Source organism: Strongylocentrotus purpuratus, unplaced genomic scaffold (assembly GCF_000002235.5).
Source record: "Strongylocentrotus purpuratus isolate Spur 01 unplaced genomic scaffold, Spur_5.0 spur5_scaffold_5, whole genome shotgun sequence".
NCBI lineage: Eukaryota > Metazoa > Echinodermata > Echinoidea > Camarodonta > Strongylocentrotidae > Strongylocentrotus > Strongylocentrotus purpuratus.
The window spans coordinates 33,839,324-33,911,412 of record NW_022145611.1 but is presented as its reverse complement, the minus strand read 5'-3'; the positions used below and the strand labels follow the sequence as shown (position 1 = coordinate 33,911,412).

At 36.4% G+C, this 72,089-nt stretch overlaps 3 protein-coding genes and 1 long non-coding RNA gene across 7 annotated transcripts; 3 read left to right on the top strand and 1 right to left on the bottom strand.

Annotated features, from left to right (window-relative positions):
• The first annotated feature begins 10,324 nt into the window (after nucleotides 1–10,324).
• On the top strand, nucleotides 10,325–23,315 carry LOC578075 (adipocyte plasma membrane-associated protein). 2 transcript variants are annotated; one of them, XM_003730415.3, is made up of 10 exons: nucleotides 10,325–10,454; nucleotides 14,203–14,328; nucleotides 15,010–15,123; nucleotides 15,737–15,852; nucleotides 16,863–16,958; nucleotides 18,047–18,160; nucleotides 18,794–18,968; nucleotides 19,702–19,836; nucleotides 20,415–20,607; nucleotides 20,816–23,315. In XM_003730415.3, the coding sequence occupies exons 2-10, from the start codon at nucleotides 14,219–14,221 to the stop codon at nucleotides 21,014–21,016; spliced, it is 1,254 nt and encodes a 417-aa protein (XP_003730463.2). In that variant the 5' UTR covers nucleotides 10,325–10,454; nucleotides 14,203–14,218; the 3' UTR covers nucleotides 21,017–23,315. The 2 variants fall into 2 exon arrangements, with proteins under 2 accessions (XP_003730463.2, XP_783355.3); XM_778262.5 differs by lacking the exon at nucleotides 10,325–10,454 and adding an exon at nucleotides 10,487–10,701.
• Nucleotides 23,316–25,325: 2,010 nt separating this feature from the next.
• LOC105440822 lies at nucleotides 25,326–27,877 on the bottom strand. Of its 2 annotated transcripts, none has more exons than XR_004066517.1 (4): nucleotides 27,824–27,877; nucleotides 26,563–26,664; nucleotides 26,006–26,018; nucleotides 25,326–25,432 (listed from the first exon to the last, which is right to left on the bottom strand). It is a non-coding gene; the product is annotated as an uncharacterized LOC105440822 (long non-coding RNA). The 2 variants fall into 2 exon arrangements; XR_004066518.1 differs by lacking the exon at nucleotides 27,824–27,877 and adding an exon at nucleotides 26,889–27,210.
• Nucleotides 27,878–28,015: 138 nt separating this feature from the next.
• LOC577999 (TAF6-like RNA polymerase II p300/CBP-associated factor-associated factor 65 kDa subunit 6L) lies at nucleotides 28,016–38,189 on the top strand. Its single transcript, XM_778192.4, has 11 exons — nucleotides 28,016–28,316; nucleotides 29,626–29,712; nucleotides 30,404–30,554; nucleotides 30,945–31,001; nucleotides 31,372–31,422; nucleotides 32,516–32,613; nucleotides 33,001–33,174; nucleotides 33,697–33,821; nucleotides 34,481–34,613; nucleotides 35,124–35,246; nucleotides 35,784–38,189. The coding sequence occupies exons 1-11, from the start codon at nucleotides 28,131–28,133 to the stop codon at nucleotides 36,348–36,350; spliced, it is 1,752 nt and encodes a 583-aa protein (XP_783285.3). The 5' UTR covers nucleotides 28,016–28,130; the 3' UTR covers nucleotides 36,351–38,189.
• Nucleotides 38,190–39,005: 816 nt separating this feature from the next.
• On the top strand, nucleotides 39,006–66,917 carry LOC762987 (aftiphilin). Of its 2 annotated transcripts, XM_003730416.3 has the most exons (8): nucleotides 39,006–39,153; nucleotides 41,417–43,208; nucleotides 45,877–46,028; nucleotides 51,317–51,449; nucleotides 58,634–58,813; nucleotides 59,714–59,774; nucleotides 61,605–61,676; nucleotides 65,633–66,917. In XM_003730416.3, exons 2-8 carry the CDS (start codon nucleotides 41,427–41,429, stop codon nucleotides 66,001–66,003), a joined length of 2,751 nt encoding a protein of 916 aa, XP_003730464.2. In that variant the 5' UTR covers nucleotides 39,006–39,153; nucleotides 41,417–41,426; the 3' UTR covers nucleotides 66,004–66,917. The 2 variants fall into 2 exon arrangements, with proteins under 2 accessions (XP_003730464.2, XP_001198820.3); XM_001198820.4 differs by lacking the exon at nucleotides 61,605–61,676 and having other exon boundaries at nucleotides 39,007–39,153.
• Nucleotides 66,918–72,089: the final 5,172 nt, after the last annotated feature.

The window sequence follows — 72,089 nt, the reverse complement described above, 5'->3', positions numbered from 1 at the left end:
GCTGACGACCGCCAGCTAGCTGGCTGACGACCGCCAGCTAGCTGGCTGACGACCGCCAGCTAGCTGGCTGACGACCGCCAGCTAGCTGCTGACGACCGCCAGCTAGCTGGCTGACGACCGCCAGCTAGCTGGCTGACGACCGCCAGCTAGCTGGCTGACGACCGCCAGCTAGCTGACGACCGCCAGCTAGCTGACGACCGCCAGCTAGCTGGCTGACGACCGCCAGCTAGCTGACGACCGCCAGCTAGCTGACGACCGCCAGCTAGCTGGCTGACGACCGCCAGCTAGCTGACCCCCCCCCAAAAAAAGAAAAAAAAGACCCCCCCCCCCCCAAAAAAAAGACCCCCCCCCTCCCAAAGGGGCTCCATTACAGTTTTTTCCTACACTCAGCTGCTCCCCCTCAATATAGGCCCTTTTTCAAGTTTTTTTTGAGGAATCCATTGACATATTGTGATTTGGAACCCTTTCCCATACATCAACAACACCAACAATAATTATTTTATCACACCAAACTTTGAGTGAGATGAAAATGGGTTCTAACATCAGTTTTTCTTTTTCAAAGATTTATAAAAAATAAAAAAAAAAGCACTAGCTGGGAGTCGAACCCGATACCTTCCAGTTGCAAGGCCTTTGCCTATCCACTAGACTAATGTGTCACACTGGTAATCTTCTTGTATTTTTTCATATTGATACTTATTTTTGTAGATGTAGCAAAAGACGTATTCTAACTAATTCAGAGAGTCGTTTGTTAAAGAAAGAGTATCAAATGTTATTTTCTCCTTTGTTGAGGAGGTGGGGGGGGTGTCCCCTTTAAAAAAAGGAGATGGACACGTCAATTTCATGGGGTAAAAAAAAAAAAATTAAAAATAACATGAGGTATAAAGAAGAAGCTGGGAGTCGAACCCGAGTACATACATACATTGCGTTGTGAAGCGATCGGTCTTATCCACAAGACCACTTTGCCTTACTGCTAATACCTGGTTCACTTCTTGGTCTTATAGCACTTTCTGCATGTTAACGACTTTAATATGTTGATTTACTGATTAAACGATTTCGGGATGCATAATTATTCATATTTTTGCAGTCCGATGTTGTCAAGATTGCCCGTAAATGTTTTCTTTCAGTTACTGATATTTCTGATATAATAGTGAGGTTTTATGTTATTTTCATTTATTTTGCAATCTGCTGACTTAAACTTCAAGTGATATGACAATAGGCCACTGCCCTGACATAGCATAATGAACAGAACACGGATCTATTCAATTTAGGATATGCTACGAATTCTGTAACAGGGCACCAATGAATAGGGAAGCTTGGCTATTCGATTCTGTGTTCAATAGCTTGCACCTGCAGCATCAATTAATGAATTGAAGAAAAAACCCGACCCTCCCTTCATTGACGGAATATTTTTGTCAATTGCGAGGATTACATAAGAGGTAATAATAGCATTCCTGACATTGCAACAATGACCGCATTATGTTGATGTATTGTCCATAAAGGTCTTTCTCCTTGTCTGCATGGAGGACACGCACTTTGAATATCCCCATAGAAAAACGATAGATTGGGGCTGTAGTCTCATTTAAAAAACAAGAAAGCGATTTCGGGACAGTTCAAAATAATGCTGGGAAATGGAAATTAAAATGATACCGTTTTAAAAACCAGTTAGATATGGTTTTTGGACAAGAAGCATGAGATAATTCATTGCTCGGCAATCTGGACTGTATTTGAAACAGAGCATCCAATATTGCTGATATTTAATAGTATACTGTCAATGAAAAAATATAACTTAAAAAAAAATAATAATAAGGGACCTCTTTACCCAAGGCTGTGTGTCTTTGTCGAGCACAAAATGATTCTGCTCGGGTATGCAGGCCAGTTGTTAGCCCATATTGGGCTTGAATAGACTTGAATTGAAAGACCCTTTGTTTCACCTCGCGAAGTTTGGGCGCTTTCATATAAGGAGTAAAACCTTGCCCATCATTGAATTCATGTTGTAAAGTTGTTTACAGACTGGAAAAGGATAGCGTGGGAGTGTACAGATTGAATAAATGGATGTAAGTAGTACTGAAAATGTAAAAAACTTGTTTAACCTGGCAATAAGGGACTCTTGAATGTAGTTTAAAAATTGGACATGACTTTGGGGCTAACGCTACCGGCCACCGGCTACGCTGACGACCGCCAGCTAGCTGACGACCGCCAGCTAGCTGACGACCGCCAGCTAGCTGACGACCGCCAGCTAGCTGACGACCGCCAGCTAGCTGACGACCGCCAGCTAGCTGACGACCGCCAGCTAGCTGACGACCGCCAGCTAGCTGACGACCGCCAGCTAGCTGACGACCGCCAGCTAGCTGACGACCGCCAGCTAGCTGACGACCGCCAGCTAGCTGACGACCGCCAGCTAGCTGACGACCGCCAGCTAGCTGACGACCGCCAGCTAGCTGACGACCGCCAGCTAGCTGACGACCGCCAGCTAGCTGACGACCGCCAGCTAGCTGACGACCGCGTCAAAAAAAAAGAAAAAAAAGACCCCCCCCCCCCCAAAAAAAAGGCCCCCAAAGGGGCTCCCTAACAGCTTTTTCCTACACTCAGCTGCTCCCTCTTCACCATAGGCCCTTTTTCAAGTTTTTTTGAGGAATCCATCGACATATTGTGCATTGGAACCCTTTCCCATACATCAACAATCAACAACACCAACAATAATTATGATATCACACCAAAATTGGAAAAATGATTAACTTTTAATATCTGGCTTTTGGGCTGTAAAACAAAATACACTAGCTGGGGATCGAACCCGATACCTTCCACTTACTAGGCGGTTGCTTATCCACGAGACCACTTTGCCTTACTGCTATTACCTGGTTCACTTTTAGTTGTTACACTGTGCTTTTAGTTGTTAACACTTTCAGCTAGCTGACGACAGGTGCAGCTATACCCCCTAAAGGCAGACGCGGATCCAGGGGCCGGGAAGGCCTTGCCCCCCACCCCCCCCCCCCCCCCCCCCCCCCCCCCCCCCAAAAAAAATAGAGGTAGAGAAGGAAAAGAAGGGAAAGGGAAAGAGGAGAGAAAGGGAAAGAAAGAAGAAGAAGAGGAAGAAGAAGGGAAAGAAAGGGGGAGAAGAAGCAGATCAAGGGCCGAAAGGGTCTTGGATCCCAGCTGTCACCCCCCCCCCCCCATTACAAAATAAGAGAGAATGATGAAAAGGGAAAGAAAAAGGAAAAGAAGCGATAAAGGGAGGGAAAAAAGGAAGAAAAAAAGAAAAGAAGCGGGATATCAGTTGCAATTTTGCCGCCAACAAGTTGTAGTTCAGAGGGGCCAAAAGGCCCTAGACCCCACGCCAATTAACGCTACGCTCTGCCTTATCGTAAATACCACTCCCCCAACCTACTTAGAGAAACGTTCAGCGAGGCCTGCATAAAAAGTGGGTGGTGCGGTTTTTTTTTCTACCCCCCCCCCCCCCCAAACGTTTTTGCTCATTTCGCCACTGCCAGTGTCACCATTATGTACCAATATTTAGCTAGCATAATTTCAAATTGGGCCCCCCTAAAAAATGCTAGATCTGCGCCTGGGCCCCCCCCCCCCCCAAAGGGGCTCCCTAACAGTTTTTTCCTACACTGCTCCCCCTCACTCTAGGCCCTTTTTTTTTTCCTTTTTTTTTTTAGGAATCCATTGACATATTGTGCTTTGGAACCCTTTCCAATACATCAACAACACCAACAATAATTATTTTATCACACCAAAATTGGAAAAAATGATTAACTTTTAATATCTGGCTTTTTGGCTTTAATATAAAATACACTAAAAGAAAAATTGTAACTGATCTCCCCTGCCTTTCTTCTTCCTCTCCCCCCCCCCCATTCCCTTCCCTTACTTCTCTCACCCTCTCTCATTTAAGTTTGGTGAGGGAGGCAGGGGCCTTTCGCCCCCTCCCCCGATCAACACGATGTTGATGGGATTAATCGCAACTGATCTCTGCTTCTTTTCACCCTTTTCTTTTTTCTACCTCTTTTGTGTTCCATTTTTTTAGCTCTCCTCTTTCCCTTTCCCTTCTTTCTCTCTCTTTTTTTCTTTGGCGAGAAGGGGGGGGGGGTTGGTGTGGGGGGGGGGGGGCAGAGGCAAAGGCCTTTCTCCGCGATCTTGGGGGGGGGGGTAGTGAGCACCTTTTTTTTTTTGGCCCTCGAAATTTTAACAATTTGCACCACCAACCCCCCCCCCCCCATCCCCCTACTAGATCCGCCACTGCCTGTAGTTTCATCCCTAGCTAGCTGGTTAAGCTGAATATGGGTTATCCAGTCGTTTCATTCATTAAGTATAATTATACTTGTATCAGGGATATGAGAGTACATCCCTGTTTGTTTTGACTATGTATACGTGTGGACTAGAGTACGGACATTCGGTGCGGCAGGCGGACTATTTGTGCGAGACCTCTTCAGCACAGATTGTCCGTCAGACATTTGAGGCGCGCACGGAATGTCCGACACGGACATTCTGCGCGGATAAAATCCGCACCGATCGTCCGCTCTCGATCGATCTCTAATAGTCGGACGATCGGTGCGGGTTACATTCTACGCGGTCACACCGGCACGTTGCTGCCCCATGCCCAAATCTTTGGCACTTGAAGCACCTGACTACTTTGGGAATGTATAATTTTACCAACTTTATTTGGTAGCACATCCTTATCGATGTTGGTAGAGTGGATGTGCTAAAGGTCAGGATGACGCTTGTTAGAAGAATCTGCTTTGATTCGTTTGTTTCAATTTGATCTTTATCTTCTCCATTCTTCACCCTTTTTGTCATTCTTTTAACCAATAGCAGCCAATACAGGGTCTCCAATGCGTCGAATCGAAAAGGAAAAATAATATTGACGGTGTACTATATATAACAGCTGGAGTACGATACAAGATTTGATGATGATGATGTTTTTATTCGACAAGCTTCCAACATACAACAATATACAGTAATAAAGATCAGAAATAAGTCAGCTTGAACAGGATAACCCACCAAAGCTCGAGAGCTTATTTCCAGTGGGGTCCCTTACAGACATGTATAAAATTGATAAGATAAAATTGATAAGATAATAATAATAACAGCATTAAACTGATGATAGAAATGATAATAAGTACAAGAAGAAAAGGAAGAAGGAGAAGAAGAAAAAGAAGCGGAGGAAGAAGAGGAAAATAATGATGAATTTGTAAAATTTCTATAACGTACGAAAACATAAGTATATAAAAAATGAAAAAGTATGAACCGGCAGAAGAATACAAAATTCAATCATATAACATGTCATTTACTTCTCTTATCTGACTGTTAAGTATTAGGTATTCCTTTAATTTCCTCTTAAAATGAGCATAGTTTTCTATTTCCTTTACACCATTGAGAAGGGAATTCCAATGTTTTATGGCATTGTAATAAAACGAATTTCCAATTCTACCTACTCTTTCTGGTAAGTTAAAGTTGAATCGGCTATTTCTTGTATTATGATCATGTAAGTCAGTAACAAGATCGAAGTTGGATCGAATATAATGATTCGACCTAGTATGATATATTTTATGCACGTGATGCAATACGAGTTGTTTTGATCTTCAAGAAAACCAGCTTTAAAAAGTTTGCTGTAGCCAACATGAGTTCTTGGACCAGAACAGTTGATAAATATCACCATTTTGTTCTGTATAATCTTCAACTTCTTTTAATCTAACTTGTTTATGTTACTATACCATGCAGGGTTAGCATAGTCAAATAAACATTGAATAAGAGCAAAACAGAGTTTACGTCTTGCTTTTAAATCCATACAACTTTGATACCTGTATATAAATTTCAGACGAGAATTTGTTTTTTTTTACAACTGATTCTACTAAAGATGAAAATGAAATTGCGCTAGCCAACTCAATGCCTAAATACTTCACAGAATCTTTTCTCTTGATTACTTGATCATTGTGTGTCACTTTGAATTCAAATGACTTTTTAGAACTACTTTTAGAACAAAACAAAATGCTTTCTGTTTTTCCCAAGTGTAAAGAAAACTTATTATCAGTCATCCAATCGACACACGCAGACAGCTGTTCACTGAGCTTTTCCTCAATATATTTAGGATCAGGATTTGAATAGAGTAGTACGCTGTCATCTGCGTACAATAATAGTTTAAAGTCTTTTATACAAAATACACATATCATTTATATAACTTGAAAATAAAATTGGGCCTAAAATGCTTCCCTGAGGAACACCGCATGTTATAGGCATTAGTTTGGAACGAATATCATGAATGGCCACTACTTGGTATCGATTAGATAAGTAGGATCTGAACCAATCTAAACTTGCCTTATAAGGGAGTTTACAGATAGCACATGGTACAAATGGCCCCAATTATCCACAGATCTTTTACACATGGAGAAGTTCCACTTTGAGCATATTAGAATAATAACGGCCAAAGTCCTAGATGTGCTTCATGAATACCTTTTGTTTGCCCCCTTAAAAAGAATACTTCCACCTGCGTATCAAAGAATGTACCGTTGGTGCATAAATGAATAATGTTACATAACTTTCATGAGCGCATATCCAGTATTCATCTCTGTGGGTTTTACCTTTTTGGTACAAATGACCTTTATCTGCCCATGCGCAGATTGTTTCTGTAAACTCCCTTATTAAAACCCATTAGTTGTAACTTCTTCAATAAGACGCAATGATTAACTGTATCAAAAGCTTTTTGCAGATCAAGGAGCACCATACCAACAAAGCGCCCTTGGGAAGTTTCTGTCCTCAAGTAATCAGTCAAATGAATTAGACATGTTTCAGTCGAATAATCATGTCGAAAACCAAATTGAAATTCATAAATTATATCGTTTTCTTTGAAGTATCTTTCAATTTGAACACAGACCGATTTTTCTAGAATGTTTGATGCTACGCTTAAAACACTAATAGGTCTATAGTTGCTAACATCAGTTTTATCTTTCTTTTTATAAAGTGGAGTCACTTTTGCTATTTTCATATCCTCTGGAAAAGTACTAGTCAAGATAGATAGGTTCATGAAGTAACTTAGAGGCTTAAATAAAACCTTCGCACCATCTTTTAGGAATTTAGCTGGAATCATGTCTAACCCAGTACTTTTTGATACATTCAACTTACGTAACTCTTTGAAAACAAATTGTTCACTGATTGGTAATAACTCGAAGCTGTTTTCACGTACACCTTTCTTTCGTAAAAATCACGAATATAATCATTGTCTGCGCTGAAAAAGTCTTTGGAAGGGGGGAGTTTGTCTACTAATTTTGGCAGCCACATTTGTGAAATGAGAATTGAATTCATTAGCGATGGCCATCTTATCATGACATAATTCCCCATCAATTTTAATGACAGATTCTTGTTCTTTTTAATATATATTTGAATTATATGCTGCTTGACAGCTTGTAAGTGTCGGTATGGTGCACCCGCAAGCCTACTGTATAAGATTTGAATTGTTTTTAAAGCTATTGCATGACATGATAAGCTGATCCAGGATTTTTACCAAAAAGAGGGGCAGAAGCCAATGTTTTGGCAAAGCGATGTGCCCCCCCCCCCATAAGTCCAATCGAAAAGGAAAACAAAATTAACGGTATCACAGCACCTTGAGTGAGAGACAAGATTTGAATTGTTTTAAAGATATTGCATGACATAGGGGCTATAACTATAAGAGGCGGATCCAGGATTTTTGTTTAAGGGGGCCGAAGCCGACATTTTGGCAAAGTGCTCTGCCCCCTGACGCCCTCAAATCTTAAGAAATTCAGAACTTTCAAGTCATAGCCGTCTTGAGCGATAGAAACTCTAATCTATTTCTTGAAATTTGCACTGCCCTATATTCGTCTTTTTTGTTCTTCATTTGGAAATCTCTCTCTCTCTCTCTCTCTCTCTCTCTCTCTCTCTCTCTCTCTCCAGGCTCTCTGCTAAGATCAACTTTAAGGCCCCTTGTATAGGTTAGAGCCCCCCAGACTCTCTCGACATTTTAGCAATTTAGAACCTTGAAGATCGGTGATTTTGAGCGATAAAAACTACAATATCTCTTGAAATGTGCACTTCCCCTAATGCTTTATTTCGCTCGAAAATATAATCTCTCTCAAAAACACAAACACTCTCTCTATAAAGGACACCCTATATAGAACAAAGATATGTCTTTTAAGGGATCCATGTGCCCTCATTATAGCCTCTAATGGTCTAGGGCGGGCTTTTTAATAACCATCGTATGATATTTCAACTAAATAATGACCGATATGATATTAAAGCCAGGCGCGTACGCAGGGGGGGGGGGGGGGGGTTAACCCCCCCCCCCTCTTGAGTTTTTTGCCCCGACCCCCAACATAAAAAACCTTCTATGTGGGCATGCCTTGAACCATAACGCATAGCCCTACAGAGGAAATTTTCCTGTTGGGGACTGGGGGAAAATGCAATGAATTATTGAAAATTATTGTATTTTCTTTGTTTTGGGGTTTTTGTGGGGGCGTCGACGTACCCTAGCGCCCGCTGCGTACAGTCATGATTCATTGGCTAAGCAGTGGCCTCGTTACTGTGAGCCCTCAGGATCAAAACCGTGTCGATGTGCTATATAAGTTCCCTTCTATGAGCCATTAATCCCCATTACTGTCAGTTATGACTGAAGGACGTAGGTCCCCTACTTGATTAGCATAGTAGCACACACATGCTTTAGCAGCTGGCTGAGTCGTTGCGAAATTTTCGGCCCGATTTATAAATGTTAAACCCCCCCCCCCCCCCTTGAAAAAATCCCGCGTACGCGCCTGTACGTACATAATATGCAGAAAATAGTACGGACATGCCAGCTTAGCTGTCGGGGCAGACTTACTCTCTCGTAGAAAGAGAGGAGAGAGAGGGGGAGGTAGGAGCCTGAGACAGGTGGGATGGGAGTAAAAGAGAGAGGAGGGTTGTTGAGTGGAGTCGTCTCGTCGACGGAGCAAAAAAGACACGTATAAATATGTTGCTGTGTCGGGTCAGCTGTGTCAGTATTCTTGCTCGATCCTCGTGTATATATCAATGGAGAAGTTTGAAGTCGGTGATATGTATAATGTCGGTCGGCCGACAAGTTTTTTTTCCTACGAACTGTGACTTTTTATCCGCTGTGACGACTTCGAGAGAGACCGCAACTATACAATACTTGTATTTTCTCGAAGTTTCACTTTCCTATAATATCAGCTAAAGAAATCAGAGGTTTAAAATTTACTGGAAGATTAAATTCAAATAAGGATTAATTAGAGTCAAGAACGTTACAACGAATAGTCTTTTTTTCTCTAATATTTTAATGAAACGCCAAAGCATCCGCCCTTCGCGCAGGAGCGTGACAACTGAATTCAGACAAATTAGGGTTAAGAGTCGCGAACGGTAAATGAATCGTCTTCTTTCTATAATAATTCAATGAAACGTCAAAGTTTCCGGGCTTCGCGTAGGAGGGGGGAAACTTCATTCAAACAAGGATTAAGAGTCGAGAACGGTACAACAAATCGTCTTCTTCCTCTAATAATTTAATGAAATGTCAAAGCTTCCGCGCTTCGCGCGCGGAGGGGGGAACTGAGCCAGATAAAGAATAACAGTCGAGAAGAGTACAACGAATCGTCTGCTTTCTCTCATAATTTAAGGAAACGTCAAAGGAGGAAACTTCATATGAAAAACTATTTAGCCTTCGGCTCCGGGTTTATAGGGTTAAATTTGTAGACATTGGTACATTAAATTTGGGGGCTAGTTTTGTCGGTAATCGGTGGCCCCTACCAGGGGCGGATATCCAGCCGGCGGCAGGGGAGGGGGCCCAAAGAGGGGGCCTAATTCGTGAGAAAATATTGAGCGGCGAAACAGCCAACCGGTGAATAAGTGTGTGTGTGTGTGTGGGGGGGGGGTGCTAAGAGGCACTTTTTTTTTGCCCTCGAAAATTTACAAATCGCACCCCCCCCCCCCCCCCCCCCCCTTGAGCAACAGGGGAGAGGGCCCGTCTCCTCAAATACAGGTAAAATTAACGTGTTTTTTTTCTTCCTCAAGGGAGGTCCCCCCCCCCCTTGGATCCGCCACTGGCCTCTAAACTCCCCCCCCCCCCCCCCCCCCCCCCCCCCACTGAAAAAGGTGTCTAGCGACGCCCCTAGTGCCGGTTAATATATTCGATTATTTATGACTACCTTCAAAAACAACATAGTTTTTAGTGCTGCACTAGTCTTCAGCACAACTAGCCCGTTATATGAAAGACATAAATCTGACAATCCTGTATTATCTATAAAGAGGTCAAAAAAGATATGGAGTAATTTGTCAATTAATTTGTTTTTCATGAAGACTGCGTTGAATTATTCCATTATCATATCGCACTTCATTATAATATATGACAGTGTAAATTATGATGCGTCATTGCAAATAGTCAAAATGGTCTTGAAATAGACTAAATTCTCTATATCCGGCTTTGGTTTCAGAGGAAATCTGACGAGGAAGTGCCGAACAGCTAGGTAAGTAATCATTTCTTTATTTCTTGAAATTAATAAAGTGTTGCATGTTGTGTGATTAACTGTTTTGTTATTTAAACCATTCCAAAAGTTACTGCACAGTGTCAGTGAATTTAAAACACTGGCCAGGAGAGGAAAGAGGTTACTAAAACTTAGAACAGATAGATCGATAGAGAGAGAGAGAGCTAGAGCGGCGAGATCGAGAGGTGCCCGTCCCCCAGGCTCTGCGGGATATCCCTTGAAAGTACCGGTAAGAAAAGTTTGCAGAGCAGTGGCACAGCACAGTCACACCTAACTCCGGGAAGCTCCAACACCGGCGCCGCAGGCGTCGCACAGTGGGCCAGGGAGGAACCAAAGTGCGCCAAAACTCATGTTTGGGGATTTATTTTTTATAAATCCAGAGGAAATGTTTGGATTTCCAGGGATTTTCGCTTAAATTTTATTACCAACATTTTCTCTGATGTCTAAGCTTATAAGTTGATACCAGATTTGGCTGCCCGATTTTGCCCGTTATTATGTTAGAGCCGTTTTCCTTGCAACATTGCCCCGAAAAATGTGTTTATTTTGGTCCGCGGTGTCAGAACAAGTGTCACGCGCCCCCTCGCGCCGTGATTTATGACCACGAATCCTTCATGATTCAGCCGCGGACCCCAAAAACCCACATTTTTCGGGGCAATGTGGCAAAGGAAATCGGCTCTAACATAACAACGGGCAAGATCGGGCAGCCAAATTTGGTATCAACTTGAAGCTTAGACATCAGAGAAAATGGTGGTATCAAAATGTAAGCGGTACACCGCGGAGATCTAAACATTTCTTCTGGATTTATAAAAAACATGAATAATTAGTCCATTTTTCAGTGAATTACCCTATAATATATCATGAAGATTGTGTTTCTATTAATTTTAACCCATTCATTCAACGAAATGAATTATCAGGAATATGTGAGAGCAATTTCATATCAATAACTTAAAAACATCATGTTGAATTGAAAGATTTATAAAATAAGTCACTTTTGCACTAAAACTGTGAATATGTAGGATTTTGCTGTTTGAAGCAGTAAATTTATACCCTTATTGTGCATACCGGAATTAAATATTTCACTGAGGTATTCCTCTATGTATTACCTTTCAACTGGGCAAGAAAAAAATAGAAAAAAAAAAATCACCCAAATTTAGTTTTGGCGCACTTTGGTTCCTCCCTGGCCCACTGTGCGTCGGAGCTTCGGGTGGTTTCCTTGGTTTCTCTTGGGGGCTAGTAAAACAGCCGATTGGGTGATATTATCGTTAAATCTGCAAAGGGAGTACTTACAATTTTTACATCATAGGGTGCACAACTCCTCAGGGCTCAACTCCAATCACTTGAATGTATAATTTGAAGAAGTCTTCGATGGGAAAAAAGGTTAATTCGGGGTACTACACCAACGATTCTTCCATGTCGCAGCGTTGATTCAAAATAGCGATGAGAAGGTACGCATGCGCGGCAGTGGCGAAGAAAATATGAATATTCAGGCTATCGAGCGCCGATCGCTCGAAATCGCTGAATATGCACGACTCGAACAAACAGAGCCCTTCTCAACCTCGTGCATATTCAGCGATTTCGAGCGATCGGCGCTCGATAGCCTGAATATATAAGTGGTCCAGGAAGCGGACTTCTGGACCGCTCCAGAAGTCCACCTTCCGAGGTGATCTTGAGGAGCGGGTCTTATTAAGAGCGCTCCAGAGCGCTCTAACGTGCAATGTGAACGGAAAGCGTACTTTGAACGGAAGTGAGCTAGTGACCTTCGGTGCGAAACATGTAGTACGGTACATACGGTTTGTATTCCGCGCGCGAAAAAATTGATCTGCTGACCTGAGCTGCCATAGCAACAAGACCACTTTGACTCGTGGAGCGGTTTGAGCCATTAAAAACTGCTCGGAGAGTGTACGCTCGCAAACCGTTCCTCAAGACCCGTTCCTCTGGAGCGGTCTAACTAAGACCACTTTCAAAGTGAGTGAGAACGGGGTCTAAGTTTACTCAGGGCTTCAATTACTCCATTTGAATCTTGATTCTCTGCTACAAAAAGTTCTAGACTCTATTATTTCTGCATGTATTTTTATAAGAGGTCGTTATACTTTCTTAATGTTCCTACTACCATCTGCGTTTTTTGTTGTTATAATTCTCATAGATACATTTTTATATAACTTGCCAAAGATTTTTAGGTACGGCATACAATTTTGACTATATATTTCTTGGTCATCTTATTAATACTACTTGATGTTGCAATGTATACTTTTATCTTTTTATCGTCAATTCGTATGTAATTTTTTAATTTTTGGCAAGATCCCGCTTTCTCTCTCTTACCCCCCCCCCCCCTCTCTCTCTCTCTCTCTCTCTCTCTTTCCACTTTCTTTATCTCTCTCTCTTTCCTCTCTATTTTTCTCTCTTTCTCCATCTCTCTATCTTCCGTGCTCTTTCCCTTTCTTCACCATATCTCTCAGTCTCTCCTCCTCCCCTATCTCTCTCACTCACTCTCTCTCTTTCTCTTTTTTAACCTTTTTTTCTCTACATCTTTCCTTCTCTTTTCCTCATAATCCTCACTTTCATATTTTATTTAGGTACATATTCCCTATTTCCTTCTTGGTCGTATTTTTGCTTTTATTTTACATTTGGTACAAAATTAAAGATAAACATGTGACATTAACATGTTCTCATAATGATGTAAATGTTACTGTTTTAAATTGTACACTTGTTTTTAAAATGCAATGTTTGATATCCATGTGCAATTCAGTATATCTAACTGTGATGCATGATTCAATAAATACCATACCATACCAAACCTCTGATGTTCCCATTATAATGCATGAGCAAGGTCACGTGTCGCATGCTATTTTTCCAGCGATAGTTTTGGTACACTTGGCCAATGATAGATTGACCACAAAAATTGAACCATATCACACTGATGAAAATCAGACTCTTTTCTTGTTCGTGATATGATAGGGACCAATTATTAATTTATATTTTTGCCAATTTTTGTTTTGGTCTCCAGTTGCCTCAGAGATCTAGCACTTGCCCAGTGCCCACTAGCACTGTGACCAAGAAATACACACAACGATTTAGATTTAGGGGGCAATATATTGTCACAATTGACAATAGATTTCCAAGTGAAATTTTCAAAGAAATGTCCCTTAAACCATTGACTTGAAATAATTGTATTTTACTGATATCTAGGTGTCATAATTTACACCAAAGTACCAATTCTGAGTTAATTCTGCTGACTTTTGTACAGTGCCAGTGGTATTTGAAAATTTTGAGAATCAATAGACATTAATATTGCTAGATGTTAATTTGTTGCATTTGACCGGGATTGTAGTATGTTATGGAACTTTTTTAATTGCACAGAAAACATTTTTATTCTGATGACTCGCACACTCTGCAACCCACAGCACACAGCACAAAACATTAAAATTGTAATATTCTTCCAAGAGGATGATACTGATCCTTGAAAGGAGCAAAAGATTGAAATTGTTGAAAATTTGAAACAATTTTTATTTTTATTTAGTAGACCATCCAAAGTCACTGTTACTTGAGAAATAAATGACACTCTGGAGGCTGGATATATTCACACTAAAGAAATACTCAGTGGCCTTCATGAGACTCTTCGTGTGGCATGGAACTTGTTCCTTGAAATTTTAACAGTCAAGACAAGTGTTGAGGGTCTACACATTGCAATATGAATATATTTGTTTCCTTTGTGTGTTCATTTCAATTTTAGGAATACATAAGTAACGATGGCCAATACTGAAGGAATTAGGCACCGTAAACCAGAGGCAACTGAGGATGACAGGCAAAGTGTACCTCCCAAGCAGGGGAAGAGAAATTTAAAGGAGCAGGGGATGGTGTAAGTTAAAGATAAATGAATAAATCAATCAGCAGCCTAAGAATTCTCTTGTTCTCTTTACTAAATGAGTTAACTCATTCATTAAATCTTAATGAAATCTTACACATACTCTAGTGTCTGACCAGTGCATAGCACACTTGATCCAGAATCATTTGGTGACTTGACACAAAAAGGCCAAGGTAAAATTTTTCCCTTGAAAGTGTACTGACGAGGCTAATAAAGACCTGTGAAATTGCTATGGTGTTTGTAGACCACCCCAGAGATTCTGTAAGGCTTTGTTTCATTTAATTTGTATCGAGGGTCAACAAAATCCTTCCAATGAGCCTGCACATGTGCAGGTATTGCGTGTATCATATATACCTAAAAGTGATTTTAGTAGAAATTTCAAGAGTAACTAATATCAACAATACCCTAAATCCCTTGGATCATACGTCTTTGTAAAACTAGCACTCTCCCAGTGATTTGGATCTATGCTACACCACTGCATAGCATCATTCATTACTTCTTTATGCTTCTTTATCATATGATCTTGGATTAACTTGGTCAGTGAGTACATTTTTTAAAGGAAATTCAAGACTGTATGAGTATGAGAATGTTACAGCAATAACTCAAGGGTTAGAAAGAAATCAGGTAGATTTCAATTAATAATTTTTCTGTTCTGTTTCCTTTATTCCTTTCCAGGACAAAGTGCTGCAGCCTTTGTTTTTCATTATTCAAGATCTCTCTTCTGATTGTGCTTGCATTGACTATACTCATCACGCTCAAAACTTCTCCTGTAGAACCAGAGGCATTTGAGTAAGTCACCTTATGGAAGGGCAATGAATAATTGCATTTGTTTAGTTGCCTATCTTGATGAGGGTCTGACATTAAAGTTGATACATCATTAACATACCTGCCAACCTTCCCGAATAATCCAGAATATCCCTTTTTTTTTTAATTTTTAGGACCCCAAAATGCGGGATATCCCGGATTTTCAAAATTTCAATTTTTTTTTTTTTTTTTTTTTTTTTTATGGTACTTAAGCCAAATTAGGCTTGTTTTATCATATGCCGCGATGTGAGAGTTCACGTATTGCGTGCGTTGAAGGGCTGCATGATTGAGCAGCGAATTTGTATTCGCTTTTTTGCACAGATTTACCGCGTATTGCCAGTTACACTGCCGCTGCATGTGCGAACGCCTGTTACGGGTACAGATTTCTTATTTTCGAAGACATACCGTGCTAAAAATTCTTAATTCTCATTTTCAAATGTTGGCAAGTATGCATCAATGGTGAGACCTTTTGACAGACACATTCCATTTTGCCAAGTATCACATTTGCCAACCAAATACTATCTCAGGTGCACTAATAATTCTGTTTTTCCTGTAAGATGAGTAACCTATGACTGTGGATTAACTTGTTTGATTTCAGGTTGCCTCCTCCTAGGCCATGGACAGGAGCTTTGGCCCCCAACAACAAACTCCAGAAAGCTCAGAAGCTCCTAGAAGGCAGAATCATTGGACCCGAATCATTGGCTTACAAAAATGGTAAATTTAAATAAACATACGTAAAGTTAGAATTTTCCTCAGGTTAAAAAATAATGATAATGGCATGCATATTCTGAATGCTTCATAGAGGTGTAGCAGTCAAAATGCACCCCTCCCCCCCCCCCCCAGATTGTGTTTGATTTCTAAAGCTGCTTTACTAGTTCAGATTATGCAAATGCAACAAGACAAGCTATCAGTGCCCTAATTTAACTATCAAATGAAAGAGGAGCGACCAGGCTTCATGACATACTTTGGGTGTCTTCAAAATGTATTTGGTGAAAATACTCAAAATAGTGCTATTGTAAGGCAAAAATTTGAAAATGAACAAAATGTTCAGGTAGGAAAGTTTCATGTTTAACCTCATATCCCAGAGATTGAGTCTTGTTAGAGTGAAAGTGCACAAATTTTTTAAAAGTATTCTACCAGTACACCCTCCTTGGAATATCTCTTCTGAATTATGCTGGTAGTATAGAGCTTGATAAATTTAATATGTTTGTCATTGCAGCTGTTTTTTGGTATAATGTGCTGGTAGTTTTTGTTTAAATATAAAAGTAATAGAGAGAAACATTATTCTTTCTCTATGAATAATTTGTATGTGATATATTTTATGAATTCATGTACATGTATATCCTGTTTGTATTGCAAATGTGCCTTGACCGTTTCATCTTTAAATGGATTTGGCACTGGATAAATCTTATATGATTTAACAAATTTGCAGAGAGAGAAAGAGAGAGAGGGAGAGAAGGGGGAGGGGGTAAAGGGTATTATGTCTTTAAATTGTTTGCTGTGTATCTAATATTAACCATTGATCTTTTTTGGATAACGTGCAACTTTTTTTTTCATCCATCCCTTATAAACATACAGTAATCTATTCATAGATTTTGCCCCCTTAGTTGATAGTGTTGAAGAGTTTTGTTACAAAATATTCAACTGTCTTAGCTACGAATGACTTTGTTTCACATTATGTTTCCATGAGGTTTATTTTTTGTCATCTTTCTTCCTACTTATAGGCCGCATTTATACAGGTACCTATGATGGTAAAGTCGTAGAGATTAGCAATGAGAAAGACATCAAAGTTATCGCACAACTCGGTACTCCTCCATGTGGTAAGTTTACTCAATCTCTTTTTTGAGGACCTTATATTCCTGGGTAAATGATTTTGGAAAAGGATTTAGGAATGCACAATAGGATCAAATTATCTTAAACAAAGTATACATAGCCACGCCTCAGAAATATATGACATCTGAAACACATTCTCAAAACATCATATGGGCCAGTAGTTACAGACAAAACCTTCTAAAAAGATATTCTCTAAGAAGTGCATTATTATTTAAATGTTATATGTATTTTCATTACAAAAATATATACCTCTGTGTGTGGTAAATAGTATAGCCTGTATAGGTCGATGGACTTTGAATTAAAAAAGAAGAGCACTTCTTTATATTAGTAAGTTTTGAAGATGCAATAAGAATATCTGGTTCACTACCAGTACATATATTAATGACCTTTGAAGGTTAAAGGTTTAAGGACATTCTTTAACAGGGAGTATAAAAGATTAAATTGGAATTTCTGGTTTCCTTACCAGTAGATATGAAGTATTCTTAGATAGCATATCCAATATCCCTTCTGAAGAGATTTCCATTCATTGTCATAATAATTGAGGTTGATAAGGTTGATGAAGAAATAACAAAAAGTAAATAAATAAATAAACTTCAGGTGGGTATTTCTCTTGTTAAAGGGCTCTGAAGTCCAAACCATGATGAAAATAGACAGAGTTATGTTAGACTTGTCAAAATCAAATCAAGTTTTGCCGTCAGGGATAATCTGCAGATGATGTGATTTCCCTCAAAGAACATACGAGCATTTGATTTACTTCTTATAGGGATCTGGTTAGTGCATAAGAAACCGTGGAAGACTTTGGAGGAAAAAGGGCACCTTGGGTATATTCTCCCTGACGAAGGTTTCCTACAGGTGTTCTTAATCTGTCAATGTTCAATTGAAATGTGCAAAAAATTCATTGATCTTTCCAAATCACCACTGGGATGCCACTACAACGTAATATTTCACTTACTACATACCTGTACATGGATTAACAAATTCTTTCTGAGAATCCTGTTCCTTTGTATGTCAGTATGTAAAACTTGTAAGTTTAGTTGAATGTTGTTGACCTGGAATCTTTGTTGTGTTTTCTCAGGCACCAGAGAAGACGAGATGAAATGTGGTCGTCCGCTTGGAATCAGGTTCATCGATGATAAACTCTACATGATGGATGCTTACTATGGGCTATTTGAAGTCGATGTGAAAGGAGGTAGGTTTCATTTTTGTAAAACACGGTTTAAAATAATTTGTTAAGAATATCTACCAACCTTTAATTTTTATTGAGTGATTCAGAAGTGGTAATCATGAAGTGTAGTAGTTATAATACATGTATTAGTGATTATTTTCAGTTTCAATGTATTTTTAAAACATCTACCAAGCTACAATTTGTATTTAGTGATTAAGAAGTAGCGCTATAAGCTTTGAACATGCAGAGAAGAAACAATCGAAATGTTTATGTATAACTGGGACATGGGATATGGGATCTATAACTGGGATAAATTTATATCCAAAGACTAAAAAAGAAGATAACAAGTAAACCCCCGCAACCCCAACAAAAACTTTGCTTTACAATTTTCTCTTTAAATTTTAATAAAAGAGCAAACATTTAACTTGACCGTACTTACCAGTAAAACATTTTTCTGAAATTTTACTGGCCCGGGGCCGACGGGCCAGGGGTAGTGTTGAGTTTTCGTGAGAATCTGATTTTTCTCTCCAAAATCTTTTTTTTATGTGCCAAGAGGTTGGCATCTCCGGTGTCACAGGCACTCTAATAAATCACAGTCTCCTCAACCTTATAGATAAAACTAGAGTCATGTAAGACAGTGTATTATTCTTTTCACAGAATCCCTTCCCATTGAACTGATTTCAACTCAGAGGAGTTACAAGGGACATCAGATGAGATTCGGCAATGATTTTGAAAGACTAGAAAATGGAGATTTTATCTTCACCGATTCTAGCTACCGCAAGTACCGCAAGGACTATGCGATGCTTACTTTGGAAAGCAAAGATTGTGGAAGGTGAGTATGTCAGGATAAAGATTCCAGGTTTATTATGTGCTTCCCTGGAATCCCTTGGTTATTTCTAGCAATATAACCTTCCGTAAAAATCCTTCTTTTTTTCCGTTTAAGATAAAAGCATAATCCCCTTTAAATAGTTTTGGTAATAATTCAGAAATGACAGTACCAATGTGCTTGAATATTTCATTCGCAATCTTAATCTTTAAAAGTGTAGAAATATACAGATTCTGGTTGAGATCATGCAGATATATATTACTATTGATGTCTTAGTGCAAGTATTCAGAGTAGAATCATGATGTTTCTGCTCCATATACCAGAAAATGGATAAGTGACACATGAAAGTGCTGCAGAATATTGGTAAACAATTTGAATACCTTGAATACAACACTCCTCTTTACACAAGAGATCGTTAAAAAAAAAGTACTGAATGTCAATGACTTCTAAGCAATATCTGTGCAGGTGATGCAATCGGTCTGGTTCAGAAAACATGATGATTACATGCTAAGATTTGTGGATTACTGGATTAAGGGCATTTTTTAAATATTTTTTTTTAAACTTCACTAGGTGTAAATAGTGTGAACAACAAACAAGCTATATTTGAAGATCTGGTTACCAGCAAGTGACTATTGCCACATTTGTCTATACTTCTATCATCCTCTAACACTGTTGTGTCATGTATCAAGCAGTGTATGGAAATTGGTTAACAATCAAAAACACATTTTTCTCCCATTAGGCTGATATGGTTCAATCCTGTGAGCAAAATGAGTGACCTGTCAATGGATAAATTACACTTTCCCAATGGAGTCCAACTCTCACCTAAGAAAGACTTTCTCCTCATTGCAGAAACATCAAGATACCAAATATTAAAGTAAGTGAATAAAGAAAGTTCTTTCGCATCATGTTGTGTAGTTATTGCTTGTGCAACTATAACCTTTATGAAGGCCTTTTCACATGTGTTTTGGTATACAGTATACTGAAGTTCACATTATACAATCTTATAACAAACAGATCAGTAAATATGGATAAGACCATTGTTGCATGCAGCTACATGTTTCATCCCTACTTAGTATCGATTCACAACATCGCGTGCATCCAGTATAATTATCTACTCAGTAAATGACCAATCAGATTGCAGGGATTCTTCTGACCATCTTATAATATTCAATGGATGCATTTTATATAATTCTAATAATATTAATGATTTAACAATATTCTGGTTTTATATTGATAGCACTTCACAGATGTATCATTATCCTGGTCATAGGATTCAAACTTGTTTACACATAATCAGTCTTTCAAATGCAACAGTTGTAATGTATTTCAATTTCACAATGTAGGTTATTCAGACAATTTGCTTGAACTTTGGAAATCAAAAATTGTTTTGACTTTTTGCGTCAATATGTGTAGAACAGTTAACAATACTTATCATGATAATTAATTATGTAGGTATTACTTGACGGGGCCTAAGACTGGATCAACAGAAGTCTTCATTGATAACCTACCAGGGATGCCTGACAACATTAGACCCAGTCGTGATGGAGGATACTGGGTTGGTATGGCTTTTGCTAACGGCAGGAGAGGACTTCTAACCATGGACCTCATTGCCCCATATCCTTGGCTTAAGCGCTTCGTAGCAAAGGTAGGTTTGATAAGAAGTGCTGAATTCTATATCAGTATCCACATTTTTCCATAGATTGTTATGGTAAATTTTATTGAACAGTTCAGGTCACTGTGAGGCTTCCATTCAAATAAAAAGGCCCAATCTTGCAAAATACTCTACAAGTTTAATTTGTTAATCATGATGAAATACTCTTCCTAATGACGGAATGTCTCGCTTTCTTTCACAGATCATCGATCCTGTTAGGATAATGCAATTCTTGCCTCAGTATGGTCTCATCATAGAGCTGAACCAGAAAGGAGAGATCATCCAGAGTCTACATGACCCCACAGGAGAAATTGCGCCTTCCGTCAGTGAGGTCCTCGATACAGGAGATGCTCTTTATCTGGGCTCCTATCATGCCCCTTATCTACTCAAACTAGATATGTAATGGTATAGTGCATCAATGATTTCATGGTTACATAATACCTTGGTCAGTATGGACCTTGAATATGTTCTACATATGATTTTGTTTTTTAGGTGTCTTTCCCAGTCTTTGACTGTGCTTTGAGAAAAGTAAGAAATCATACAAACATGATGAACCTCTTAGTGCAATCCTTGGCATGAATAGAGTTGTTTACTTTTGTTAATATCTAAATATGATTTGTAAATCCAGGTTGATCAGCTTTAGACTACGTTAATTGTTGCGCTTCACCAGTGATCTACAGTCACACCAGGTTGGTAATCACTTGATATTAAAATCAAGGTAAACGTATGTTTGGTGTTGAATATAGACCTCAAGTGAACTTAGTGAAGATTAGTACTATACATGTATTACCACATTATGGTGAACTGTGACTCGAATTTGTGCCGTTTGTCTAAAAGCAAAATGAGATGGGAACCTTCTAAAGGCTTCATCATTGTTTGTGTAATCGTGTAGGAAATTGAAATTAATTATAGTTTAGCGTTTAGAAAAACCACTGAAATTATGTGTGTGTATGTGGTATAGACCACTTACAAAGTTTCATACTTAGACACAAATATATGTTGATTTTTGTAAGTGCAACGAGTTAATGACTTTGAAAATGGAAACGATGGTTTCATTGTTTTGGTGAGCAAGTTAAGGACCCATTTAGGTATAGATTTTGCAATAACACATTTTTACCCTTTTCATGTCTATATTCTAAGACAGGAGGAGGAATGTCTCTTTTTTAAAAATCCTTTACAGTTGATAATCCTGCATTTATGAATGCACAGTGATATGTCATTGTGATCCATCCCCAGATCCATCATTCCAAAAGTGTCTTCAATATAAGTGGAAATCATCTCATTATATAATTGTTATATAGCAAAGGTGTCTTGTTTTTGTGTATATGCCTAATCTTTCTGAAGTACATGTATTATAATTGAATGGTGTATTGTATTTATTGCAAAGTAAGAAAGAGTTGGGTTACATGTTTAACAAAAGGCGATAATGTGTGCTCGATTTTTTTTCAACAAATATCTGTGGAGAACTTGTACCCCAATGTCAAGTAAAATACCCCAGAATGTAGACCTTTACTTTTTCCCATCCAAAGCTTTGAATATCAAACTAATTGTTCATGACAATTTAACAGGTTCCATCACTTGTAAATTTCTGGAAAATATTTACTGGGAGAGACTTACGACACCAGACTGCACTTACTGGTAATGCAAATCTTTGGATTTAGTTGTGTCACGAACAGTAGGCCAAGTAGGAACATGCAAGATTATTCCTTTCAGCTGTAGTCAGGACCTTCATATAGTCAAGCACATCTTTAATAGCAGAAAGTGCAGCTGTAAGATGCATCATCATTTTCTTCCAGTTGTTGTTGAGAAATTATATTTACAATTCTAATTCAACCAGTCAGGGCCAGAGTGTATTGTGATATGTACTTTCAGAATTGTGATACAATCATCATGTCAATGTACCATGTACATCATAATTTTGTGACAGCAGACGGTTATATTTTGTATAATAGAGCGGGGGGGGGGGGGTGGGGATCTTAGTAGAACTGGTCTTTTTATGTCCCCAATGCCATGTGCCCATTTCCAGTTCCACAACATAATATATATTAAACAAGCCTCAACTGTCTTCCCCATCTTTGTGGCAGAACTATTGTTTTTCCTCTTGATCATACTGTGTGTCCCAATTCTAGAGAATGTAGACCATCTCTGGAAAGGAGTTAAAATTGGAAATTGCCCTTTTTCATTCTACCCCCGACTCTTTCAAAGATTTCATCAGATTGAGCCAAAAACTTACTCAAACTGGAAAAGTTAAACATATAATGGGTGTGCATCATTATAGCTAGTCTTCCTAACATAATTTGATTAAAACAAATATATGCAAGTACTAATAGTTGAGATCAGTCAGTACTGTTTATGATTACCCTTTTATGATGCAATATTTGTGGATTTTCTTCTTTTTTTCTTCTAATATCAGTTTTTAAATGTGCAAGAAAATTTCCTCATGTAATTTGTTACTTGTACAGTGTTGTGTTTGATGTTCATGAAATGAATGAATATTAAGGGAATATAGCAAAAGAGTTCTGAATATATATAAGCTAAAACATTTGATTTTACGTTTTACTGATACATGCTATTGTTTTATTACAACACAAGATACATGTAAAAGACTATAAGTCTTTCTTATAACATTAATTTTTTAATCCATGGATCATGATGTTATCAAATGTCTGATAAATAAAACAATTTCAAGATAAACAGAGAAACCATTATTTGTTTCTGTCTTTTCATAAAGTTTACCAGGATATTGGGCACTAATACCTGTACTTAGTATTATATTATGATATATCTGTCTCAAAAAGCAGACATAATGTTCTTTGAAAACAATTACCTGTATTTTTTTTTTAAACAGAACCCTCAATGCTCTGAAAGGATGCCTGTGGGTGTTATTACCCATCTAACAGTCTTATTTGTTGCCCCCCCCCCCTCCCACTTTTTTCTTCAATTGAATGGGAGGGGCAGCATTTGATTCATGGCAAAGCATTTCCACTGAAAAACGATTTGGGCCTCTTACATTTTTATCCCTCATAAGTTAAAGAGTAAAATACATATTGTAGATGTACAATAACCTATTTAATAACAACATAGTTAAGAAAATATGGGCATGCTTCTAATGTTAAATATCCTTTGGAATCCACAAACAAACCAGAGATTAATTAAAATTCCTGAAAGAACTTTTTTCACTCACAGCATTTACAATGTTAATTACAGGGAGCTGAAAAGATGAGCATTAACATGAATTGTTGATAAATCTGAAGGAAAAGGCAATGTATAGAAATATGGGGGAGGGGATCCACCATATTCTACAAGGAGGGGGAAACTTAAGCCAAAGTGAACCATGAATTACTCTAGATATTCATAAAATGTATCAAACTGGGGAATTGAGGTAAACAATATGAACATTAAAGACACAACAATAACATGAAAATGCTCTCCGAAAGAGAGCTGGTCTTGATATAAATTCATTCCAGATGACGTCTAATCTCTTGCTTGTCTCTGGTTGCTTGATGTGTCATGATACTTTCTGTAAGTCCATGTAGCTGAAGCTCATGTACAAGCTGAGATTGTAGACAAACTTCTGCAAGTCTCTATATGCTCAAAGGCTCTCATTGTACATTCTGAATGTCTGACAGGTTCTTGATACAATCGGATGCATTCAACAGTAAGTTAATGGTTTGAAGACGTCTTGCAATCACTTTCACATGGACCTGATCTTTCTATCCTCGATAAATAACACATGTCGGTTCACTGCAGGCAGAAGAATGAGAAATATAGAAATGCATGAACATAACAGTATGTAGTTTTGATAAATGCTAAATAATAAATATTTCATAAAATACTCCCCCCCCCCCCCCCCCCAAAAAAAAAAAAGTAGAAAAGGACAAGATGTATTTTATTGAAACTCGCAAGACCAAGGTTTTGCTATTTCTAAATTAAATCAGTTAAAAATTTATTTTAAAGCTGACTACAGGCATTACAGTACACTGAAATACACAAACAACTTTGGAACTAACAAAAATAATTTTTGGTTACGATCAGGAACGATCTGATATGATTCAAGTGTTCAGAATAATGCACCAGTTCAATAATCTTCAGCAGAACAAAGTGCAGTCGCACCCATGGTCACTCACTTAAGCTTTACAAGCTAAAATGCCGGAAGACATTAAGGAAAAACTCATTCAGCCAGACAATAATAAATGTGTGGAATGGTCTTCCAGGCGATGTTGTGGAGAGTAGTACCACTATGAATTGTTTCAAATTTGGACTTGAGAAATGGTGGAAAGATGCCCCAGATAAATATGATGACAACCCCAACCAAAGGAAACCATGGATAGGAACAACAGTCTAAAGACTGAATAATCCTGGATCAAGTGAGTTATTATTATAGGCTGGAAACGCACAATGAAGGCAAACTACTTTTTATAAAGTGAATACAAAAACAAAATTTTATTAAATTTACTATATCAGGTAGTTTTTTACAAGTGACTTCTTGTAACATCATATACATCAATTTCAATACAAAATAATTGCACAATATTCGAGTTGTGATTTACCCATAAACATGAAATTTGGTTACCGTATATGCAAAACAAAGTGTGTGCATACTGTTTTCTGGGGTTGGAAACAATAAGAAGCCTTGCTGTAACTGTACACATACAGAATAAATGGAGTATTGTGCCTCTGTAAGAAACTAAAAATATACTTGCATAACTTGCCTTTTGGATCAAACTTGACCATCATCATCTTTGGTTTTAATCTGTTTCTGATCATCACTTTACAAGTCCCTGTTCCAGCTGCACTCTTCATCATCACCATCACCCGTCTAGAATAGAAGTGGAAAAATGGGGAATGTACAGTCACATTATTCTTCCATTATACATCAACATGATTAGATTTACAAAAAGGAGTTTATCAATTGGCATATTTTGCAAATTAAAATAATTTGTGACTATTTTCATAAGAGTTAAACTTGGCTGTTTAATTCTTGGGAAATATGTTACTTTGTTCATTTACTATATTTTTCTTCTTATTTTGTCACCTCTTTCCCTTTTCCTAAACCCTCCTCCTTATCACATAACTAAAAAGAATTTTTGACTAAACATTCTCATTCTCAGGGAATAAAAAAAATCAGCACAATTTCAAAATGTGTCCTGTTTCATGTATTCCATGCACTTTATATTATGTATTATTTTTATTGTGATCTTCCTGTTTGATCACCAGTAACATAATTGCATTGTCTGATTATTTCATGAGTTCTCTGTTAAGAAAAAATTGACCACATCAACAAAAATTGTACAAATTTCAAATTCAATATTTAGATAAAAATAAAGCACTCGGTATTCCATTTTAAATAGTACTAATGAATATCCAAATAGTTTTTTTTTTCAATACTTACTTGCTTTTAGCAACTGTGGAGAAGAAAAAAAAGAGAAAAAAATATGAAAGTTATGCAATCATATAGATAATGTCTATTTAATAACTTCACATATAAAAGTCTCATCATAATGGTCTTATAACATGGCATAACAACAGCCTTTAACAGGACATTTCCTATTTAGGGATAACAAAAAATTGTAATAATTTCAAGAAAAAGGAGTTCACTTGGGCATAAATGAATCATAAAGTACTTACAAATAAATTGAAGGCAGGAAAATTCAAGTTAAATGACAAATGCTATGTTCACCAAAATTTGATTCCCCATGTACCCTTTTCTTTGTCTTCACAGTGGATTCATCAGAGGCAATATGAGAGATATTACCATAACGACATGTAGATTTTTCCACTTTTTCCCCCTTCAAAATCATGCTTTTCACTTGACCTTGTGATGTAATCACATAATTTGCAGGCTTACATTAAGGGACGGTATTAAATACAAGGAAGATAATTTCATATATAATTCAAATCATGCCCTAATTCACATCATTTCTTTTAAAATCAAGTGAATATACTTACACAGAGCAAGTGAAAGAAACATGCTGGAAAAGGAGAAAACTGCACCCCAGATCTGCAACTTTTGATGTATAATCAAATCAGGGCAAGCCTCACTCACGAAGCCTGCCAATATAAACATGAAGGTATATTTTAATATATAACATCTTTAGAGTTTAGTAATTTTTAGTTTTCTTTGGATTGAAGCGGTAAAAATATTTTTTAATTCTTAGGGTTAGACTTCCCATTTTTGGCATTAATTTTTGTAAATCCAATTCTAGTCTACATTTATTTGTTTCTCAATGATTTAATTAAAAAATACACCTGGTAATCATAAAAATAAAGAATACTTTTTCTTGTTTGCTTGACAAACAACTTCCTCCCTGAAGTTGTAAAACTCTGGAATGATCTACCTCAATCAAACGTGGACATCAAATCCAGCACAGTCTTCAAATCTGCAACCCAAATATTAAACCAAATAAAATAGCAGAGTCTAGCCCTAAATTACACAAATTTATACTCTCGTCACGATCACGCCAAGTTATACTTCCATTTATAATTCCTAGCAGACCATTCGGAAGTGATCAACAAAAGGTACAAGATGTACCTTGCCGGTAAAGAAGAGTGCCCATGGCCATGCCCTAGCCCTCATGTGCACTCCAGCAAATCAGAGAGTCAATGCTAATGCGTATTAACCTCTAGCACTGCACTACGTGTTAATAGGCAGCATTTAGATACATGAATAGTCAATACACTCACAACACACAAATGCACACAATCATGCCGATGCGGCTAATCGGCAAGTTTGACAGTAGACTCACAATTTGAATTTTTAAATCATTCTTTCTAACATCAGAAAGTTGAAAAAATTGTTTTTTACTGCTATTTAGGCGTCATCAATTGTCACTAACTAAAGTACCGATTTTGAGTGAAATCAGTTGAGTTTTGTACAGTGGTGTTTCAAATGTTGAGAATCAAAATCACAGCTTTTAAGTTTTAATGCACAGCCAGGATAGTAATGCACCTTTGTGTGCTCGTGTGCTGATTTGGGTTCGGGCCTTATCTACAAACAGTGCCAGGAATTGGATTCCCAGCACAAATCACAGTTTATGGGACCGTTATGTTCAAAGTTGATACTTGGAAATATCAGAGGTGAAAGATCTGTCGCCACTTGAGTATTATTTGGATGAAAACCACATGTTACTCAAATTATATTAAATTATGTAAGCTTTTAGTTAGAAGACCCCATTTAATGACAACTTCCTCTTAAATGATAGAAACTTACACTTTTTGTCGACGGCTTGCGCTTGGATTTCGATGATGGTGATGCACTCCTTGAGAACTACGGAACGCTAATTGGAAAATTAAGAAAATGTATAATGGAAAATAACGATTAAAAAAAAAATAGCTCCCTCATATTAAAGGAATTTCACTCTCAGGTCATACATCCATTAAATAATTAAGTCTTCTTGTATTAACAAAATGATCGTTCTTTGCGTCTAAAAATGATGAATGCACAACTCAATCTGCACAGTGCACTATGTTACACATTTAGCACCTCATAATCATTTTGTGGGACAACAGTGATCGCAATGGCGGACTCAAAGCCACAAGTCAAAGAGGAAAAACCAAAAGCTACTGATGACAAGAAATATGCTATATTTTCCAAAGATTCCATTAAAACGATGGCAGAATCTGCAGGGCATGAAAGACTTTCAGAGGAAACAGCAGCAATTTTAGCAGAAGATGTATGCTATCGTCTCCGAGAAGCAGTCCAGGTTTGTGTTTCAACATTTTCTCTGTTAAACACTAAACAGTCAGCTCAGCGTTATACCATCTTAATTCTGATCTGACTTTGTCTGAGAGAAATGGAAGTGGAATTAAAAACTTTGATGTGGATTTTAACATGTAATCTTGTGTATTTTATGAGTGGTTATGAGGTGGTGAACGTTCAAGGCATTTATTTGTAATTTAATACCAAAATCTTGGTGTAGAAAGTAGGGAGTCTAGCCTAATTTCATTTCTATTTTTATTAATTGAAAGTTAAACATGCTAACAAGTAGATATGTGGCTGAGTTAACTTACATTGATTTACACAACATTTGCTTGTGACGAAATGAATGATGCGCACGCTGCACACCCATTGCAAAAGTGCACTTGTGCTCTAATGCAGCCGTTAAATTAAGATCTAGTTCAGTAAATTCAGGGATTTTATTGTAATTAAATAGTCTTAAATAAATTTGTGAGTGATGTGAAATTGAAACTGAAAAACAACATTTTTTTTAAAACTTGAAATCTTGATCGAATGATTCATCATCATCTTAATAGCGATAGTTTAGTTTGGTCTAGATCTAGACTGAACATTGAAATTATGTTTTAAAAACAAATATATATTTGTTCATGTAATTGTAGGGTGCCCTATGCAGCTAAGGCAAGGCATTGCTGCAACTTGCAGAGAACAAGATACACAACTTCACTCCTTGCTTGCCTGTGTTGAACTGCCTGAGATTATGCATGCTTCCCAGCCTCAGGGATTTATTTTGCATATATATTTACATGTACATTTGTATCACAACTGTAAATATGATATAAATATATATTGAAATAACAGAGCTTGTAATTGAAAGGAGGTACAGTATATTAAATATACATAGATCTGTGTGCACTTAAATGAGCTGCTATGAATATTGAATAAGGACTTAACCAAACACACTGGAAAGAACATATCTAATGAACCATCGGATGAACATGAAAAGAGGAACAAAAGACACTAAAGTTGGGAGAGTGAATATAGCATGAGAGAAGGTAAAGGGAATGGTGATGGTGATGGAAAGCTCTACAGAGTCTACATAATCCTGAAAAATTTTACTTATAATTTTCCACAATTCACTCAATAAAATGCTCAAGTATTGAGGATTGAGCTGTAAAAAAAAAGAGTAGAATCTATAAATTAAAAAAAAGTGTCTTGAACTTGCAATAGTCTGCTTACCAACAGTTTAAACAATCATTATCTTGTAATTTATTTCATTTTTGGGGATCATTTCTGCTGGAGCACTTAATTAGCATTTCTCTTCTTGTCACTATCAGGCGAGTGCTCAGTTCATGAAGCATAGCAAGCGGAAGCGGATGACCTCAGATGATGTTAACAAGGCACTGAGATGGAGTGATGTAGAGGTAGGTAAATACCCCGGGGACCTGTTTCACAAAGCCTTTTTTCAATGACAAATGACAATAATCAGTGACAAATATGCTGATAGCCAATCAGAAGCAAGGGTTTCACTAGCTTATAACAAAAACTGTCATTTGTCACTGATAACAAGTTTTGTGAAATGGGTTCCTGATCTCACCTCATAGGATACTGCATTGTCAAACTGTTTTCTTCTAATGCTGTACAGTGCATAGTAGATTGAAACCCTATTTCTAAGCCTATTCAGAAATTATAATATTTTTCTCTTGCTGCTGTTTCACATAGATTCTAGTGCATAACTACAGGATGGTCCACAATGGATTTAAATATATAACAGCAACAAGTTTGAAAATCAGGTATGGGTTAATATTCATTCCCAACCAAACTTATTTAATGAAATATTAGTCATGAAATGTGGAGCCCTTACGCAAGCTCTGAAGCCCAGCCACTATGGACTGTGCTTTGTATACATCAGCTCATACTCCTTCCACATTGCAATTGTGCTCATTTGAATTTGTAGATTAATTGCTGCCATGCTGGAGGCTCAAAGTAAACCCATGATCTCCTTTGATCCATTCCAGTGTTCAAATCATTAAACTTTGACAACATATTGCTCCTTTTTAGTTTATAATTCCTGCTTATAAGACTTATTTGCCTATTCTCTCTTTCCCTATGAAGCCCATCCATGGTTACGGGTCTAATGAGCCTGCTGTGTTCAGACAGATAAAGGATACCAATCTTTATTTTGTGGAAGATCGAGAGCTGAGTCTGTCTGAGATCGCCATGGATACCAAGATACCAAACAGTGCTGGGAATACTTCCCTCAAAGGTTTGCTAAATTTAGCTTAATCCATTAACATCATCCATCATCTGCACTGAATGTAATTGTAGTAAACATTACAGTTGTATTTTTTTATCCTCAAAAAATACTCTTGTTGAGAACTTGAGAGCTTTGATGTAATATCAACCTGAAGGGTTTTGAACGGCTGGATTACCAAGGGAGACAAAACAAAGCATAAACGAACAAATGAGTGAAATATAGAGAACATTTTGACAGCAGCAATGTATTCACAAACAATAATACTAGATCATCTTACCAAGCCAGCAAATGACTTTTAGCAAGTGACTACTCTAGTACAATTAGCATTTACTCATCTCTATTTCATAAAGTGATTATATTGTTGCCTTCCTCATATTATTTTCCTTTTACTTTCTGCAGCTAATTGGCTAGCGCTTGAAGGTGTTCACAAGACTGTTGTACAATCAAGTGATCCTGGTAAGTTAAACTAAGTGCTAGTGAATTCCAAAACAATCAATTTTATTTTACCAGATTTTATAGTAGATTATTTTCTATCCTATTTGAAAAAATTGTAGTATTAACCTGGACCCTGTTTCTATAAACAACTATGTACATTAGAGAAAGGAGACTGTAAACTTGTGATTGATTAGAGGTCTTGCGATTGATTCGGATCAATCCCAACTCTATATAAGAAAAGGCCCTGTTATCTCTCTCTCTCTCTCTCTCTCTCTCTCTCTCTCTTTCATTCAATTCTTTTTACAGTATGCCTGTATAGTTTTCATGATTTATTATTATTTTGACAACTTTTTGTGAGATTTGTATTCCTTTTTCATCTTAATTTGTGTAGGTCAAGCAGCTGCTGAAGGCATTCAAAAGATTCTTGGAGTTCAAGGTCAAGGTAATAACATTCTCTCAAAATCTGCTTTACCTGAGTGTATGATTCAATGTTTATAATTGTTACACATTGCTATAAAATTTTCCATCAATGCCATAAGTGTTGATCCCTGTTTGACTTTTGGGTGACTTTGTGAAAAAACAGTTGAAATTGGAGGCGTATATGAACCACCAATTCAGAGTTCATTCCAGAATTTATGAGGATTCTGCCTGTGATGTATAGACACAAGCTGCCGTATAATTATGTGCAGGAAGTAGGGTACTTAAAGTTTTGGTATGGGTTCATGAATGTGGTTCAATGAACATTTTAGAAGCATATGCGATTATACAATATTCAATGATCGTTATTGCGGCTGAAATCGAGTCTAAAGTGATGAAATTGTTAATAATAAACTCTTTATGTTGTATAGCACCCTCTCAAGACTGATATTACTGTAGCTTTAAAACAATGTTTTTTTTACTACAATCGACCAATTTGTTATTCCCGCTTGGAAATAATATATCAGAACTGCATAATTTGAGATGGTCATGGTCGCAGCTACCATGGAATGGCCTTAGGCGCTATTTGAAATATATGAAATTTACAGGGTATTGGTATTCGTAAAACAGATAAAAACCAGACAAATCTCTCAAATTGAACCAATACCCTGTGATATGTGTATGAATATGCATTGATGCAGTTAACCTTGCAACACTTATATAATATTGGATGGCTTTGAGTGTGATACAAGAATATGTTGCTTGAGCTATGATAATATTGGACGAGTCAAAGACGAGTCTAATGTTGTCTTAGCGAGAGCAATATATTCTTGTATTACATGAAAACAAAGCCGTACAATATTATTATTATTATTATCTATTTTAGTCTGACTGGCGAAATACCAAAATTTGACTTACCTCAGTACATAAATATGGCTTTATTTTTGTGTGATATCGCAATGATATTAATATCGATAGTTGAAGTTCCTGGATGACCGAGCAATACAAAAACAATATTGGTCGGTCATCCGGGTACTGCGCTAAAGATATTGAATACACTAATTTATTGTCCCAATTAGATAATAATGTCTCTTACTGTGTATTTGTTGACTTGCCAGGTATGACCCACAGCATGGAGATGTTATCATCTGATCAGGTTACCTACTATCAGCATATCATCAAGGCTATTCTAGGCACAGATGAGGAGGCTAAAAAGGTAATCAGTATAGATCTCCTATTGTATGGTTGATGTGAGATTTTATGACGTGTGCTCCAATGCCGATTGCCTATGCTAACCAAATTCCTGTCTTTAACCCTGAACTTAACACTGTACCCAACTTTAATTCTAAACCTAAACCTAAACCTAATGTAAAACCTAATGTAAAACCCAATAGCAACCACATTATATGTCGCATGAAGGCTAAATGAATATAGATGCTAAAGCATCCTCTTCTACTTTAATATCTGATGAATGTTGAAAATATAAATGATAAAGAAGAATGTGTGAGATTGTTTTTAAAACAATTCCTTTTTTTTGTCTTTCCTTGATCCATTTCCAGTCAGCATTTCAACTAACATACTTTTGATTGATTTGTTTTTACAGGTGGTGCTGATAGATCTTCAAACAAACAGTAAGATAGCGGGCTTACTCCCTTACCTGGTCAACTTTGTATCAGCCGGTGTGAAGGTAGTCAGTCTAGAGCTCTATCAACTTACAGGGCTTCTCTACATCATTGATGCTCTTTTGAGGAACCAGTTCATCTATCTGGGTCCCTATGTAAGCATATTTTATTCTCTGTTCATTCTCTACTGTATTCTGTTCTATGTGTTGCATCAAATCGTGTACCGTATAGTTACTTTTATGTTTATTAAAAATGTACTTAAACTTGCAACATTTGAGAAGAAGAGAGCCAAACAGCATCTTAAAAGTAGCCTCGTACTAGACACCAGATGGAAAAAAGGAGGACCCAGAAACTACCTGGTGTAGAACTGTAGAGGATGAAATGATAGTGATGAACCTGACCTGGGTAGGTGTCCAGGGAACAGCCCAAAACCAGGAGTGGAAGACCTTTGCTGCTGCTCGACATGACAGGAGGCATAATTGGCATTGACTGACTGACTGACCTAAGATTGCAAGATTTCTTTATAGAAATATGATTCTTGTGCTGCAACAGAATCAAATCTTCAACACACAGAGTACCAGTAAACCATTAGGTGATGGACATGCAAGTGTTATTCATGTGAAATCTTGACATTTTCTAATACAGGATTACAATGTTCTTTTCTATATTATCATCAGATGATCCAGCTAGTATCCACTGTAATGTACTGTATCCTGGAACCCCTAGCCGTCTCCATCAATCCTCTCAACGACCATTGGGGTCTCAGAGACTACGCTGCCAGGTTGCTTCTGCCAATCTTAAGGTCAGTCCAGGTCTCCTTCTTTCCTGGGCCCTGTGTCATAAAACCTATCATCCAATAGTAAGGTATCAATAACAAGTTACAATGGTTGATAAAGGCTGGGAACATTGTATCTGATTGGGAATGAGTACATTCATCATAGATTTAGCTAGGTGTTATTAATTTACAAGTTTTATGAAATGGGGCCCTGGTTTACTATCACTCATTGGCTCAGTTACAATGATGTCTCATACTAGTTGCCTGTTATAATTTAAGGGTAGGAGGGGAACCAAATATCTTGGCTAGGTTGTAAAACAGATGCTCCAGTGACAATTTCTCCATGGTCAATATCATACACAATCTTCTAACTCCAACCTTGCACTTAACACCTAAGTGTCAGACTCTGCCAATTGTATTTTTGTTTTGCTATATCTTCTTTTATCATTATCAGTGGGATCTACTCAATATCTCGGGCAATAGATTGGAAATGAAACTGTTTTCATGTTTCTTATCGAAACAAATTAAATCTAGCGTTTTATGTACAAGTTTTACAGGGATTTTTTTTGTCTGTGTGTAAATACATTGATAAAGTGATTGCACACCTTTGCTTTTATCCTCTCCAGTCCTATGTTTCTTAGTAATGTATACAAATTTTTTCCCTCCCTTTGCCTGGTAATTTTTAGATGTTCCAAGGAATCTAAGAGTAAGTTCTATCATCAAATGTTGACGGCATTTCAGGAAGTAATGAAGGACCCTGCCAGACCTCTTTGTACATACTACGGAGCTGTCATGGGACTCATAGCACTAGGTCCACAGGTACGCCATCTATCTACTACCTGTTCTCACATTGAATTGTCATAAATCTAAAATTCTTTTTCCCCAGTATAATCCATGTCATGTTTCATAATATATAGTTACACGCTTTGATATTATATCCCAAATATCATGTAAAGATTAAGTCTGAATAAAAAAACAGGTGTTGATTTTCAGGTAAAATACAGAATGAATTTCAATACCAGGATCCCCTTGTCTCATCCATACCCTTCACTATTTTCCTCATTAAATACTGCATTGTCTCATTACTGCATTTGTTTGAATATCAGTGTTTGATATGGTACTAGAAACGGCAAGATAATCATTTCTTCACAAACTTCATTTTTTATGTAGTGAATTACAAGGAAATATTGAATGAATTTGAATAAGCATTTGATGCACCTATTAACTTTGTTGTGATTGTGTACCTGTGTGTAGTTCAAATACTCTCATGTATTATCAGTAGCATTGAAATGGAAGTATTCCCAATTCTGTATGGATGTTCCCTTGTAGGCTGTTGAGGATGTGTTATGTCCAAGGCTATCCAGTTACTGGCCGACCCTTCAACAGGTTCTAGAAGATACATCCATTACAAGGGTCAAGGAAGACGGTCATAAGGTTCATGGAGCTCTCTTAGTAAGTCTTTTTTAGTCTCACATACTTTAAATCTTTACCACAAACAGGAATTCAAGAGTGGATAAGAATATATTTAAAAGCAAAATCTGATTATTTTTTCTTCCAGCTATAGAGATACTTAAAATACAAAATACCCGTATTCCTAGTTTTCCGTAAGAGATTCCTAGTATTGCAGTGGAAGGCTGGCATATATGCTAAAACCGTATGATGTTTCATAAATCACAACATTTGAATATGACATGACATAGAAAAACAACAGTTTGTAGCATAATATGAAACATAGTGAAAGAAATCACTTTATTTCAATACAGGCTAAATATAGCATAGATGAGGACTTTTTGTTGCCAAAAGCTGGCCATAGAAAACACATGAGGTCAAGGGCAGTGAATGTTGTTTATTACTTTTCGCTTCACCTGTCATTTTAATTCAAGTGAATGTGAAATGTTCTTTTCAGGGAGATGGGTTGGATTAACGTATGAGTGGTAGATGCAATTAAACTGTAATTTGCTTTCAAACCCTTGCCCGTTTGCCTTACAGACAGCAGCTGAAACTCTTCTAAGGCACAAGTTTCATAAAGGAGAGAAAGACATTGATCCACCGAGCCAGACAAGTTCTCCATGTGATAGCCCAAGGAACATGCCCGAGTTTGCCTTTGGCACTGCTAGCTACGTGACTCAACTGAGTGCCGCCTCTGGGAATCTCAACCCACACCTCAAGGAGAAACCTCCCAGGAAACACAATAACTTCATAGAGCTGTACTCTGAGTTGTATTCCTATTTCGGAGATAGTCTAAGTGTGAGACTTGGAATTGAAAGTGATTCCCTTCAGGTTTTGGAAAAGTTGGACAAACATATGGAGCATACGGCGAGCCTGCAAGACTTGGTGAATGAACGAGTTACCTTTGATGGAACCATGTTTAGACAGCATCGTGTTAAGAATGCTGGTAAAGTGCTTCCTATACCATCCAAACCAAGGACTTCTAATCCTGAGCTTCCAAAGACAAGTGGGAAGCTTCCAAGCAAATCACCGGGTCAAAAGTTACAGACCTCAAGGACAAGACATGGCAAAATGAGCAAGCGATTCCGATCAAGGTCTGGGGGTTGAGAGATGTCTTTCAGATTATGAAACCTGTGAAACCTTTGACTAAGAAGACTCCGACTATTCAGTTGGAGAGTAAAGTTTGGCAGGTCAATCTTAAGATGCCTCCTGTTGGTAAGAGAAAGAAAATGTTCAAGAAAGTTGGAATGCCACCTAATAGGAACCTACCTAGCATTCATGCTATCTTGTGATCAGTGATCTCAATGGAACAACTGTCATCCTTCCAGTGACACCCACTTTTTTAATGACAATAATCAAGTGCCAAGTAGTTGCAATACTTTGAGATTTTTTTTCTCACGTTCTTTACCTTTCAGAGGCTAGAAATTAGTTTTGGATGTTGATGATGCTCCATGATTTTGTCATCTTAAGGTGCATTTGTAGATTGTAGATGAGTTAGAATCATGTACAGTATAATTTGTATGCATTCAATCTGATCAGGATTTACATGTATTCTCAGTTTCAGTTTCATGTAAATTTAAGGGCATCTGCACTGTTGGGAAAAGCTATTGGGCAAAAACTAGATTTGAGATGAATTTTTTAATAATTTGAATACCTTTAAAAGATGATAACCTAGATCCCAGATTTTATACTCTTAAAAAGCTTTTATATTAAGAAGTAAGAAATTTGAATATACCGTAGTTACCGGTATGTAAATTGTAATTGCACATTTTTGTTATCTTGATGATGAATTAGTTCACAATTTGGCATCATTCTTACCCATTAGGACGACTTCAATAAGCCCTTTTTTGATAAATGAACCCCATTGTTGTGATAATGTTTAATTCATCTCCTCAGTCCTTATGCTTCTTATTGTCTTACTTGATATCAACAACATACAGATGGTGCATATTCCCCTGCCCCAAGCCTTTTGCTAACAGATTTAGGAACAGAAATCTTCTGTTTGTCATTTTATTCAGTTTACACTCAACAAATGCGTGGTAATTAAAAAAAGAAAAGGGCATTTCTTTAATTAGATTGTAAATGTCATGAATTTCTTCTATAACTTAGGTACACAACTTTTTCAATATAATTGGCAGTTTCTAATTGACAATTATTATTTTGCAAGGTTGTCTATCTAAGTTATAGATTAATTGAACCTATCCTCATAAAATTACATATGTTTAATTGGTTAGGCCTTTAGTAGAACCAGGTTTTCAAACACCATTCTTGTATTGAAATCAGTTTATTATTGCAGCTGTGTTTAAATTTGCCCAAATCAATGAGAATGCCCCCTTATTTGATTACTCTTCTAAGCATGTCCACCATAGAGTTGACAATTAAAAGAGTCTAGTCTTTGATGTCCTTTTGACTTTTGTGGTTGTTTTATTACTTTTCCTGAAAGTCATGCAAAATGTGCATTCCATTGCTTTTGTTTCAGATGTTCTATCGTGTTCTGAGATCAGCCAATGATGAGAACCCATCGTTTATGTAAAACATTATGATATTGATGATTGCATTTGTAGTGCCTTTTTTTCTCAATATAAAATTCCTATATCCCATTAAATTCAGTCATTTATATGACATGGTGCAAACAAGTGGTACCTAATGGAAGAATAGCAACGAATGGAGAGATATTAAAGATGGGGTGAAATCCAAATATAAGTTGATTCCTGTTGATGTGCAGGGCTGCATACAATTCATACTTTGTTATTCAAACATCTAATTATATTTCATATATTTCTAAATATTTTTCTCAGCCCTGCTAAGCTCCACCCTAAAAAAATGCTCCAGATCTCATTCATCTTGTGACATCATCTGTGCTCGTTATCTTAGTGAAACTATATTCAGTGAAACTGAGTTAACCTAATAAATGATATTTCATGAATATGTGGACTAAATCACCCACTTGTAATGCATTGAGTTAGTTCATAACGGTAGTACATTAATAGGCCAGTTTTAGTTAGCTTTGGTACATATGAGTATATGACCCACAAATATTCTCAGATCTTTTACATATTATATGGAGATGTCCCAGTATAAGCATTTGAAAATAATCACTCTGCCAAAGTCATGGAGGTGATTCATGAATACCTTTCGTTTGCCCTACTTCCAACTGTGCACCAGAGAATGTACAGTCGGTGAATAAATGAATAATGATTACATAACTTTCATGAGCACAAATCCAGTATTTGTCTTGATGGGCTTTACAACTTTGGTACAAATACCGGCTGTATCTTCCCACGGATCTACAAACTGGCTTGTAGAGAGATATATGTGAATGACGAGAGATTTGCAAAGCAGTTATCTGCTGTTTAAGCAATGAACAGTGTGTGTGTGTGTGTGTGTGTGTGTGTGTGTGTGTGTGAGAGAGAGAGAGAGGGGGTGGGGGAGAGAGACGGATGGAGAGAACATGACACCAAATTATTAAAGATGAATTATAAAACTAATTTACTTGGTATCAACTTTTGAAAATAACCCCTCTGAGGGAGGGGGGGGTTCACAAAGACTAAGATCTACTTTAAGTTGGACTTAACTATGGCAGGCCATTCATGCCACTAGTTGCTCTCACCATTGGTCTCTCAATTATGATTTTTAGATAATATTTTTTCCTTCAAATATAAACTATCAAACCACCCAGTGCCAGTGTGCAGTTCCTTTGCTCTATCTCGTCGGCAACGCAAGCGAGGCGCTAGCGCGATATCTCCGAACCCCCATTATTCACGCCCTCTGCGTTGGGGGGAGGGGAAATATCAAAATGCCTACGACTCGAAGCAGACGTGGATCACAGTTGGTGTGTTTGTTTTTATGCTTTTCCGGTGTTTTCTTCGGTTCCTTGTAGAGTTTCGTTGTTTTGGAGAATCACAACCATGTAAGCATTCATGAAAACACCATTTTATAATCATTTTCGTGGGTGATGTATGAGAAAAGAATGAAAACATGACCAGCTGGCGGGCGTATCCCGGCGGAGTGACCACGAATGAATGAGTGAACGAAATGTCAACTGCAAATTGCATGCATTCTGTGTGTAATGTATTTAATTGTGAGAGAATGAGTGCGAGTGAGTCAGATTTAATTGGGTTTTTATTATTATAACTTACGTGGGTAATCCAACCTAAATTTCATTATTTTGTGGAGAAATAAGAAAAACCGGAATGGTGAAATTTTGAATTAAATCACACAAACAATAAGAAAGTAACGACATTTTTTAGTCATTTTTTGGGCGCTAGTTGAGTAGATCTAGACCTGTTAGTTCGGGGGCCGTTTCTCGAAACCAACTCCATGCATGACAGTCATATCTTTGTCGCCGACCTACGGAGATGTCATGAAGTGGATAAACCGTTTCACAAAGCCATGACACACATGATATTGATATATCGCGATACTAGCAGCTCAAGAACATAGTCTTTGTCACGATCCATTTGATTTACGGCAAAACAAGTTTTGGGGCTAAAATTGTTCAAAAAGAAATATATGCATTTAAATTCTCCTTAAATAAATAATAAATAGTGTCATTATCAAATGTAGATCATCAAACAATTTGCATATTTCTGTAAAGATTCTTAAATTGAAGAAAAACCGGTGAGTGTTTTTTTTTTGACAGTCGAATCAAAAGTTAGTTGAAGGATACCGTAATGTGATAGTTTATCAATGCATACTTTTTTGTTTATTGTGACGAGGAATTTTAGGCAAAATACCTTTTCTCAGACAGTTTTTATTCTAGAGTCTTATAAATACTCGTTATATAATTGATTTGATATTGAAAATATAATTTGGAAGAAGTAATTAGAGAGGGAATAATAATGCACATAGGCCCCAAAGGTATGATGATATCCTAAGAAAAGACTATGGATCGACTATAGAAAACGGTGTGTAACATTCTTTTCTCTTTTATTTATATGTTATAGTTTAACGATTTGTGATTTAATTTTTATATTATGCTTTTTAAAATTTCTGTATAATTTGTATTATCACTTCTTTACATTTGCATTTTGCATCCCAGAATATTACGTACCGAACTCGTCTATATTTTTCTCAAAATGTTAGTGAAACTAATCGTACATTTCGCGGCCCATGGAATAGCAACAAACTGACTTGTGATGGCGCTTTACAGCAATTAAAAAGATATGACAGGTTCGGAGCAGTGACAACTCATTGTCACAAAAGTTGTTGCTCATCTTGGCAAAGACGGCTTTGTGAAACACTTAGCTGACAAGTTGCGTGACAGTGGCGAGATGTCGTTGATCTTGTAATTATGACGGTTTCGAGAAACGGCCCCCAGAAGTCTATCAAAAATTTGACCCGTAACTCTGGCGTGGAGATACCCTACTAAAACATACCCAAAATGAAGTAAATATTTCATGTCCAAAGTGTCAGGACAGTTACAAAAACTAAGCTCTGTACACTCCAGCAAAGCATAGAGAGACGGCAATTGTCCACAAAAATAGTCAATACACTTATTGCACACTAATGCACACAATGAAGACGATGTGGCAGATCAGCAAGTTTGACAGTAGACTTACAATTTGAATTTTTAAATTATTCTTTCTAACATCTGTAAGTTGAAAAATTGTATTTTACTGCTATTTATGTGTCATTTTAGATTTTACCGATTGTGAGTGAAGTCATTTGAGTTTTGTACAGTGGTGTTTGAAATTTTGAGAATCAATAGCACAGCTTTTAATAAACAGCCAGGATGGCAATGCAGCCATGTGTGGCTCAGTATGGTGTGTGAATAATCGATAGGATCTTAACACCACCACCAATGGTAAACTTAAATGATGGACTATTGCAATTCAAATATGAACCTTCAAATGTTGATTGGACTCCCGTCAAACAAATCATATTCATAACTTGTTTATTTCTATGTACATATACATGTTTATTATCAAATTTGTATAATTTGATCATATGAATAAATTGGAATAAAAGTTTAAAAGACCATGGATTGCAAGGGGTTGCTGATTTGCATACCTGTAAAATCTAAATTCTAACCTGTCGCTATTACTTATTTAATCCCTTGTGGACCACCCTAACCCAAATACATGTAAACATGTGAATGAAATACTGATTTCTATTCTTCAGGATATAACAGCACTTTTACTACATGTATTTTACCTATGTTTCCTCTCTAGTGTTTAAAAGATGGCGACATCTGGAAATGGGACCTTCATACCAATGGTATCGGCTTCACCACCTCCGATGGATGATGTTGCGTTTGACTTTGATGACGATGATGATGAATTCAGTAATTTCTCCAGCGCACCCATAGGTCTAGACTCTCCTCCAGGCAAGTGGGTTGGTACAAAGAAAGGGTCCTTTGAGCCCATCAGATCTGATCCAACAGATCCCTTCCATCCAACCGATGACTCTCATCCGTCCAACAATGATGATGACTTTGAAGCATTTGCAGCCTTCGGCTCATCCAGCTCCAGTCACGATAAGCAGAACAGTAATGATAGGCTTGTAACGAATAACAATATTAGAGGACACTCTATGAATGGCAATGAGAGTAATGAGGAAGACGAGTTTGCAGATTTTGCAGCTTTTGAGAGTAACCCTGTAGGAGAATCCAATAAGAACGACGGGTCATATTTAGACAATGGTAGGCAAAGTGAAGTTTCATCATCCGTTGTACTCAATAAGAACAACTCTCATGAAAATTGTGAATCACATAATGCACATTATCCTCAGAGTATAGAAAAGCATGACAAAGATTTGGATAAAGCTCCTGATAAAGCTCTCCACTCAGATGACAGTACTCATCCCCATTCTGAAATGCCACACGCAGGAACCAAGGCAGTGTATCAGAATGAAGGTGGCATGCTTTCAGACATTCAGTCAAGAATTCCTTCTCAGTCTTCTCTAGATTACCCAGAACCATCCCATAAACACAACAACACTATGGGAGATAATGATGAGAGCGAGGTTACAAGGAGAGAAAGTGACTCTTCAGCTGCTCATTTAGAGAAGCCATCAACAGGATCTCTCAGTCTCATCAAAGAAAGCGACAGACAAACTTTTGATTCTGGGATTGACAGTATCATGACACCCTCAGACTCTAGTCCCGAAGGCAAAGATGATTGCTCAGAGAATGTTATCAGTGAAGAGGATTCAAACAGTCGGTCGTCAGATAACGGGCCAAATACAGCAAACGATGATGAATGGGGTGATTTTGATACCTTTTCATCTACAGGTAGTCATACAAAGCACTCGGGTGGGATGGATAGGGCAGAGCCGGCGGACACTGTTAACCCAGTTGCAGAAGACTCGTCCATCAATGACCAAGAAAGTGATGATTTTGGGGAGTTTGGATCAGTAGCAAGAACTCAGCCAACAATTTCAGACAATACAGGGAAAGAGGTGCTTTCAAATTCAGAGAGCTTACACAAATCTGACAGTGGCAATATTACAAATAGTTTGTCAACACCTCAAAATATAACAACAGTGCAATGTGATGATGATGATGATGATTTTGGAGACTTTGGCAATGCTAAGCAAGAAAGCACTGACAGTGCGATTCCATCCAGTAGGCAAGATGATGATGATTTTGATGATTTTGGAGACTTTTCATCAACCAAGAGTACAAGTGAACATGAAATTAGCAAACAATTACAAGACAAAAGTGATGGCGATTGGGGCAAGTCTAGCGGTGACAAAAACCCAGCCCCTGCAGGAGCAGCAGAAGACTTTGGAGAGTTTGGAACATTTGGATCAAATCCTGGTTCTATGTTTGGTTCTACTGAGGACTCAAAAGATGATGATGAGTTTGGAACATTCAGCTCGACTAGTGGATCAGCGCTGGGTCAGGATGATACAAAAAGCTCAAAAAGTGATGATTTTGGATCGTTTGGGAGCAGCAGGACTGTGTCAGGTTCCCTAGACAGCACGACAATCCAGTCAGGAACAGGCAGTGTCTCCTCAAAGGTGAGTCACTCTAAAATCATTGCTTGTTGCTTGTTAACCTTACACAGTCATAATTCATATTGACGTTCGGAGGTGATATAACATCTTCCAAGGGGTCAAGTTGAAAAGGCTGCACGAAGAATTCCTATGGTATTACTCTGTACATACATGTACAGTACACATGTAGTTTACAGTCATATTGATGCTAAATAGATTGTTTAAATGCTTTTATAGCTATTTAACCAGGGACACAAAATAATTCTTTAACATACACTGTGTAAAGGGGCTAAATATCTTGGAGAATGCCTTTCAGGCTTCATGTGTAGTTTCAATTTGTGCCAGTACTGTTACATGAAACATACATTTCATGTTTGGCAAATACAATTTAAAATAATAATAATAATGTTCAGCTTTTATATAGCGCTAATGATACAATGTCTATATAAGCGCTTTACAGATATACTATTACTGTACTAAAGGAAAGGATTTTGCCAAAGTTGGATTACATGTACTGTACATGAACTTGTATGAATCACTTTACCCCCCCCCCCCCCCCCCCCCATACACACCATTCATTCCTACCCATGAATAATGTACCCACAAAATTGATTCCGAAAAGTGAAATTGCAAATGAAATCAGGTACTCAAACAAAAGAAAGAAGGGTTCTTGTCAATGCTATGCCCCAATTAGGCATACTGTACATGTAGTGTACCGGTACTGTACATTTACATGACAGATTGAAGAAAGATACGGTAGCAGCAATTAGTAATGAACAACATCCCTGTGTAAATTTTCATGTATGAGCTCCATGTACATGTAATACTTTATTTTGAGTTGACCCACAATCCCTTCCTGTCTTGTTTTGCCAATGTATTATAATTATCAAATTAATGGATCTGTTGGTTTTTTGTGAGATGGGGGTCTTTTAGAGTATGCTTGTTAACTGATATACTGTATGCGCCAAACATAGTTTCTCATTGTGTTGCATTTTGATCATACAAATTTATCAAAAATTGTCATTGTTAAATATTAGGGACTTAGGGTATTTATTCATTCCCGTATTTGCATGAATGTTCTGGAGAGCATAATAAATGTATATTACATTATATTCTTAATTTGTATTTTGCTGTAAAAACACAAACTTTATGCATCCCCCCCCCCCCCCCCTGTTGTGAACTTACATGTATCTGCAGATTGAAAGGGTTTCTCACAAGGCTTTATAGTTTTCCAAAATGTATGCACAACAACTTGGAAGTCTTCCCATTTTCCAGAGAAGAAAAGATTCAAAATTTGCATATAAACTTGCTCATATATCCTGTCAGTTATGTGTGTGATCTACTGATCTAGGTGCTGTAGTGAAAAGTGCCCTAATTTTTAAAAATCAATAATTTGCATGAAGTACGTGTTATGTAGGTTGCAACAGCTGCTTGATGAATCACATTGAATCTACTTTACAAGTCAACATGTAGTCCTAGTTAACAAATTTCATTTGCAAAATGTGTACCGGTACACTAATAGTTTGCTGGACATACTGTATTATCACCTTTTTGTAAGTTTGTCACAAAATTAATGAATTCAGTCTCAAAATACTGAATAAGTCAAGAAGTGTATGTTTCATTTACTTATGGTACCGGTACTACATTTTTTTGCAACTGTTTCTTGCTGTAAGATTATACATGTACATGTACATCATTCTAGTTTAACTTAATTGAAAGCAATTTAAAATTACTTCTACGTTATTGATTACCATAAATGTTAAATGTTATAATGTCCTGCGGATGTGACATTATTATCCCCTGAAAATCCTTGTGGACAGATAATTAATTTCTGAATTTCTCCCATTCCAATCTCCATCTCAGATGGAAATAATGATTATTGGTTATTCAAATCAGAAGCATCCCTCATCATAAGTAACGAGATCTGTCTCCAAATGACTTCTCTTCTGTTGATTTCATATTCATGGAAGGGGGGATCTCTTCCATCAACTTTTCTAACTTAACATACATGTAGGATATTACGACGGCCTATTTGGTGGGATTGCAGCCAAGCAATCTACCCCTATTTATCATTCATACTCCTAAGATGGATTTCTAGTGCTCGTTTTGATGGGAAAAGAAATCCTCTTTCTGTCGTTTGAGCTGTAGGGGCTTTTCCATAGAGAATAGTAGACCTACTCTACAGATTGCAGCTGCAGTTGAAAGTGCCTGTTATTCAGCCAGATCTGCAGATAGTAGTCAAGTTTAACGCCACCTCCATTTATTGATGGCTCTAAGCGGAGGGTTACACATACACAATCACAACTAATCATCTGCAGAATTTGGATCTTAATTTGCATGCTGATTTTTCTCATCAAAGTTGTCTTCATCAGCAGACGTTGCTTTCAGTTCAAAATTATTGAGAGCTGTAAGTACAGCTTTCTTTCTCTCATCATTTTTGACCATATGTGTAGGTATTTTCATTTTTCATTTATCTTTTTATTTAGCTGTGCATCATAAATATCAAAAAATGTACAATGCTGTACTTTCTAGCATTAAACTAGTTCTCTCAAATGCTTTGTATTCATCTACATGTAGGGGGTGGGGGTGTTTACAGTGTAGATGGCACTTTGCTTAAACTTATGATCCCTGGATGTTAGAAGGACCATAGTTCAGTTGTTTGATGATGATACCATCATGTGTTTTGTTTCAGGTACCTCCTGGTGGAAGGGTGGAGAGGCTCTTCAAATCCTGCTTCCCAGGGTCTGTAGCAGCAGGAACATCAAACAACCAACCAGTGCAAGTCCTACGAGATATTGTGACGGTCAAAGAGCCGGTACCAGCTAAAGCCAAAGCAGACAAAAGGTATTAAACAGCAACACTTTTTGTGTCTGTCTCCTATAGTATGTATACTCTTGCTCAAATGTTCCATACCTGATACAGATGGTTAGGATGCTTGTTGAATGATTCATAGGAATAAGGTTTTAGACTGTATTTTAGGAATTGGTCTCAAAATACAACTTCAAATAATACAACTGTTACAAGAACAGAGTAAGAACAAATATCTTGTTGTGTTTTTATTTTTCTTTCTGTTATTTTTATCCGTTCAGACCTTAAGAGTATGCATAATTATAAAAAATACTTTAACATTACAATATATCTGAAGTCCCAAACTCATGAAGTTATGGACCAATATCATATTATACCTTAATTGAGGTTGCCCTCCATATCATATCCCCTGTACAGACCAAAAACAATGTACAGTATTTCATATGACATACAGGTAGTAGTTAAGTACATGTACACCTACATACATGTATATGATATGAAAAATTACCTTTCTTGATATGAAATTTCATTATATACAAATTATGTAAATTGTGAAGCAAATGAGTATGTGATATTTGAAAGGAAAAAAATCAAATAAGTCAACAGTCAAAGAATTAAGCATAACTCACCATGTGAATAACCATATGCAATTACCCTCTTCCCTTCAAAATCCACATTTCTTTGTTTATTATATAAATATATATATATACCCCATATTTCCCTTTTGATCACTTTAATATGTTTTTCCCTCTGATGTGAAAGGGCCCATAGAGTTGCCGGGCATATGCCAGCTTACTACCAGTATTCTGGATTGATTGATTTGTATTTATTTAGCCTGAGATGCTAAAAAAGCAAGTACACTGTATCCATGTAAACTAAGCCCTGAATGTCCACTCTGTATAGAAGGTGACTGACTGTACCACGATTTTAAACTACCTTCTACTTTGCAGGAATGATATGCAATAAATGAATAAACACCCGATTCAATTTGATATCAGAGAAATTGTAGATAGTAATATTTGTAAGACACTCCTATTTGCACTGTTTCATGAGGTTCCTCATAGAATTTCAAAGAAGATATCAGAACAAAATTTAAAAATTATACCGTAATTAACGGTGTATAAACCGCCCTCATGTTAAAAAAAACCATGCGGGAAGGCCTTTCATTTAACTGTGAAGTGCAGCTGAATGTGTAAGATCATTAATGTAAATTAAAAAACAGTAGAGGACCTAGGATAGAACCTTTTGGTATGCTGTGTAATAGAAGAAAAATTGGAGGAATAATTATTATAAACTACATATTGAGATCTATCAGAAAGATTACTTACAAACCAAGATGACAGACAAATTTGATTGTTGTTCTAGTTTCCGAGTGGTGAGTCAACACATCAATTACTGAGCTGGGAGACATTGCCAGGCATAACGCCAGGTGGAGGGGCATAAATCGAAACTTCAATTTTTTTAAATTTTTTTTTTTGGTGTTCTTGTGTATAAACTGCACCCCCCACTTTGAATTTTTTTCGACGTCAAAAAGGTGCGGTTTATACACCGTTAATTATGGTAGACCTTATCTTCAGAATATCACAGATAGCAGGGTTTTTAAACCAAAAGACCCTTCTTTTTTTATTATTGCGGTCTGGGGAAAATATGCTTAGGGATTTTTAAAGATGCAAAATGAAAACAGTGGTGTAACCTATTGTGATGGCGAGTGAACACCCTGGCATATTCAGCAAGTACAGCTGCAATCCAATTACAGTGTAGCAAATAATTTACATGTACATGTCTGAGCCTGGGGCACTTCTGAGCTCTGATTCGGTTTTGAATCCGAGTTAAATCATCTCTTTGTTCCAAGACCACTGCTCCAACCACATGTTTTAGAGGAGGAATTTCTTTAAATTATACCTTGGGTCTCATTGTTATTGCCAAAGGTATTGAAAGGAATATAGGTTTATAATAGACCTTGATTCACCAGATATTGAGATTTAGCTTGATTTGATAATTTCAACCAGAAAGGAGGAAAACAATAAAAAAGAATCAGGAACGTGATGTTCCGAGATTTCTGATTGCTTGCCTCAGGTGATGAGAGATAATAAGGACAGCAGACAATGTTACGAAAGGGAATCTTCATTTGCAGAAACATGTTTTGATGAGAAGCTCTAGAATGTAGGTGATCAGCTCTAGTGTCCTAGATTACTCTAGAACGAAGGATGGATCTTTTTTTCCCCAGGGACTGTTTTCTGCAAGCAAATGTCATGCTCATTATATACAAGAGGTTTTTCTACATATATACTTGTAGTACATAGAGGCATAATGGTTCAGTTGTGGAGCAGTGTTCTCGTGAACTAATTTGATGTGCCAGTGCCCTTCACTTAAGTAGTGATTTCAGTGACCAAGTCCTTTAGATAGGACTGATCAGCTAAAGGTCCCAATTGTAAAAAGAGGTAAAATTCAAATCACTATAAAAGATTTTAAAACATCATATAAATGTAGGACTCTGGTTTAACAATTAGCTCATTTCTTGCCATTAAAAACCCCTCTGCCTTGGTTAAAATGCCTCAACAGCTCTTCAGAAGTTTTAGAGCATAAATATAGACATACATGTACAAGGGAGGAAATCCTGATCAAGTCTGGCATAGGAAATCGCAACCATGCACCTCTAGTCTTACAGAGACGAATGTCTCACTCAGACAAGGAACAAATTATATGAACAAGTGGGTAGGACAGTTATCATTGTCTGGAGCTGTGTAAGAAGAAGACACACAAGTCCCTGTCATGTTTTTCCTGCATGTTGTATGTTGTTGAATCAGGTTAAGATTATTGCTTTTCTCCATCTTCATGTATTTTCTGTATTCAGCCGTAGCTGGCTGCGTAGTTTGGGGTTTGCATTTCAGGTTCCAAGAATGTTGACCCTTTGTTATTCACATCAGTTTTATTATTTGTTGATTGTATTACATTTTGGCAATAGATGTCTTTGTATAGTTCAGAAATACATCTGTACTATGAAGAATGAAAACGTGTAATTCCACAAAACCTAAATTTGCTAAAAATTGAAAATATCTTGCACAGAAAGATATGATAAAACAATCTTCACACTACCACCCCTAATAAAACCAGGTCATTAAAAAAAATCATGCCAAGGACACACCCCTAGCCTCTAGATTATTCAGTGTTTTACTTCGTAATTCTAACGAGATACCGTTGCAGGTGTATGCACAATCCAGTGCATAATACAATTCTCCAGCTCAAGCTTCTAGTACATGGTTGAGAAAGCTTTCAACATGCGAAGGAGGTACAGTTCTTATGTTAATGTGACTTTGCTGCCATGGGCAATAGATAGAGAGAATTAGATGTGTCTGTGTGGAATGAACAAGGAGGATTTCAAGGGAATAGGCACACATGAATGTTGAATTATTGGAGGAACGATTCTCATATTTCAAATGCAGATTTATAGTTATGAGACAAGCAAGCTGTCACATTTGTATGCGTTCATGTACACGTAAGCAGGCAAGAGGCCCATTCCATTAAAAATTGAATAATGATAGTTATTGTAAGCATCTGAATCTACATTTCTGCATACAATGGACATCTACAACCAGACCTGTAGGAAAATAGGAATGGTAAAAGTTACAATGTTAGGAAAATGGCTACTGCCTGACTACATTTGTTCATCTTAATTATGCCCTGTACTTGTAAACAAATATTCCAAACCAATTTATTCAAACTTACCTACATGAAATAAGAATAAACTACAATATATAAAAACAATTGAATCAAAATCATATCTAGTTTGTTTACCTTATTATATCTCATTGACATGGAGAAAACAAATCTGCAACACCATCATTGTCTTCCTCTTCTTATTATTTTTCTTCTTCTTCTTTCTCTTTTACTCTTCTTCTTTCTCTTTTACTCTTCCTTTTCTTCCTCATTGTATATTTTTTCTCTAGTGTTAAAATATATTGATTTTAATTCTCAAAGTTTGAAAGTCTCATGCCATTTGAAGTCTTATGCCATTTGAAAATAAATGTTTCATGGACTGTGTTGAAATAATGTGCACATTGATAATAATTCTTGGGATCAAAAATAAATTCAGTCATTTTAAATCTTATCTGATTGGCTATGTATCTAAATTGTCACCCTAAATTGGTGAGAATGAAGGGAAAACAAGAGATTTAAAAGAAAGAAGAGGATTGAAGGATGAAAGACATAAATTTTGTATAAGTAATGAAAATGCTTTGTTCTCAGTGTACATGTAACATTGTAAATCATCCAAATATGGCTATCCAACAATAAATCATGTAGGTACGTTGGAATGGAAGTCAATTTAATAATTTAATCGAGTTTTGTTTAGTTTTGTTTGTGTTTTTTTACTTTCTTTATATTGAGCACAAATGTGCTTTGTTATTAAAAAAAGTACTTTGAATGCATCTATACATGTACATGTAGGTATGTTCTCTGAGCCAGTGAAGAAATAAATACATGCCTGCATGGTATCATTATTCATTTTTTTATACGGATTGATGTCCCATTAAAGAGGAGTCGTCAGAAAACTAGAATCCATTTATAAGTGCCATTAGCTACATTACAACCTTTTTCATCTCCCACTATGGCTTCATTTTCTGTCTCCTTTCCCTGGAAATGGATTGTTGAGTGCTATTTAATCCATGTGAAACATAATTTTTGACATTGAGAGTTTGGAGGGGGGGGGCAGGTGAAGCCAAGGAAACCATATTTGATGGAAATGGCATGAAAAAAATACATGAAGTGTATCGATCTCCATTTAGGGATTGAGCGTACATGATGCATGCAAGGAATGCTGGCCTTTACACTGATGCCTGAAGGAAGGAAGGAGTAATATTATACTCAGCAAGATGAAGGAAAGAATGGAAAAATTCTTCAATGTTCTACATCACAGCTTCATTTGAACCTATTCACAGCTCCAGGGAGGTTGAAAATCAGTTTGTGGTCTGACTTTGGATGGTATTTGTTTGTCATCTTCCTCATTTGACCAGTTGTGTATTTTACTCATGATCGAAGGATAACTTGTATTGTTGTAATGTAAATGTTTGTAATGGCTGTACTCAGCATGATTGTTGTTTACATGTATTTCTTTTGAAGATTAAAGTTGATGAAAGACAGATTCAAATTTTCATCTTTGTTAAATTAATGAAGAAAAAGAAAAGGAACAACTTGGGAGATGTAAATGTACATGTTGCTGTTGCTCAAAGTAATCTTGTTCTAGCAATTCTTGCTAATGTGTTCATTTAAATGTAGCTGTATTTCTACTGTGATATTTCATATTTGATGTTTTTTTTCTTCTTTAGCTCTGCTACCAATGGTATGGTTTGGCTTTCACTCAGTGACATGGAGAATACAATGGCTCAGAAATACCACTGGAATGATTCCAAGAACAGTGGAAAACTTCACTTATCTCTCGGCATTGATTCAAGAAATATTGTAAGTATTATTCATTATTCATCAGTAAACTTGTTGCCTATTTGTAGGCCGTATAACATGCCTATATGCACTTGCCGTGACAAAATACCTTCATAATCCAAAAAAATCAAAAGTTTCAAATGTTATCTAAAATATTATTTAATCCTTCCTGAATTCCCATTTAATCTCAACATGTACATTTTCTCCTATTCCACACCTTCGAATATTGTATCTCTATTTTTCAGTGTATCAATAATTATATTCACTCCACATATCGATACTTGGAGACAAAGATGGCTCTGATAAAATGAGTGGGAGGGTGGGTGGGAGGGAGGGAGGGAGGGAGGGAGGGAGGGAGGGAGGGAGGGAGGGAGGGAGGGAGGGAGGGAATGACGGACGAAGGCAGAGACAGAGAGAAGGAGGCAGAGACAGAAAGAGGTGAATAGGGATAGGTGGATAGGGATAGGTGGATAGGGATAGAAGTTGATATAATGAAAATTAAAAGAGAAGGATGAGATTAAAAGAAAGAGAGAAAGAGAGAGAGGGGGAGAGAGCATGATGTTGTCAGAGTTTGTAGGGGGATGTGATAGATTGGAAACTATTACTTGTTGACAAATTGACATCAATGTAAGTCAATGTATTTATTGATTATTTACCATAAGAATTCTATTGCATTATCTGCATACCATTTCATCATCACCTTGATTATCTTGATTCTTGTAATCTGTAAGACTGATATTTTAAATGTACATGTACGTGTACAATGTAGGTATTACTTATACCCAGGCCTTATAATTATTTGATTTAAATCTGTTTCCCGATTATTTCTTTTTCCCTGATTTGTTTTGTCTCAATTTTTTTTCTCCAATAATGGACAGTCCATGAGATCAATGTAAATCTGGTTAAAAATGTGGGGAGTGCCGTATTTCCATGACTTGCCTGAACGTCTTGCGCAAGCGCTCTGATTTATACAACTTTTTTTTAATTTTTTAACTCAACTCTCACTATAACCTTTTTTTTTTTTGTTAACGCTCACTATCACCCCTGCATGTACCTTAAAATTCTGGTTGGAAAAGAAATGTACATGTATGCTTTTAGTTTAACACATAATTCTAGGATTGTAATAGTTTCAGCTTTAATATTACTCAAAAAAATGTGCCATTCAATGGTACAATTAATCAACTTGCTTCTGTACAAGCTTCCTTTTAATAGCTTATCCTTCCCCTACTCATGCTCAAACACACCCTTCTTGGCAGGGAAATCATTTTCACTGCCAGTAATATCTGTAAAGAGAAGAAAATCAATCAATCAATCCATATTTAGCCATGTTGTATTGTCTAATTTGTATTTTGCATATTTTGGTATTAAATATCAAGGAATCTATTGATAAGCTGTGCAATTACCCTTTTATATTAATTGGTAGGTTGTACTGGTTAGGCAATATAGGTCGACTTCTAGGCTTACCTTCATGTAGCTAGGCCTGCATGTACATACATGTGCACGCTAGAGACACAGTTAATATATAGCCAGACTGCATCTCGCTACTCCCTGATGTGACTCAACAGTATTACCTTATTTTGATCACCTGGAAGTCCACTCCAGATGCTTTTCATTGCAGAAAATTGTTGCGCAATGGAGCATTATCACCGTGGTAACAAATTTAATTCTAGCCTCGGAGTAATGTATGCAAAAGCATCCCTAAGACTGAACGATATGAGACACAATGTGAGATATGAGACAAAGGATAATATGTGTTACATGCTGTACATATCCATTGGATATTGGCCTGTATTAACGTAGACACATATCTTTTTATGAAACATCAATTGTCTTCATGCACTATGAGTTCATATTGGGTTGAAAGTGCACAAAGTAAATGATTTTTATACCTCTTTTCCAGGATTTCCCCCAAAGTCTTATTTATTTCTAAAATAAAATAAAATTTGGTCAAATGAATCTGTGTTTCTTGGGTGGGCATCTATCTCATTCAGACTCGTTGGATGATGACTTTATGTCAATTAGTTTGAAAGCATTTGGGCAATAATGTACACGTAGATGATGTACACATGTTGGTGTGGGATATACATGTACTGTATGTTCACCCAGACTAATTAGTCTTTCCATTTACATATTAAGGCTTCACTGTAGTCACCACAAAATTTATCAACATAAATCTAAGTTCACCGGCCAGAACATGTAAACTGCTTGTTCAGAAATAATTTCATCTGTGAGATCAATTGAGTGATTCAGTTGTGAAACTAGATATATCATCATAAATGTCCTTCCTTAATTCTGAGATTTATGAAAACTCTTCATTACCTTTCCTTTCATCTACACTTTACATTGCCATCATAGTCAATGGAAGAAATTGTGCATAAATAAATGTTTCATTAATTTTAAAATCAATTGGAAATTGAATATGTGATACAGCATGACCTTCATGGAAGATCTCGCTAAAGAGTACAGTCTAAAGCAATAATATGCAGTGTACATGTACCAGGCCTACTAATAAACACAGTAAAATCAAATACACCTACAGGTATACATTTTACATGTACCGGTAGGCCTGCATGTATGTACATGTACTACATTGAACAACATGTTGCACTTTTGAACTTCCAGTAAATACTTCTTTTTTTATTGGGGGGGGGGGGGGTCTTCTTTTTATGATTAGAATGAACTTTGATGTCTACAAAGCATTCAATGCAGGCAAGGGATCCTTTTTTTTCCTTCTGTTCTCTGACTCGCCGTCCCTAATACTTACTAAAAATACAGGTAGGCAATAGAGATATATGCAGGCTCTAAGATTAGAATATCTCAACGTCCTTCTTGACCCAATATCATTTGTATGTACAGGATATATCAAACTGTCAAATAATATAGAACCCCTCCTCATTAAATAAATTGGGACAATAAACAAGGCATCATTTTTACTTGGCATTGCCCTTGATTGTACAAATACTAATACGATGTAGAAAGTGTTAGTATTAAAAGAAGATATATTGGTACTACATGTATATACCATATATGCAGGCAGTATCCTAGACCTACACTTGAAAGCTAACATGAAATATCAATTTCTAGTTTGATGCATTGTTCCTGTTTATCAAATGTCAACATGATACGTCCGCACTGCCATGGGTGGGTGGGTGGGTGGGTACTATACAAAGATGCTAGACAGATAAATAGCAATTATTCTTTGTCTCCATATACATGTACATAAACATGTGTAGAACATTGGATGCAGCTCGCTTCAAATGTCCTTGATCATAGAACGATGCAACTTACTGCCTACAGTTAAACATGTATTATAAATCATTGAGCAAACAGCTCATAAACCATCAAGGTCTACATGTACGAACATTTGTCCCCTGGGCTTGGACTTGATATTTCCTTTGGGACAAGAAGTAATATTTGACAACATTTCAAAATTAAATATGTATAAACGTAATCATCCCATTTCTTTTAGTATACCATGCTATAACATTTGTCAAACTAATGAATATATTTAGTTTGATCTCTAGATGCACCTTTACAACCAGTTCAAGGAAAGTTACTTTTGTTCTAAATAAATGATGCATTGCTTTGCCAAGAGGCTCGGTGTTAACCATGGTTGGTTTTTTTAAAAAACATTTTGAAGCTGGTACTATGAGCATACAACATAGATCAATATCACCAATTTAAGATGTGCTTCACCGTGACTGCACTGCATCCATAACTCTTTTGTCCTGAGAGAGAAAGATAGGAAGACAATGAGAGGGGAGAGGGAGAGAGAGGATGGAGAGTTGGAGGGAGACTGAGATATGAGATTTAGAGAGAATGAGGAGAGAAAGAATTCCACTTCATAAGTATACATGTTTAGTATGTATCTTTATATCCAGAAGGATTTTCTTTCATAACGCAATACATTTATTTGACTACTTTTCATAATAATTTACATCCTTTGTTTAGTTAGACAAGGACAATGTAACTCTACATGCACTTAGCCTTTTAGCAAATTTGGATACAATGCCCTTATCTGCATATGGCATTTCGGCACATCTGCCTAAATCATGTAGGTATTCAGACAACTTGAGTTCAGGGTGAAGTTCATTCCATTATCTGATTCGTTTATATACATCCAAAAGCTTTGGTGAGCAAAGAAGGGCAATTTTTATGCTTGGTGTACAATTATGTGCAAATTGTCCCTCAGAGTTGTATAGTGTGTACATTGCACCGCCAAGCCTGCATTGAGATGTAACCCAGTTGTGGATAGGCCCTAGAATATTAGGTAGAAATAGACATTCAATTTCCATTTCTCTATTGGATTGACATTTGAAGATTGTTGGGCCATTGTCTGTGTACATAGAACAAACAAACTGCAGGATACATGTACACTGTACATTGCAGTCTGTATGTAATATCAGATGGATTCTTTTGTAACAAGATATACAGTTTATACATCAGATGGAAAATTAATAAATCATTAAAAATAGTATATTAGTAGTTCTGTTGATATTATGAATTAAGAACAAACAAATTGTAGGGTACATGTACATTGCAGTCTGTATGTAATATCAGTTGGATTATTTTGAAACAAGATATACAGTTTATACATCAGATGGAAATTAATTAAGTCATTCTAAATGGGATAAAAGTAGTTTTGTTGACATTATGAATTAAAAACAAACAAACTGCAGGTAACGTATACATCACAGTTTAAAAGATGAATTGAATTCTTTTGTAATGAGATACAGTTTATACATCAGATGAAAATGAATTAATAATAAAAAAATGGGATATTAGTAGTTTTGTTGACATTATGAATTGAAAATTGCATCAAAATCTTAACTATTACTCAGACTCAAACAGTGTTGACAGAACTATTGCTTTTGTTACATTATCTGGATGAAAATGATATGTAGGGAGTATGTTGTCAGTTGTATAGGTTTATGAATTACGATTGAATATGGATGGCTAGCTATTTATTGTAAAATGGCCACTGAATTTTAGAATAAACAGAATTAATATTAATTTTTATTACATTTCCATTAAACTATTCACTTCATTTTGTCTGGATCTTTTCACTTCAATGATTTCATTGTGTTTTTTGCTGTTCTTCCTGCACTGATATGATTTTAAAATCTTGCTGCTGTTTTCATGTTTTCTGTAGTATTCAGAAGTTTATTTCAGTGTTCAGTGTGTTTGGTTGTATTAAATTATATAACAGTTTTCTTTGTCTGCAACTACAAGCATGTGCAATAAGTATAGATACACAATATTTCTTTGTATGCCAATCAATTATCTTTTTTAAAATTTTGTATTAATTTTGTCTTTTTTTTTTATAAAGAAACACTTGTTAAAAAGACATGAACAGAAATGTAATTTTAGTACATCTGATTCATATCTGATGTATTTATATGCTAGGGATAACTTTTTACTAATTTAACTCAATATTATTCTGTTTTGCTAAATGTGCTTAAATAATAACAACTGATACCAGTGTTTATAGAGGCCTGCTTCTTGAAACGCAGAGAAGAAGAATAGATATTGCATTTATTGGGTTTAAAATTCTTCCCCTTACCCATTTGAAGTAATATTTCTGCTAATGTGTCAATCAAGTTTGATTTGTGGTTGGACCTGGAAATCAGCTCTGTTCTTTTTTATTTAGACTTCCAAATTATAGTAGTTTTTTTTCTGCTTTAGATCCCCTGATAATGTCAAAACTCTTGGATATATCACCACTCATGATAGATCAGTGGAAATTAGCGGATATTGATGCAATAGAAACACATTTACATTTTTATTATCGACAAAGGAATCCTTCTCCATAAATGTTCATGTTTGAGAGCTGTGGATGTACATGTGGGTGGATCTCTTTTGACATCAAGCTAAGGGTGAAATATGGAGATGAATCGCTCTTAAATCAATCAGATATTCTGTCCAGGCGAGATCTTGACAGTTAAAAAACAACTACTTTACCCAGAGGTATTGAGGGGAATATAGATGAGTGGTTAGAATAAGATGTCCAATCATTATGCCTGCTCCTGTGTGTTTGAGATGACTACTGCAGTTGCAAGTACATGTGTGTGTACTTCATGCCCTCCTGCAGGGATCTACATGTATCGTGGAAGAAATTCAAGTGTACTATTGAGTCGAACACGACGAGCTTTCCATATAGGTCTATACATGTAGCTTGATTGTCTCATAGGATCAAAACATAATATATTTTAAACAAAAAACAAATATGAGCCAATAATTTGTATCCTGAAAAGAAAAAAAAAATCAATGTTTTCTTTATTCCCCCTCATTCCCAGCTGGGGAAGGTTACAGTGAAATTGCATAATAAGAAACACTGATTCAAGCCATCTGTGATATGTACACTGAAATATATATGTGAATTAATTACCACAATACTGCTAAATATGTTTCTATTTAATGAATAAGAAATAGAACTTTAGTTATCTACTGAAGATCGATGATGTAAATGGACAGGTCTCAAGTTTTAATTTTAAATTAACAGTTTTGTTTACAAAATTGAAAAAAAGACAAGGATAGCCTGCATGTTCCAAGTACACACTTACCCACTTGAATATTATTAAGCCTCGAAAGGCTCAGATACAACATCTACAATGATGTACACGTCCTGTGCATATATTTCAATAAGGCATGCTTCTAAGGAAAGCAAACTGACAGTATGTCATTTAAAGGTCAAGCCTGTTATTACTCGGCTTATATTTTTCATATACCGCGGTACAACCAGTTTGGGGAAAATCTAGTTTGATGACGGTTTTTAGTAAAAGCAGATTCTTGCTCTATTGAAGATTATTCTTGCAGGTTGTTATTTTGTTGATGTTGTCGCAAAAGAAAATGTGTACAATTTTTATTTATATTTACTAAGGTTTCCTAAGATAAGGTTACTAATACTAATATTGTAGGTTTTCAGTTTTCAATACATATTGAGTGAAAAGAGCATCTTTAATGAAGCGGTAAATGTCTCCAATGCACAGAGACACTACTTTACAAGAGAGAGAGAGAGAGAGAGAGGTCTACAGATGGCATATATATATAATATATATATATACATATATATTTATTTTTTCCCACAATTTTTGAAAAGTTTATTATTTAAAAAGTTGTCAACTAGAAATGTAGATTGGCAAGCTACACGTTTGTCACATGTTTTTTCCACCCCTCCTCCTCCCCCTTCCCCTCACACCTTACAGCTACCACCAGGGCGTGGCGGACGCCCCTTGTTTGCCCAGGAGCTTGGTATGTTGACACCCAGTAAACCTGGTGAGGGCTCCGACAAGATACCCCTAGGTGCTGGAGGAGCTAGTGATGCTGTCAGCAGTGCAGGAGCGGAAGATGCAGGCGTGGCGTCAACCAACTCCTCTGGTACCGAGGTAAGACATGTCTAGCTTCAGGATATCATCACAGTCACAAACACTCCGAAAAGATTACAGCCAGGGGGTCGGGAGCAGCTATCACCATTATAATTACCTGCGTGCATGGTGTGTCTCCATTAGTCTGTGATTTCAAAATGACTCGCTAATTGTGAGCCGTGGAAAGAAGCCTGATACCAAAATAACCTTGATATTAATTTGGATCCAAGGTAATAAGCCTGATCACAAAATAATAATTTAAATTTTACGGTGAGAGTGTAATAAGCTGGCTATTTAATTTCAGCGCTTGGGATACTCCCTCAAGTTATTTCCTCAGGTCGTCTTGTTCTAGTTCATGGTGCATTAGACACACTCTGATTTATTTCTTGTTTACAACATGCACAAGTGCACTGCTGCTGTACTGACATACATTTGAAAATCATGTCTCCTGTACAGCACATGATCAGCTCGGGTTTAATTAAAGTGAGTTCTAGACAAAAAGCTTCAGTGTGTCTGTATTCACTGCTATTCTTAGATTTGTAAAATGAATATTATTCAGGTTAAATATAATCATTGAGAGAATGAATTGAACCATAGAGTATTCTTTTTCCTAGTGTTCTAGTGAACAAAGCTATGATATTCACATGCAGTAAGAATGTACATGTAATGAGAGTATCTAAAATTCATAACGCACACTATGGAAACAGTCACTTGTATTATGAGGCTCATGCATGTACATATTGTATCCCAAACAAATCTCACATTTGATAATCCAACAGTGATTATGAAAATTGGAAGTAGATAAGTAATGAAATCCCTGCTGAAGAGCACACATGGCTATTCATCATATACTAGTAGTTTGTGTTGATAATTAATATCCCTCTCTCTCTCTCTCTCTCTCTCTCTTTCTATCTCTCTTAGGATACTGTCCCCAAAGCCGAGTTTGACTGGAGCAACAGTGGTCTTATTAACCCTTTAGATGGTATGTCATCATTAAACTATTTGATATACACAAAAAAGGGTAAACACATTACCTTAATTAGCATTGGGTGGGTGTGGCCATGTTTGACTGGAGCAACAGTTTGATTAACCTGTTAGTGCTACTATATCCATTATTAATACAATACAACAGAGGGTATAAGGGTGTTTTTTAGTAGGGCCAATTTCTTTCCAGATATGTGAATTCCTGAGGAAATAAAAGCAAGAGGGATCAGATTTGTTTAAAATCAGCATTAATGACATATATATATGTATATATATATATATATGTATATTTTAATTATTCACATTTTAAATATAATATCTACCCACACTTGTTCTTAACATGTTCTTATCTGTTGAAATGTATAAATGAATAATGCCGACATGTAAACATGATTGATCCAGCTGTGGTTGCTTTTCATGTAAAAGGATTTGTACAAACATGTTTTGATATCATTAATAAACTTTATGCCATTTGGAACTATATATAAATCATGTTGGCATCATACAGTGTTGGTTAGGAGACGATAAGAAATTGGATCAAGCCATATTACACTCAAGAAGTTACAATGTAAACTATCTGATTGGCTGCCAAAGTCTACTTGATTTCCATGTTTAATAAGCAAATTGTGTATTGTATGTTAAGCAAAATATGTTGTGGGAGTCACAATTTGCTTATTCAGAGGGCAAATATGAATATGATCTATTCATTCATGACCATAGTGATATCTTGGAATATGGGTTGTGTTTATTATATGAATGGGGTTATACTCTTTCTTCCATGGTTCAAAGTCCCTTCTTTAATTGACGGTCATGATGTTTACTCTAATCATCACCTATCTGTTTGGAGATTGTGGGTTAATTAGCAGGTACAGGTGCACTATGTATGGAATATTATTCATCTGGTAGCACCGTACATGATGCATATGACATGACATATAAATTAGCCTTTAGGAAACATTGCATGACTATCATGGGTGACAGTGATGTGCAGTGCCAGTAATATCATAAACGGTTTATGTTCAAGAAGATTTATGAATTCTGTCAATTTTGCTGACTAGAAAAAAGCTGCCATCAACATATAAAAATGTCTCAGGGTTTTTTTTTATAAACAAAATTCAGTCATTTCAGCTACTCTCTGGTACAGTGTAGATGGAATTATGTAAGTTGGAAATAGGAGCATTGTACACCATGTCATACAAGTGCTTTGGTTTACTAGATGAGAGGTGATCTGATTCAGTTAAATCAAATAAAGATGAGTGTTTATGTAAAACAAAACCATCAGAAAAGGCAAGGACATGATACATTCAATGGATTGTATAGCATAGAATGATATATATTTGGGTATGTCATATTCCGAGTCCAATATAAAGTTGATTTTCTGACACCACAGAAAGAAAAACAAGGTATACATCTGTTATACTACATGCAGGTTGTTTGCATCTATGTTAAGTGCATTGGATCAAACATTAGTGATTAGAGAATAACTAGAAATCTTCAGTTTAGACAGTGATACAAATCAACATCACTTTTCCATCTCCCAATTTTTGCACACATTTGTAGAACTTATATTAAAAAAAACGTTACTAAATGTATGTTAATGAAACATTATGGTATGTGTACATTAATAACATGATTAAGAAAAATAGGTGTAAAAAACAAAAAGAATTCAATTTTGTAAATTGGTAAGTAATTAGGGGGCTCTGAATTTTGTTCAATTATAGTTTTCTTCTTTTCCCTTTTAATTCATTTAGCATGACCTTCCAACTATTCTCCTTTTGATCACTTACATTCCCTTCTCTTATAACCGGTTCTTATTGATACACAACAGCAAACAGCTTAAACCTGGACTTTTTCGCCAATGAGCGAAAGAGCTCGTCTTCTAGACATAAATCTAGATCAGGTAAAACTCCTAACATTGAGAAGACACTCTCCCAAGGATAACTGACCATATTAATTATATAGTTTAGTGTGCATGTTCTTTGATTTCTTAGATTTTAGTTGCTTTTCTTTTTCTTGTTTTGAGTTTGAGTAGATACAGTGTTGTAGTCTTCGTGTTTTTACAGATTTGTGGCTTGCATGTTGTTGCACTCTCATTTTTTGTCAGTACAGTTTGGTTTCAGTTTGATTTTTATACTTTTTCTTCTATTCTCATTTCTCACAGAGTTGCATATATATTATAAACTCACTCTACTTGTGTAGTTTGTAGACACATTATTGTATTCATACTTTATAGTAATTGTGGATTTATTTTTGCATGATTTGCAGTGGGTTTTATGTTGCTCTTATTATTTCTCCACCAGACAATTTTTTTCCTTTCTCTCTTTTGGGAAATAGATGAAGCTGGTGAAACTAAAGGAAATTTAGACAGAAAGATGATTGAAGACAGGATGTATCAGTGAGTGAGAGAGAGAATAAAAGAGAGAGAAAGAAAGACAGAAAGAAAGAGAGAGAGAGAGAGAGAGAGTGAGAGAGAGAGAGTAGTCAGGGAGGGGAGACATTGAAAGACCATATTAACCTTTCATGATATGTAAGAGCTCACTTTGTTCTGTAATCGCCTTCCTAGAAAAATGACTTTCTCTTGAAAGCCTGTAGCATAATCAGTCCCATTTCATGAGCATGTAGTGCTTGCTGTCATGTACAGTGAAAAATCAAGAATTAAGATGCACTCCTTTACCCTGGAATACAAGGTGTTGTACAAAGTCCTAGCAAGGCTGATCGTGCTAAGATATACCTGTGTACTAGTCCTTTCCTTCTTACTCTCTCTCTCCCTCTCTCTCCCTCTATTTATGTAGTGGAATTAGAGGGGCAAGCATAAAACATTGCCTGTCTGCTGAAAGCTAGAGGAGTGTTTAATACCTCTGTGTAGAAATAATTGCATCCTCTTCTGGCTCTCAGCAGATCATATCCAAGTTCAATTCCAAAGAAATACCATGCTGAATGGATACAAAGGCATGTGATCCTAGTAACACTAGTCCCTCTTTTTTTATTTTTCTTCCTTCCTTCAATCCAGATCGCTTGTTTGAATAATAAACCATGAAAATGTACTCTTGAGAAGTGTTATGATATAGTGAATGGGATGAAATTGAATGACACAAATATGGCTTTGCTTTACTTCATACTCTAAAAACAAATCACAAGATACTACATGTATTGCATATTCAAAAGCCACTATCCCTCAAGTTTGCTTTCTCTCAAATTCTACAATGTCTGACTTCATATAGCGACATAGGTTTCAACAAGAGAGGGCACTGTAGTACCAAAAAAAAAAGTAGGTCACACATGCCTAATATTGCTGTAACAAGAATCTATATGTGTATCCGAGCCAGCCCGATTCCATGATATCTCATTTGGAAACAGCCCTATCGGCAGAAGTGTATGGATTTATTTCATTATCTGACACCAGTTGTAGCAAATCAAAAAACTTGATTGTCCAAATTGGAAATTTAACTCCTTACTTTTAGAGCTTAAAGGAAACCTAAGCCCAAAGAATAAGTGTAGGTATTCTGAAAAATGAGATGTATTCCTGCCCTTTGATGTACAATATTCCTTACAAAATTGTACAAGATATATATAAATGAAGATATTCCTGGCATGATGTGATGCCTTTCAGCATGATATGGGTGCAGCCATTTTCTGGAAAATGTGACGTACCTGTTGAAGTTGTACTTGTATCATGCACCAAGCTTTAGTTGGAAAGAATTTTTAAATCGATAATGAAACCTTTACTTTTCAATTTAAAAAAATGATAACTGAGATGATAGAAATTATATTAGGTGAAAAATAAATAATAGGGGCACAATTGTAACAAAATTCATTTATAAATACTTCACCATAGCAGTTGACAAATCTATTTCATTTATGAGAAACCTTCACCCCAGAAGAGCATTAACTTATTTATGCAATTTGCATTCTGGCAATTATAGTACAAAGGATAATAGCAGGTGAATGAAATGCTTCATCACCACACACATCTGGGAAAGAAGCATCCATAAATTTGAATACATTTACTTGATAAACGACTTCGCATAGTACGTCACATTATCAAGAATGTCCTGCTGAGAAACTGTACTTTATTTTTGCTTTATACCTCTCTCATACACTTTGATGGGGAATCTTGTAGATTTATGGGTAATAATATAATAAATCTCTCAGAATAAGTAAATTATTACTTGGGGTTCGGTTTCCTTTAATGACATAGTGAAATGTTAATTATTTTACTTTAGGGGATGATTTAGATGGTGCTATACATGTTGTCATTTTTCAAAAAAACTGGTCAGGGACAAGATTTGACTGTCTGGTTTTGAAATGCAAATACAATTTAGATTTTGTTGTATATGATGTATATATATATATATATATATATATGTAGATTTTATCACTTTTATTTACATTTAGCTAACACAGGAACCATACAATGGTGTGTTGATTTCAAATTTTCTTGAAACGTCTTCTTTTATGCTGGACCTAGTGGACTTTCCCTTTTCTGTCTGTTAAATTTTGATTATAAACAAGTTCAAATGACTCCCAGAGCTTTGCTGCTGAAAAGAGTAAATGCTATAGTAGCTTTAGATTATTTAAATAAATCAATGGTATTTAGTCTATGCGCAATTCACATGGGGTTGTGAAGTCCTGAACTTCCTGTTTCCAATATAGACTGCTGTTTCTTCTCTAGATAAGCATGCCCTTTTTCTTCTCTTCAACAAGCAATTATCAACTTGGACTGATTGATATTGAAAATCGGTGTTACTACATGCCAGTAGCTTTCTATTTTCTTGAAAGAATACCGGTAGTGCTTTTTCCCCTTTCATTTTCATTCTAAATTGATAATACAAAGTGGATGATTTGATTTTATGGCTGTCAGGACATTTTTCTCTTTCTATATTTTAAGTAAACGATCTTGTTTCTTTCCAATGCAATGATACACACTATACTTTCACCAGTGTGCAGATTTTGCAATGTTTTGCAGACCTTTATAGGAAATATACCACATAAAATTCCTTTGATTCTTCATATCTCTTCAAGTTATTAATGTGACAATGTTATTGAATTCCAGCTGCTACAGTGTTAATTAATATTGTGATGCGACAGCAAAGCCTTCCTGATCACATGCATACATGTAAATGTGCAAATACGGAAGACCAGTACAGTACCAGTACTTTTTTTTGTATTTCCAAGAAAACGACTTGGTGTGATGCTTCTATCCTTCACTCTCTTTTAACATTTCTCTGAATCTCTCTCTCTCTCTCTCTCTCTCTCCCTCTCTTTCTCTCTCTCTCTCTCTCTCTCTTTCTCTCTCTCTCTCTCTCTTTCTCTCTCTCTCTCTCACATTTCTCTCCATCTATCTCTCTCTCTTTCTCCCTCTTTCTTCCTCTTTCTTTTAATCTCTATCTCCCTTAATTCTTGTTCCTATGTAACATAACTACCCGTTCATCTATTGTGCTGTGCATGTCGTGCATGATGGTCATTTTAATCATCTTGATTCCTCATTAATATTCAACCTCTGCACATTCCATTATTCAGTATTCATATTTTCAGCTACATTTGCCTATGTCTGATAATTTGATGCAAGTGATAAAACTAGCAAAAGGAATTGCTCAAAAGAATTGCTCGTAGCTTATTTATAAGGAAAGTTGCATCAATAAATGATTTTGAAAGCCAGTGGGACAAACCTATGTATGTGTATCAATAACCAACTTATTGCAGGAAAATAATGACTTTTATCTATACAACAGAAACATTTTCAGGATGTTAAAAAAAAGTGGATTTTTCTTGCAGTGTGGATATGAATTTGTGTTAAGTTTTTAAAATTTATATTTGCAATATGTATCATCTCTTCTCTCTAATCTGTATCCTCAGTGCAAAAAGTGGATCCGGAACTCCTGGACCTAGCAGTGAGCCCATCTGACCCTCCACTCAAACCAGCATTGACTCCATCCTCCTCCTCCAACCAATCATCCTCATCATCCTCCTCATCCCAGAAGAAGTCTCCTACCGCCCTGGATGAGATCCTCAAACACTCGTCATCATCCATGGTCAAACAGAAACCAAAGCGAGAGACGGGTCTCAGCTCTGAAGCTAACTCTGTCCTGGATTCACTCCCTGATCTCTCCTACATGCTGGCTAAGGTCCTCATGTTCCCTGTCGCTTCCTCCAACTCAGCATCTCCATCCAAACTGGCCAAGAGCGATGCGGTCCCCGGCACCGGCTGGGCGGAGTCAATCTCATGACAGGCAGATAGGTAGCCAGTAAGGATGCAGTCTCAAACATGGGATGGGCCAAGTCAATGTCTTGACAAACAGACGGAAGCCCCTCCCATTTCTGGCATGGTCTAGTTGAAATGACTCAACATGGACACACATTTCATTTACATGCAAGAAATATTTCTATGTTTTAATGATTAGAGGAAGGAGATCAAGTGGTGAGGGTAAGGGATCGGTAATCACACTTGCAGTAATCCCTGTCTTGCATTTTACTCCTCGTATCTCAAATCCCTTGCAGACCTCCATGTCAGTAAATAGTACATGAATGTTGCATCACTATAATCAATACAGGTACTGTATTATTCACATGATCAATCCTACATATTTCATGTGTAATAAACTAATATACTGTAGAAATATACAGTGGTACATATAATACATAGAGGTATACATGGTTGTATGTTCTACAATGATCATGTCCATTAAGGAGCAGAAAGCAATAATATCTATCTCAGAGATTTAAGGAGGTTTGTGGCCATGGATAAGACTCTCATCTTGCAGGTAACTTAATGCCGATGCCTCTAGCTGTATCGGTATTCAAGTTTTCCCATGACATTGCTCATAGCATCACAAGCCTGGTCCAAACGTGATGCGGTAAACCACCTTCAGAAAAACAAAGAACTTTGAAATATACACCCTTTTATGTGTTGATAAATGGCAGGAAAAGATAGCCAAAAGGAGATCCACTCGACAAAGGCAACTCATCATTCTTAGCTCTGTGTGTTATGATATACAAAAGAGTGGAGCATATGCTTATTTCAGGCAGTGATTTATTTAAAGGGGTCCAGTAACTTTGTCTCAGATTCTGAAACAAAATCTTGAATTTAGCTCATGCTGCAATGATAATTATAAACCTTTAGGTCAGTTAGAAACCCCATGACTTTTACAAGCCGATCGCCTGTCTGATTATCAAGATTTTTATGATTGAAATTACAAATTTTGAAAACTGTTTGGGGAAAACGAGTATGGTAAAACCAGTCACTTCAAGATTTTTACTTTTTTGAGGCACTTGATCGTTTTGAAGCGCAATTTTTTAGGGCTTCAATATTACACCATATCACAGACACTGATAACACGTAGGGCCATGCATCTCAGATTTAACATTGAAGAACGATGCCTTTAAGGTGGGTTACTGTTTGAAGGAGGCTTCATGAAAGTGTTGGGGTAGAGTTGTTTGAGCACTTAGGAGATGTGAAGGGGTTTGAACCCTGGCACAGGCAAGACATACTTTCCTTAGGCAAGACATTTAATCTACTTTGTATTTCTGTACCCAGATGCATAAATCAACATGCAAACATCATTGTTGTTCAATAATAACATGCTCCCTAGGTAGACTAGAGAGTGTGAAATTGTAATACAGTAAAGATGTTTCATCATGTATTGGCACATAAAAGAATATTATCATCATTATCAGTGTTGATCTTAATTGGCATATAGCTATCATATCTACACCCAAGTAATGTATCCCTCTCCTTTTAGTATACCGGTAAGTAATAGAATTTAGTCGATCAGAAACATCTGAAATAGAGAGAGCCAAAGGAAATCTGTACGCAAACCATTTTCTACTTATCATGCTATTGAAGAGATATATTCGGACCTATGCTACTATACATTGTTTTGTTACATGAGAAAAGAGTGTACATACTTCACAGAGAATCTATATATTCCTACTGGTTGTGTTGATATAAGTATTTTATCAATGGGATGAATTCTTTTTTTCACGTTTCATTCCATTGTGTATGTCTTTGTGAGTAGGCTCTATTGATAATGAGTGACATGTAATTTACTAATGACCACTTTATATAATATTCCCATATTATATTAGAATTTGGGAAGAATTATTATTTAGTACTTAATTACCTTTGTGATTTAATAAATGAGAGTATGTTCAACTTATTGACTGAAAGATATTTGACCACTTTTCCCCATTTAAATTGTTATTTCTCGTCCATGTGATGGTTGGACTTGATAGACTTGTGAAATGAATTGAATTTAGACAATATGTACTACTTCAAAATTAAATGACTATGAAAACATACATGGGTATTATTGCTTGTGCTATTACACTTCATGGGCTTATATGTACTTTCTTGTTTATAAGAGCATCTTGCTTGAATTCATAGGCAGTTCATAGAAAAATCTTAGATTTCATTTCATGATAAATGGGATCTTTTCTTTTTTCACGTTTCATTCCATTGTGTGCGTCTTTGTGAGTAGGATAATCAATTCTTTTCACAAAATTTGATTGTGGATTTTAATTAAGGGTTAGTTGGTTTCTGTCCTGAAATCCATGATTACTAGTTGTTTTTTCACATTTTATAAAATTTTATCTTTTTATTAAGGCTTTGTTAGAGCTAGATTGAAAAAGAAATAAGATGGATGTCTCATCATACAACCCATAACAATTTGAATTCCCAGCAAAATATTTGCTTGTATTTTTTTGTGGACTGGTATCAGTTGGTTTGTGGAAAGTATTCTATATATTACTATTTGACTTATAAGAGGTCAAGTCTGTTTCTATGAAGAAATATATATACCATGTATTCATGTTCAAAATCTGATGGGCGAATGTATTCTAGTATTATTTCATTATAGTGGTATTTTTTTTAAAACACTATATATCAGTATACTTGTCACTGCTGATTTTGTGAATGGAAGTATTATTTGCTTTGATAAGATCAGGATACTCAACATTCCCCGTGATTGCATCAGTATGCTGCCCTCTAGTGACAGAATACAGACAATGTATGCAAGTCTTTGTTCTGTCTGCTATGCACTTGTGTGTCATGCTTACCTTTTCCTTTCAAATGATATCATGCCTGTACAGACAAAGAAATATTTCTTGTTACCTCAAAACTAGTTTGACCTCGGGCGGTAGCTTTCAGAGGCATTGTTTGCTCTGTGTGACATCTAGAAATCATAGTTCACTTGCTCCATTGACTTACCTGAAGAGTCTACCTGCTGCATATTGTATCATTCTTGGAATTAAGATAAAAGCTTTATGATAAAGAAAGAGATAGATATGTTTTTCATGTAGAAAGAATAATTGAGGGGCTGGATATTGTTTATATCAATTGACTTTGTCTCCCTTTCAGAAGAAACTCTGCTCAACGTCCATAGATATTAGTAATATTCAATGTATTGTTGAGGTGTCTCGAATTTCACTAACTTTTTTAATTATTATGAAAAATATATAATCAATCTTCCTGCTTGTAGAGCTACATGCACTTCCACTGTAAAATGTTCTGAAGATACTGGACTTCTGCCAGTATCTATGTGATGGGTTAAGATTGTTATAGAAGAATTAATGTAGTTTGTTTAAGGCGTGATGACACACCATTAGCTGGAGTAATGTAGTTTATAGGGAGGGAATGGATGGCTGAGCCGGCATGCAATGAGTTGTGGATATCTGCTGTAATTGGGCTTGTCAGCTCACAGGATATTGAAGACACAGATAGTGCTTCTGACTGGGGCACCTGTTGATGGTCTTTGTTTAAGTGCAGTAATCAAAGCGAGTGGAGGGCAGCAATCAAACTGACATAACTGGTCATCATACTGTCCACTCATATTGACCAACCAGGGCATTGACCAGACCCTTGCCAAGTTCATGGTCATTTCAATCATTCTCTCTCACCTTAATGAATAGTGATGAGGTTCAGTCTTAGATTACTGCATTTGTAACTGTTGATCTTTTAAAGGTTCCACCATTTAATAGTTTTTGAAAGTTTCCTGATCTTTCAACTATATATAAATCTATTTGAAAGAAATGGACAAACACATATAATTTGAATCCTTAGCAAAATTATCCTACATCATGTTTGAAAGTAAGAATTTACCTTTAATATTTTGTCATACCTAGATGAATAAATCTGTTTTAAAAATGCATTTCAAACAAGGCTTGAAGCTTGTAATTATTAGACAAATTAGTTTCATCCATAGGGGATGGATATCTCACGCTTTATGTTTCTAGGTTATCTAGCTAACCCTTAAATCTTGGGAAATAATTTGGTTTAATGAAATGTAAATGTTGCCTTTAAGCAGTTGAGTAAGACTAAGATGAGTGTGACTCACTCTGAACAGAATGTCATTTATAATTGAAAGGAAGAGGAAAAGTGGCTGTACAATGCCTTTACCAACTACTGAATACAGTAGTTCAATAATTATCTGTGATGGTCTTATGCTTGAGAATGAAAAGAAAAGTTACAGAAGAGTAGGGGTCTAGAGACTACTTTCATGATTTACAGAGATTGTAGGTTTTGTATTATCTTCTTTTGCAATGGAAGAGTTTCTTGGCTGATCTTTGATTTTACATTCAGAATTTCTGTTACAACAGAAGTCTCATATCCATTTACTTTTTCAACAAATTCACAACTCTTGATATAGCAATTGACTGTTGGTTCTTTTGGGTATCACCGTATCACCGTAACTAATGATTGGTCACACCAAGAGATTTGTCATGCAGTCATGCAGTGCATATCTAAATCAGGGATATTGATGTTATAATGGGTGGGCAGGCATATTAAATTGGATACTCCAATAGTCACTTGAGTGAAATGGTATTGAAAGAGTAGTTGTCAGCTTCAGTGGGTCTTTTATCATACAATCATCACTCAATTTGCTTGGTCTTACGGTACTGACAATGATTTCCCCTCGCACTACCCATACCAGTTCCCTCCTAACTAATAGCCCACTCCCTTACTTTGCTCACATTCATAGTTTCCTTGTTGTCCCTAGTTACAAATCAAAAGACTCCCTTTTATTTGTATTTTATCACTGGAGACGGCTGGGTGACAGAAAACAATTCTTTTTCATCTTTTGAATGGTAAAAATCAGACGGCCTTGACAAAACAGGCAACCTTCACGGTAGAAGAGAGAAGCTATTGTATCAAAGTTTGAAAACAAGTTGTTGTAACAAAAGAAAATTGTCTGACAGGCAGATGTTGTATTTGATATATTCATGCCTATCACAGATATATAAATATACTGCCGATAAACATGTTTATATCAACATATATTGCTGCATTGTACAAGTGTGTAATGCATTCAACAAAGATTGTGTATTTATTTGTTTGTCACTAAATACTCTAAACATGAATCATAGAATACTGCCTGGCTGTGTGTAAACAGAATTGACAATGCAATATCTGTGTCAAGTCTGTGTTTGGCTTAGAAGTATGTTTTTCCTTACATCAGTTACGTGCTAATGTTTATTTCTTTGTTATCTGGTTTTTGTTTTCCATTTGTGGGCTAAACACACTTGTTTCAACAACAACAAATAATTGGGGTCCACTGATGTGTAAAGAGTGGAATACTAACAAATAAAATACACAAATTTGGTTACTATTTTTTTTTAAACAGTAATCAGATGTGATATATCATTATCACTTACTTGCATTTTATTGTTTGTAGTCAGTACCTATGTTGTATTGCTTACTTGATTTAATAACTTGATTCCCCTGAACCATTATTGGAAAAGCAGACTTTAGTACAATTCTTTATTTTAATGCCATGTTAGCAAGACATTTACTTTCTTTCATGAAATGTTTTTAGTTTTTCTTCAAATCACTTTTCATGGCATGGGCTAGTCAGAACTGAACCAGAACGATAACAATTAGTCGCTCCCAAATCAATTTTCCTATGGTTCATATGAAACTGCATTGGAAACCGTTTTTCTGGAGGATGATGATGATAATGATGGTATGACAAATTATGTTGCAATTTATCTTTTAATGATTCTCATTTTAACTTGTTGGGATTGCTTGACAAATGAATTCCTTAGGCCAGATATCAACAATATTTGTGAGCTGATCATTCCACTCCTGTGATGTAATATCAGATCAGCTGAGCCACACAGGCAGTGTCCATTGTGTTTGATTCACAGCACCCCAACAATTTTCTAGCAGTCAAAATTGTTCAAGTAGAACCACTTTTAGTGCCATGGTTATTGTTATTTAAATGGCATAGTTTATCATTATTGTCACAGTTCAGGTCTGGCTGGCCCTTACCACCAGGTCTGTAGAATTTACCTTTGTTCTCTCTCTCTCTCTTTCTCT

Coding starts and splice junctions, on each gene's coding strand:
- LOC577999 (XM_778192.4), top strand. CDS start 28,131: ATGGCGGACTCAAAGCCACAAGTCAAAGAGGAAAAACCAAAAGCTACT. Junction 28,317..29,625: donor GTCTCCGAGAAGCAGTCCAG/GTTTGTGTTTCA, acceptor TGTCACTATCAG/GCGAGTGCTCAGTTCATGAA. Junction 34,614..35,123: donor TCATAGCACTAGGTCCACAG/GTACGCCATCTA, acceptor GTTCCCTTGTAG/GCTGTTGAGGATGTGTTATG.
- LOC578075 (XM_003730415.3), top strand. CDS start 14,219: ATGGCCAATACTGAAGGAATTAGGCACCGTAAACCAGAGGCAACTGAG. Junction 15,124..15,736: donor GTAGAACCAGAGGCATTTGA/GTAAGTCACCTT, acceptor GTTTGATTTCAG/GTTGCCTCCTCCTAGGCCAT. Junction 19,837..20,414: donor TCAAGATACCAAATATTAAA/GTAAGTGAATAA, acceptor TTAATTATGTAG/GTATTACTTGACGGGGCCTA.
- LOC762987 (XM_003730416.3), top strand. CDS start 41,427: ATGGCGACATCTGGAAATGGGACCTTCATACCAATGGTATCGGCTTCA. Junction 46,029..51,316: donor AAAGCCAAAGCAGACAAAAG/GTATTAAACAGC, acceptor TTTCTTCTTTAG/CTCTGCTACCAATGGTATGG. Junction 51,450..58,633: donor GCATTGATTCAAGAAATATT/GTAAGTATTATT, acceptor CACACCTTACAG/CTACCACCAGGGCGTGGCGG.